Source organism: Perca flavescens, chromosome 19 (assembly GCF_004354835.1).
Source record: "Perca flavescens isolate YP-PL-M2 chromosome 19, PFLA_1.0, whole genome shotgun sequence".
In the NCBI taxonomy this organism is placed as follows: Eukaryota; Metazoa; Chordata; class Actinopteri; order Perciformes; family Percidae; genus Perca; species Perca flavescens.
Window position 1 is genome coordinate 3,068,630 of NC_041349.1, and position 72,089 is coordinate 3,140,718.

Consider the following 72,089-nt stretch of genomic DNA (forward strand, 5'->3'; position numbering starts at 1 on the left):
AAAGACTCTATTTGTCCATTGTTTATTTCTAAAGAAACACGACAATGTATAAAAGGCTCCATTACCTTGTACCTCACGTTATGGCTCCGTAGCAGACGTTTTTGTAAATATAAGCTAACGATTGGGTCATAACCAAGTGACTTACTGTCACACAGTAGAGGAATTACCGTATAGTACAGGAGAAGCTCACAGGCAGTTTGGACTTCCATGAGATGTTTAGGTTTAATTACTAATGTTAACTAGCATGTTAGTGATCAGTAATTAGCCTGTGTCTATGTTATCTCCTTACATATACCTACACTCTCCGTCTCTGTAAGATTGGGAATGATTGAGATTTCTCTCGGCACAGCTACCAGAAGACTTCACACTTTCAGACACGTTGCTCACGTCACATTCTCTCAGTTGGAGGCTGCGCAGTAAAGCTGGCCATCACCGGAAAAGTGCTTCTAATATCCTTCACTGGTCTCCGTCCAGAGCAACGGGCTCTATTGGCCCATTGTATATATGTCAATGGTCCCAATACACAAGTTCGCATTTCACCAAGAACAGTTAAAATTCCCGGATGTATTCTTGACACGCCCATTTACCGAGGACATCGGTTGGTAACTTGTATGAACTTCGCAGCACCTGTATCCCAACATTCATTTCAGCATTCAGCGATGGTTGGATTTCCAGTACATAGACAGCCCAAAACGGGACAATTTTCGCCATCTTATTCATCACTAAATTCACTTCTGAGAACATTTTAGGCGAGAAATGAAAGGTTTATATTTCGAATATAGGCAGTCTTGCGAAAATCTTTGCCGAATTGACAATTTGCTCCAAAGTTTTCGGAGCTCCATAAAGTGACACGGCCGCCAGCTTACGCCTGCCGGGGCCACTAGCTCGGCGCTCGGACAGTCACACTCGGAGACTCTGCTCGGAGGTCCCGTAAATAAGAGGCTTTTATTTCGCCGTTGACGGATCGTGTTAAGAATTCTCTAAAACGTGTTCGTTCTGATTTCTGGAGGAAGGAGGAGAGGCTGGGGTCGAATGAAAGTTAAGCAAAAGGTTTAATGAAACTACATGAAAACGACAAGACAAAACACAATCAACATAAAACATAAAACACTGCAGCTGACAGCGGACTGATCTCATGCTTCTCCTTGCGGAGTTACAGAAGAACAGTCATGTGACATGACAAACAATACGCTGTAAACAGCAGACTTCAACGTGCTTCCCCTGTCGGGGTCACAGATCGAAGTGCCGAAATCACCTCCGTTTCCGAATTATATTCCTGTGGAATTGTGGGTCTCTGAATAAAGACACACCTCTGATTTTAGGTTTACCCCAGGTCACAGACTAAGGTTGATTATCATGGAAGTGTTGATCCCACAGTAATATGCATTTCCTTTGTTCTAATCACGGCTAGCTCAACAGTTACCTTTCCTGTGGGGACAATGAGTCTCCTACAGTATGCTAAATAACAGCCATGACCTGATTCATTCTTTAGAAGCTAGGTTTTAGGTGAGACACTCAAATGCTGTATTAGTGTACTTGATTAAAGGAGGAGGAGACATATAACATAGACTGCATATTATTAGTCTATGAGATATACCCGTTTCTTTTCGGGAGACTTGTTTAAATTAATAATAATAATAACTAATAACTAAATAACTAATAATAGAAGGGATCGCGTTCCACTCTTTTGAATAAGGGGTGTTTGAACTAAACCTTAAACAATACAATTAAAGCTCAATTAGTTTTATTTTCGGAGTGTCTATTTGCACCCCCGATACGAATAGCCTCGGCCACACAGCTGAGCTATTTACACCCTGTGACGTAACAACAAAAACACGTTGTTCGCGTGCACCGAAATCATGGCCGACGTTCATCTTCCATGACGGCAGAAACTGGCATATTAGGGAAGTTATGTCTCTAAAGTTTATAACAATTGAATTTCTTGCGGAAAATGGATACTACAGTTGCTGCTTTCTGTCATCAGTGAAAGCATACAACAGTTTGTTAGTTAGTACCTATTTTTTTGTATACAGTATGGTTACCTAGCAACCAAGGCTTGAAGAAACCAAGTGGTAAACAGTTGTATAATTTCCTGAAAGAAGGGTGGTAGGGGAAGACTCATGAATATGCCTGCTCTGGTTGTGTTGGTTAGGTTTAGGCAAGAGGAGTGGGATTGGTTATGGTTAGGGTAAGAATGTCAGGGCGATAATATTCCAAAAAGGTGTAATACATGAGTAGTATGGATAACTGTGTGTAAATATATGCCAAGGTACTGTAAATGCACAGGGGTGCAATACATTGATATTTGTACCAGACGGGGTATTAATAGAACACATTGCTGTGTGCACCGGCGGGGTACTAATAGCATTCATTTCTAATTGCACCAGGGTACGAATAGCATACACTGCTAATTGTACCAGGGTTGCAAATAGCCTCACCCTTTTATTTTTCAATATTATTGCAATAGTTGTAGCATTATGAGGTTTTCTTGTCCGGAGATTGTTTTAACACAAAGTGGTTGTATTGTTGTGGTTGTTATTTTGGAGCCCTGCAGGTAGCCTCTGTTCTGGGGGGGTTGAGCAATAACAGGAAGAACGCATCGTCTCAAACTGTTAACAGAGTTTTCTGTGCTTGTGAACTTGCAAGTTTATTAGAAACACCTAGTGAAGCACTGAACGCTGGCAGTTGGAAAAACAACGTAATCATGGGGGCAGTTCCTGATATTCCCAGGTGGCATGAATGGACCAAAAATCTTTTTTTTTATTTTTATAAATGGACCAAAAGTCCGACTTGATCCCGACTTGCTCTGATGTCATGCACACGTGGGCAACGACAACCTCACGAGATCAAGACGGCCGCAGGTATGAGACGCAGGCAGCGCAGTTGCTGTTCACCGACTGCAAGACTCAGGCGAGACAACATTTGTATATACGCATGTAAATTATCTTTCCCCTACAAGAGTTTTGTATGTAGCTGGGGTTTTTTTGTTAAAAAAAAAAAAAAAAAAGACAAGGCAGACCCAGGACATGGTGGAAACGCCCGCCTCTTAGCTGATCTAACAGCTGATTGGTTCAGAATCGACTCAACATGATAAGGTCTTATAAACTTTTTATTGATTTTGAATTGGAGGAATTTTAACTGTTATTTGTCTGATTTAAAGCCTTATTGTGTACAGAACACCTGTTGTGAGTCTGATAGTGATGTTTAGAAGTCAGAGAGACTAAATCTGATCAGATTACAGATCATCTACAGTCTGTTATTTATTAAAATCAGCAACAGATCTCATGTAGAGCATTCTGACAGCTACTCTGTCTGAATAACAAAAACTGGAGACTGTATACATGCTGAGATATATATTGGTCTGATAACACTTTATTAAATCGGAATCGGACCACAGTGTTTGTGTCACTTCCTGTTCAGCCTGAAGGCTGCTGGAATCAGCTGGAAACTGTCTGACTTGAGAGCGGACTTTTGTCCCCGCCCCCCCCGGCGGCTGCCGCCTGCTCTCGTCTACTTTACAGGCGAGGCGCAGTTCATCTCGAACAAGCCTAATATGGATATATTTGAGCACAGCCTGTCACCGCGATATTAGACCAGTAAACTACGGTGTGCTGGATGGGGATTACCGGGGCAGGGTGAGGTCGTCGCTTCCTCTCGGACGGGGCTTCATGAATGGTATGTGTGAATCCTGTTACATGCATAACGTTAGTCAAACTGGCGTGTTATGTGAACTGTGAACACGGTTTTGAGTATGAAGTGTGTGACCGTTTGTTTATGTGAAGGTGCGCGGTAGCGGTGAGGCTCGTCTGAATATCTCTTTGTATGGCGAGTGGATTGTGTCATTCAAAGCCAGGAGAAGAGAAGGAGCAGGTTACCCTCCCCGTCATCGCCAAACCGTGTGGAATTTTGAATTGATTTAATAGGGATTGCAGACAAGAGACCAGCGGCGACTAGGCGGCGAGTGCATGTTAGAAACGTTTTCCGGCGGCGACGTGGCGACGGCGTATGTTTAGAATTCCCATCACATTTACGCCTATTAAAGACGTCTAAACTAAGTACGTCGCCTTACAAACGTGTGAAACAGACGCCTTCACTATCTAAAGACGTCTGAACTATGTACGTCGTCAGGGGGACTTTTCCCCTAATATTGAACTAGAGTAAAGTATATTATCATTGTTTAGATTCACATTTTGTTAGTGTTCTTTTGCTTACTTTCTGGTTCTTATGTGTTACTCATAAAGTGTGGCTAATAATATCATCATGCTTATAAAAAAAAAAGTATTAAACTGCTGAATGAACACTCGTAATGTCTCCATGGCAACAAGAGACAGATACCATTTGAACAACAATCATAAATAAAATAGCAATTTGGCATATTTAACCAAAATCAACAACAAGCATCAACTGTCTTATGCCTTAGGACCGTAACGAAGGTATAGTCACAAGATATATGATCAAAATCATAAAAATAACAGCTGATATAGCTGGGGAGCTTGCAGCCTTGGGGATAGTTGCGTCCACTTGTTACCCAAAATGAACGTCAGTTCACTCAAAAAATACAAACAAATTAACCATTAAGGGTATTCAACGTTAAAACAAATATGAAGGTGCTTGATTGACATTTACCCATTACATAATAAATAAGTCAGTGATTTGGCTGGTCTTAGCTAGGCCAACTAGCTAGATAAAGAACAGAGAGCCAGCCCACACAGCGAGACCGTGGTGCCTTTGGCTCAAATCAAATCTTTTTTAATTGGGGGTCTCTGCAAAGATACTAAATAAAGAACTTACAGTATATTTCGGATTTTTATCAGAAACTGCTTTATTGGCCATGTAAGTGTAAACACAAGGGAATTTGAGTCTGGCTAGGTGTAGCTTTCAACACAGAAACAGACATAAGTTATGGCTAAAAACAAAGATAAACAAGGTAAGTTAAACATGAAGGTTTCACTACTATGTAGGCTACATATATAAGTTGTATATAATAAAGTGTATACATGCATACATATACACATGCGTACATAAAGTTACATGTAAATAGATCTATTAAGCTTATAAACAGTAAGGCAATTAGTGCCAGTAATCCAGTAGATGGCGCCGATGTTCAATCAATGTTAGAGTTACGCATTCTTCCAACAGTGCGCAGGTCACATAAGCTGATGAGATACTACAATTTAATTCATCGTATTATTTTTATACTGTCAGTAGGCTACTTTTAGAGCAACTTGTATAATGGCTAAAGGGCCTGGAACATATATTGAATGAATTGAAATACATTTAAACCTATAGGCTATAGGCTTACTGTATATTGAACTTGGATTCACTTGAATTAATTTTTTTTTTGGGGGGGGGGCACGTCTGGCGACGACGCTAGGTGTGGCGGCGTACTTATCAACTACGATGTACACTGCGACGGTGTAGTCAATCCACACGTTAGAGTCACACGACAGTCTCCTTCGGTAGGTTATCCGTGGCACTATCCACTCGCCATAGTATTTGACAGTTCTGCGGAGGCTCCACGCAGAGCTTTCGCCGTAGCCTAGTTTATAGGGGAGAGTGGGGGCAGGCGCAACACTTTATACATTTCCTTCAGTTTAACAGCAACTGTTTGTATTAGAAAGACAAAAAATATATGTTTTATACCCATATATGTCACCTATCTGCCCATTCTGCTGCAACATGTGTAGCCTAAATAATATGATAATATGGAAGTAATATGTACTTAAATGGACCCTGAAAAATGTACCGAGGGGCAGTTGCAACAGTCATTTAGATGTTGTAAATAAGAAAGTACAGGCTGCAGTGGCTCAGGTGGAGAGATGGACCAATAGATGGAGATTCAAACGGTCTGTGGCAAAAACTCAGGTGATATGTTTTTCAAGACAGCATAAAATTGCACCCATCATGATGTTAAAACTGTATGATCAAACTCTTGAACAAGTAAAAGCAATTAGATTTCTGGGTTTAAGGTTTGATTAAAAGCTCACATGGAATATGCATATAGGACAGATTCAGAATACATGTAAAAAGGTTATTAAGGCCGGTTATACACTGGCTGCGTGGCGTGAGCGTGGCATTTCTGTTGCGTGTCAGCTGCGTGGATTTTTCTACGTCTTTACACACCAGAAAGGTGTCTGACGTGGCGCTGCTGCTGCTAGCCTTGTCTGGACACATGTATGTTTCCCATTGATAAAATGAAATGCCATGTGTTAAGAAATCTAAAAAAGACGTGTTTGTTCCGATTTCTGGAGGAGGAAGGAGAGGCTGGGGGAATTGAAAGTTTGCATTCCTTTGTTCTAATCACGTCTGGCCCTGCAGGAAGTGGCTCCCCAAAACCAGAAACAACAGTTACCTTTCCTGTGGGGACAATGAGTCTTCTTCATATGCTAAATGTCAGACATGACCTGATTCATTCTTTAGAAGCTAGGTTTTGGGTGAGGCAGTCAAATGCTGATTAGTGTAGTTACTTGATTAATTTTAGCTGCAGGCCCCATTAAACATTGTTTTCAAAACATAAGCCGGGTTTTAACTTTTTAACTTCAACAATCCCTCATTTTTCACACCTTTGGTGTGAAAACACTATGAATGTTAATGAAAACAATGTCATTACATAAACATACAACAAAAATGTAGACATTAGCAAAATGTGTTTGATTTATACAAGAAATTATTTTTCATCTCTGACCTCATCTTATCTGACTTATCTTGTATCTTGTATCAAGAAGGTTATTTCTTGAAAGAAAATATCTTTTATTTGGCTCAAGGAAAAAATGCATTAGGTTTGATCTTAATCTCAAAGGAGCTAAAAACTGATACACACACACTTCAACATATGCTGTCAGTTCAGATGGAGTGAGCACAAGGAAACAGCACATCAATGACCTTTCTGTAGGGAAAGATTCAGACTGGGGAAAAAAGTCTGAAATACAGATTTTGAAAAGTTCTTTGTTCAGTCTTGTCCAATCTGAAAATTTGGGACAAAATCTCAGATCGCTGCTGGTTCATTCTCATGCACCCAGCACAGGCGGCAACGTCACCAAAAACCTTAGCAGGCTATGGCGCACTCTTGACGTCACATTTGCGCGCCTAGCTTGGCTGCAGCTGCTGTAAAAAATGCTCTTATCCTCCTGAGCGTTCTGGCCCTTTAACCGTTGAAACATGAAGGTGACAGATCAGAGGGGAGCCCAGGGTCTCCTTGTGGATTTACCGCTGACCCAATTCTCCTCACTCCCCTTGTTGGTGTCCATCTTACTGTGCTGGCATTCAAGCGTTACACCCTGTAGGAAAAAGCCATCCTTAGCTTTTTTGGTGTGTCAGCAGGCCCAGGGTCAGGGGGTGGGATCCAGTCTCCTTGCTCTGTCAGGAAACCACCGCAGGAAGTCAGCAGCAGTGATGCTCCATGCTCTCCGTCAGCGTCTGGTCAGATGAACTGGGTTCCTGTAGGCACTCTGCTGGGCTTGAAGTTGAAGTGTGAACCTGGGGCCTGTTTCACAAAACCAAGATAAGGGATTAAGCCGGGATTTCCTGGTTATCCTGGATGAATTTAGACTTGACTCGGTTTCACGAAAGCAGAGGCACATGAATCACCATGGAGATTTATTCTGTGCAGCTAGCCTGGTCCTGACCAGGCTAACAGCCAGGCTAACAGCTAGCCTGGTCCTGACCAGGCTAACAGCCAGGATTTATTTAATCCTGGAACCTTTTCTGATCACCCAGCAGTGGTTTTACCCTTTTGTTATCAGCCTGGATTAAAATACAACAGGTGCATATTGCTGTTCATTTGAGTACTGTTATTATTTAAAGTTGTGACCATTATTTTTTTTTATAATTATAAATTTGTCATTGTTACTGTTATATTGCTGTATGAAGACTGCTGTTCATATTGTTGTAAGAAGTTTGATGAATATATTATGGTAGTTGTTGAGATAATTAGAAAAGGCTGATAACATTTAAAATGAGTTTTAAATGAAGTCTGTTACTAAGGGCAATACATACAATGCTGTACATTTCTATAGTTCCCCAATGCACCTTAAATTATTTTAGTTTATAATTTCTTTTTTTATTCTTTAACAATAAGGATCATGTTTGTTCTGCTTCCATGTGCATTGTATTTGGCATTCTTAGCACACAATTTGTGTTGTCCAGTAAACTGGGACTATAATTTGGGAGGACTGTACAATTTTAAGAACATATCCTAACTGTACAATCCTCCCAAATTATAGACTTAGTTCACTGGACCAGTAACTATCTAGTGATGTAGGCTACTGTACATTCATGTAACAACAGGGAGAGGACACCTTCATGGTTTTTGACCTTATATTTTGCCTGGGGGGAAATAACTGATGAATATACTCTGCTCCATTCATGTTTATAGTGTGCATGGAATTTATCACTTTATTATCTTTATAGTTTCTAGATTTTACAGTGTAATTTCTTCAGTGTCTTTATTTTCTATATCCATATATACCAGGGAGCAAGGCATATAATATGTAGAGAAGGAAACTCGTCCTCTATAAAAAATAAAAAAAACGCGACAGATAATAGCGGACAGACTAAATGATAGTCTAAAAATATACATTTATGAACTACTGCTCTTAAATGAAACCATTCAACGTGTCACTTGACATTTGCAAAAACGAACACCTGTACACTTTGCATTAAAAGCGAGTAGTGGAAGTTAATATGACTTAGGAAATTAATATTTTAGCCAATGAGAGAGAGGGAGGAACAGAGTGAAAGAGATATTTACGCTTCATATTCTAGCGTTATAGAAAATGGATCTTCATGGTAAATTTCCTGAGTTATCTTCTGCTTACTTTTAAGGCAAAGAGTACAACTGTTAATGTGTGTAAATGATTAGTAGCCTTATCATTGAATGGTATGATTATGATGGTTTAAATTCAGAGCAGAGGTCAGTTAATGTAGATATTTACGCTGCTTACACATTCAGTCGGTCCGTGATTGTCTGCTATACCTTCTCTCTGTTTCATTACAGCGGCCATGTTTCTTTTCTTTTTATATAAATAATGTGTTTCACGTCATCATACATAGTGCTGCTCTCTCTGTATAAAGTATGAACGATGAGTATTCTCCATTTTAGCATCAGGAAATCTGTGATCGACCTCGAGGTCTTTTGAGGAGCCGTGGACGCGCATCTATCTGAATGACTTCATCCTGACTCGACCTAGTCTCTCCTCCTCAGCTCCTAGTCTCTCCTCCTCAGCTCCTAGTCTCTCCTCCTCAGCTCCTAGTCTCTCCTCCTCAGCTCCTAGTCTCTCCTCCTCAGCTCCTAGTCTCTCCTCCTCAGCTCCTAGTCTCTCCTCCTCAGCTCCTAGTCTCCCCTCCTCAGCTCCTAGTCTCTCCTCCTCAGATCCTAGTCTCTCTTCCTCAGCTCCTAGTCTCTCTTCCTCAGCTCCTAGTCTCTCCTCCTCAGCTCCCAGTCTCTCCTCCTCAGCTCCTAGTCTCTCCTCCTCAGCTCCTAGTCTCTCCTCCTCAGCTCCTAGTCTCTATTCCTCAGCTCCTAGTCTCTCCTCCTCAGCTCCTAGTCTCTATTCCTCAGCTCCTAGTCTCTCCTCCTCAGCTCCTAGTCTCTCCTCCTCAGATCCTAGTCTCTCTTCCTCAGCTCCTAGTCTCTCTTCCTCAGCTCCTAGTCTCTCCTCCTCAGCTCCTAGTCTCTCTTCCTCAGCTCCTAGTCTCTATTCCTCAGCTCCTAGTCTCTCCTCCTCAGATCCTAGTCTCTCCTCCTCAGCTCCTAGTCTCTCCTCCTCAGATCCTAGTCTCTCTTCCTCAGCTCCTAGTCTCTCTTCCTCAGCTCCTAGTCTCTCCTCCTCAGCTCCTAGTCTCTCCTCCTCAGCTCCTAGTCTCTGATAGTCTGGGACTACAGGTGGAAATTAGCAATTGTTGCTATAACCTGGCCCAAGACATATTCTCTTGTTTAACAAGTTTAATGTTTATTTGTGCATTGTCCCTGTTTCAAATAAATCAATTTCCATTCTTCCTCAGCTCCTAGTCTCTCCTCTTCAGCTCCTAGTCTCTCCTCCTCAGCTCCTAGTCTCTGATAGTCTGATAGTTTGTCCTTGATTTGTCCATTAATTTCTCATAGAGGAGAAATGTTTCCTTTGTCATCTGTGTTTTCCAAAGTCCTTAAGACAATAGGCAAAAAGCTTTAGTCCATAACACAATAAATGATCCCAAAAAGTCATGAGTCCATTGTAAACATACAGTACAGATCATCAATTACAAAAACACAAAAAATAAAAACTCCACAATTTTCTTTCTCAATGGGGGAATGTGGGCTGCGTAATTCATCTTTTACTATCACTTCAAAAAATTTTAACAAACTTGATCAGCAAATTGCTATTTTTTGAGCAAATCAATTTCTATATAAGTCCCGTGTCATTCTTTTGTGCCACATTTAATACCCTGAGAAGAAGATTTGCATAGCACTCTGTGTGGCCAGCACAGGGAAACTTTACAAATCCTCTGATCTCCCCCCATTTTTTATTTATTTATTTATTTATTTTTTGGCAAAATATTTACAACTAGGGAATAAAAATAATAAAAAATCAACAAACCATAAAGAAATATCAATGGAAAAGCTACTACCTTGACTCTCTCAACCCAATGATTTCTCAGAGACATCATCAGAAACGTGAAAAACAATAAAAACCAACAAAACAAAAAATAGTGGAAGAAGATTAGCTACAGTAAGATCAGAATGCTTAAAAATACAATTAATTTATCTCCATGTGCCTGTTATTTATCATTCTTAGTGAAAAACAAACCAATTTTGAGTCAAGATGCACAAAAATGCCAAATATGCATCTACCAATTTATCCATTGAAAAACCCCTAAGAATCTTAAATTATGTTTGTTACAATTGTAGCTAATGTTAAATTGCTTAAAGTAGCCAAATTTATTTCTCCTTACTGCTGAATTTATCTCCACCCCCCACTGGACTGTCTTCCCAGGTAGGATGGGGGAGTTGCATCGATGAGAGTGTAAATTCAAACAAAAAAAAACAATTGGAACAGGCAGATCATCGTCTAGAACTGATATCATCAATAAAATATTTATTAAATTGTACAGAATGCAATTAGGGGAATATTTACAACTTTGATTTGGGTTCCTGCCCATGCTGGTGTGGAGGGAAATGAGAAGGTGGATAATCAGGCCAAACAAGCACTTAAGATTACATATGTAGACCTACTGGTCCCAATGAGCAAAGCGGGAGTTAAATCATTCATCAGGACACATGCACAAACAACATGGCAGGGGTATTGGAACATTAGTGAAACAGGAAGATGCCTTCCTGTTTCTCTTTATAATATACAAAGACTTGTTGGTGATGGGTGGAAGGTGGGCTTTAAACGTAGGGAAGAAAATATCATTACTCGTCTCAGAATTGGCCATACGGGTCTTAATTATTCATTATATAAAATAGGCAAACATTCTCCTGGAAAAATGTGCATACTGTCACCAGCCAGAAACTGTTGAGCATGTTCTCATTCATTGCAAGGACTACAAAACCCAGAGAGAGCACCTTTTTCAGACACTTTGTAAGGCCACCACAACTTTCCCCTGTCAGGGCTTTTGGGGTCACCAGCTGGCAAGGTATACCACTATATTATAAAGTTTCTTAGAGAAATTGATTTAGTAAAGAGGATTTTTTTTTAGTTTTAATTTTAATTTTTAGTTTTATTATTATTATTTCTTTATGCATTTATCTCTCGTTCACACTCCAGTCCAGTTGGTGGCGGTAATGCACCTTTAAGTTGGTTTGCCAACCGCCGGTAAACCAGAAAGAAGAAGATTCTACACACAACTATAAAACGGCCTTCTCAGGTTAGACCATAGACAGTATACAATGGACCAATAGACCCCGTGTCTCTGGACGGAGACCAGTGAAGGATATTAGAAGCACTTTTCCGGTGATCTCTTGCTTTACTGAGCAGCCTCCAACTGACAGAGACAACGTAGATGTGACGTGAGCAACGTGTCTGAAAGTGTGAAGTCTTCTGGTAGCTGTGCAGAGAGAAATCTCAATCATTCCCAATCTTACAGAGACGGAGAGTGTAGGTATATGTAAGGAGATAACATAGACACAGGCTAATTACTGATCACTAACATGCTAGTTAACATTAGTCATTATTGATCACTAACATGCTAGTTAACATTAGTAATTACTGATCACTAACATGCTAGTTAACATTAGTAATTACTGATCACTAACATGCTAGTTAACATTAGTAATTATTGATCACTAACATGCTAGTTAACATTAGTAATTAAACCTAAACAGCTAATGGAAGTCCAAACTGCCTGTGAGCTTCTCCTGTACTATACGGTAATTCCTCTACTGTGTGACAGTAAGTCTCGTGGTTATGACACAATCGTTAGCCTATTGTTATAAAAGCGTCTGCTACGGAGCCATAACGTGAGCTACAAGGTAATGGAGCCTTTTATACATTGTCGTGTTTCTTTAGAAATAAACAACGGACAAATAGAGTCTTTAAACGCTTCAGATGTAAAGTTATTCGCTGTCAAAGTGGCACCAAAATGTTTGCTAGTCTGTGGAATGCTAACGGGAGGTGATCTCTTTGTAGCGTCAAAATGGTGCCATGGGAGGTTCGAGTTCTGAATTGAAGCTTATCCCCTTGGGTTGGACGACTGCAGGTCACCAGTCTGCCAGACCTCATGGCTCCATTTCTGCTCCTGATGTTCCTTCTGACTGAAGCAGCATCGGGTAAATATCGGCTTTGATTGTGACAAGATTCATGGACAATGTTAGTAATGTTTATTGATGTAATTCTGATAAAATAGCTGCTTTCTGTTACTGCCGTTAGCATCGTTATCACCCGGTGGAGTTAGTCTCAGGGAGACCAGGGACAGTCAGGTGGAGAGTCTCAGGTAAGTGTGTTGAGCTTAGTTTATATTTTTGGAGGTGTGTGGCTGTCAGGGATAGCAGATGAGCTTTACAGTGGCTCACTAATTTACGTTATGATCAGCTAATCATTGTATTTCTTTTATATGGGGACACTTTTTCAAAATAAGTCTTTACGTTTTAAGGTATTTTTGTGGCTTGATTGTAAACAACTTAAAAATAAATACATGGTTTTAAAGAAGAATATTTAGGTCAATTGAGTCAGCTTTTTCATTGAATCAAGAGAAACAGTGAAACGAAGGATAATGCTACAGTCTCCATGCTACACTAATGATAGTATTAAGGCTTTCCTCTGTGGACATATGTGTGGCTCTATTATTTGTGTCCCCTTTAAAAATTGCTCTTCAAAAATGTTATGGTTATTGTCCCCCCCCCCCTACTGTTATATGAGATTTACACCCATGATTGAACAATGTTGTAACCCTATAATGTTGATGTTCCCCACCGAGCATTAGCATGAGCTAACGCTAACGTTACTTGTAACGTAAACGTTAAGCTGGATTGATCAATATTGAAATGTATCAATAAATAAGATCTCTGCTGTATTACTGTGTTGTAAGTGGCTTGTAATCAATGACCAAATGATGCCGTGTGGCAGAAAGCAAGCTGTCTTACGGTTACTGAATATTATTCTTTCTGGGACATTGTACACTTGAACGCAACAAACTACGGCAACTTGGGAGGTACAATAGAGGCGCAGTGCAGCAACAACATCTCCACAGGAAACCATAGCAATATGATAAATAAATGAAATTCAATATGATAAAATTTACAAATACCCAACAAATCTTTAAATTATTATTTTAAAATTAAATAAAATATAAATTGGAACTCTCTTACATAAGTACACAACTCACCAACATACTGTATATAACATAGTTATGGTCGTTTTTAGACATTTTAATGCAGAAATGTAACATATTCTACCTTTTAAGGGGTGGCAGTAGCTCAATCTGATCAGATATCCAAAACATCATTCTTTCTTTCCAGAAACTTTTTAGAAATCTGAAAACAAAATTCTTACGAAAAAGGAATTCAATTGCAGATACAGTTTAGTTGCTGCTAGTCATCATTTTAATTTCAGATATCCAGAATGTTATTTTAAATATCTGATATACATGTTGACAAATGAAAATGAACTTCAATTAGAATTATGACTAGAAGATAAGAAAGACTTTATTAATCCCACACACAAATGTACATACATCAGAATAAGACAAATATTAAATAACATTTTTGGGATATCTAAAATTGAAAGCCATGAATAACAAAGTGATGTCATATGTCCTTGAAATACAGATATCTGAGATATATATATATATATATATATATATATATATATATATATATATATATATATATATATATATATATATATTAGAGAGAGAGCTCTCACAGCTGTTGCCTCGTTCTGACTCATGAAAAAAACACGAGTAAAATAAAAGACATAAACTCGGCTACTGTGTGTTTATTTAAATATAGGTACACCATGTAGGCCAGGAGTGTCAAACTCAACTTCCCAGAGGGCCACACTGGAAAAAGAGAATCGCACCAAGGGCCAGACATGTAGAGTTTATTGACATGCTTTTATTTTATAGAAAAAAGTCAAATATCTTTGACTCAATGATTGCATGTCTCATATAGTCTTCTCTCTTACGGTTTGGTCAACATAAAGCCCTGAAAAAGTCAGCAAAAATGTTCCAAAGCCGTCCAAGAATTTAGCAAATCGAGCTTAACCCTTTATAGGGCACTCATTGAAATCTTTGGAAATTCTAAATTGTAACCTCAAAAAGGTAATGGGGGATGGTACAGGACATTTAAAAAAAAAAAGTTATCAATATTTTTCATGTTTGCATTGCAAATCAAGGTCAATAAAGTTACCATATATGAGCACTTGCCTGTCTAAGGTGAACAAAAATTACCCATAGTGAATTTTAAAAATGATGTGAAAAACACACACAACCTGCAAGGAACATTTATTTTCACAAATTATTTGGTTGAAAAGTTGTGTTAAAAATGTGAGATTGTTATTTGCATAGCATTTCTAAAAATCTGAATTGGCCTAATATTGACTAAAAGCATATACCTTTTGCAGCTGTCTGCTCGGCTCTTTTATGGGGAGAGGGATACCGTTGTTGTTCCTGTAAACCCTGCCAGAGATGATAACTCAGAGGAAGAAGACAACGATGTCCAGATCCCAACTTCCTTCCACGCACCCACAACCTGGACATTGATGGCCGTTTTGCCAAAAGGAAGTGCATGGGGCCTGCAGTGGAGGTGCTTGTAGATGAGGACCTGGGCGAAAATGATGACAATCAAGAGCCGGCAACAACCGCAAAAAGGCCCACCAACAAAAGGGAGACAGAACCCCGGGAACCCTCTAGAAGAAGGTTGACCTGGACAACCCACCCCTGACTTCATCCTAAGTCGTGAAGTAATCTCGCACCTAACATATCAAACCAACTTATATGCAACCCAGATGAACATCAACACCACCTTTGCCACCAATGATGATGAAATTATGAACTTTGTGGCTCATAATTTCTAACTCAGTGGTGGCAAAGGTGGTGTTCATCTGGGTTGCATATAAGTTGGTTTGATATGTTATGTGCGAGATTACTTATTACGACTGAAGTACCTGCTGAAATAATCAAATGGACTTTGCATGAAGTCAGGGGGAATGTGCTGGTATTCAGGCAGGGGTGGGTTTTCCAGATCAACCTTCAAGGGTTTGCTGGGATTCTGGCTTCCTTTTGTTGGTGGGCCTTTTTGCTGTTGTTGCCGGCTCTTGATTGTCATCATTTTCGCCCAGGTCCTCATCTACAAGCACCTCCACTGCAGGCCCCATGCACTTCCTTTTGGCAGAAGGGCCATCAATGTCCAGGTTGTGGGTGCGTGGAAGGAAGTCAGGATCTGCCACATCGTTGTCTTCTTCCTCTGAGCTATCATCATCACTGGCAGGGTTTACGGGAACAACAGAAAAATCAATTATAATTACTGGTAGCACCACTTATATTTACTCATAGTTGTGTTTTATCACAAACCAATATTGAGTAATTAAAATGAATTCACACAGTACTAGGCCTCAAACGAACAATAAGCACCTATGTATGCCATTTAACTATAATAAAAAATATACATTCATAGACATATGTCTAAAAATGGACACTTGTGCCACTCATGCTAGTCTTAGGTGAACGGGGCATATGATCAAATATGGTGCATTTAGATTTCAGCCCAGCATTAAACCAATTTTTAGAAATGCTGTGCAAATAACAACAATCTCAATCTTTAACACAACTATTCAACCAAATAATTTGTGAGTTACATCAACTTACAATGTTTAGTTATGATGTTATTGCCATAGCTGTGGGAGAAGCCAGGTTCAAAAAAGCAATATTTATGATTTCTGCAAGATGGCTGAGTTTGAGGTGCTCCAGGCCACTGCTGATTGTTCAGATGCCATGATGTCAATATCTGTCAGATACCTTGATCGCCCCTGATTGGCTGAGAGAAAACCACATGACTCAACAACTCCAAATGGAGGCAGGGGGAGGGCATTTTGAGTGTGTGTGGAAGTAACTAAATATGGTTACTTGCCCCATAAAGTATGATTACATTTTAATCTAAGTAGGCTACCACACAGCCGACTCACAACAAAGCTCTTTCACAGCCTAAATATGCAAACTCTCTGCTTCTGGGGAAATTTCTGAGTCTCAAAGTCGGCAAATTTGCCAAATTCTGCTTTGAGTGTCACGTAATTGCAAGCTGAAAAACAGTTTCCCATGTTTTTTGTTTGGCGCACAGCTAGGTGGGCCATAATATATTGTGAACCTAGATTGATATGTGGGCCGGATCAGAATTTGCGAGGGGCCGGATTTGGCCCGCAGGCCTTGAGTTTGACACATGTGATGTAGGCCTAGAGAGATTGCAATATAAGCCTGTATTACTGATAGGACTACAGCATACATATGTCAAGGGTGTATAAATTAAATAAACTTCAGCTGGAGTCAGATTTACTACGGCAACACTGTTGACCACATCAGTGATCTCCTTCCATTCCCCATTCTTTCTACAGCCTTTAATACCAGTCTGCAGGCTGCCAAAAAGTACACACGTTAGTGCAAATGAACCGGAGATATCAGGGCTGCTTCTCAGCCCGATTACCTCTCACCATGTCGTAAATTGCAGAAGCGAGGCCTCAAAACCGACAATATATTCGGGCGCGATATTTAAATGACGATCGTTTCCAGCCGCTGCATTTATCAATGTACGACCATTCTTACGCTCGGATTGGTGGGATACCAACGTTTGATGAATCCCATGTGAAGCCTGTCGTAAGATGATTTCTGCGTTCATATCTGCGCTGGTTTCTACATCTGGTTGATAACTGAGGGGCCTGGTGTCTGTCGTTCTGTAGTGTTTTAGAGACGCTGACTGAGAAAGAGATCAGATCAAATCAGCTGTTCAAATCTAAGGACATGAAGACATGTAGATAGTTAGACTTGAACTATTGATTAGAACACCTGTTGACCTCGTGGTAATAAAGTCTCCTGTGATATCTCTGCAGTTGGAACAGATCAGTGAAGGTCTCCATCAGGTGAGACTCTACAGAGACCTTCTGCAGGGACACACCTGGAGACAACTGTTGAAACAACATTACTCCTTATTATTAATAGTAGTTTATTATTGTTTTTCAGACCTGATGGTGGTAACAGTGCACCCTGGAGATGATGTCATTCTACCATGTCAGGCTGCTGATTCCTCCATCATAGCTGCAGAGTGGAGCAGACCTGACCTGGAGCCAGAGTACGTCCTTTTCTATAGAGATGGACACCTGGATCCAACCCACCAGCATCCATCCTTTAAGGACAGGGTGGACCTGGTGGACAGAGATCTGAAGGACGGAGACGTGTCTTTAATTCTGAAGAATGTGGACAGCATCGACAACGGGACATACGAGTGTCGAGTTAAACCAGCTGGTTCCAGACATAGAAAGAGAGCCATCATCGACTCTGAGCCAATCAGAATCATCAGTCTGCAGGTGACAGACCCAGGTGAGTGAGTTTCTGTGTTGTTTTTTTTGTATTTAATTTTTAAGATACATTTTTTATTGTTTTTATGTTTTTGAACGGACAAACACAATTGAACTGAACAATCTGAGCTATCATTTTCTTGATACTTGCATCAGTTTAGACACTAATCCTCTCACAGAAGAATCAACAAGCCATTTAATGACTGGGTGCATCTCAAGACTGTTCCCCTATGGTACTCTATAACATTTTAGGGGCTGACCTTAAGCGAAGAAAAAGGAAGAAGGATGTCCTATGGACCTCAAAGCTAGTTCTCAGGTCTTCAAAATGTAACATACCTTCATCACTGAATAGCTGGTCTAGAGTATAAATACCTGTCACTCCACTGGTTACAAACCAAGGGTTTGTTACCAGACATTAGGTGTATGTTGTGCCAAACTGGGGTGTTCGAATGCCACTTATTGGTGTATCGTAGGTGCTCCTCCACCTGTTTAAAATTGGTCAGTGTGGTGGTGATAATAGGGCCATGGGCCAGCATACACTTTTTTTTTGGACACACACCTGTAAAGGCCAGGTCCTGGTCTTAGAGTTCCAGTGAGGTTTTGCTCTATTTCTCTCCATGGGACTGTAGATGAGGGGTCCATCCACACTCTGAGGGCCCATAGCTGAAAGGCTCTGTGATACACTTTAAGGTCAGGGAGGGCCAGGCCTCCCGTGTTTGAGGTACGTTGAAAGGTAGAGTATTTTAGCCTAGGTTGTTTATTATTCCAAATATATTTCCGAATTACGGTATCAATTTTCTTCCAGAAATTTATTGGTGGGGGTAAGGGGCTCATTGTACTCCAGAAATTCATACGAGGAACTATGTTCATTTTAACCACGGCAATCCTGGAGCGTAATGATGCCGGCAGCGCAGACCAATTGGCCAGTACTCAGTATTGATTGATTTAAACTCCGCCAGCTTGGCTCTAAACTCCTTATCAAACACTGTGTTTTGGAGAATGGAATTATTAAATTGCCACCTTCTAGCCTTCTAGATCTTTCTCCTAACATATCCCAACGGAATGTGGTTATCAGTGCATTGTGGTCAGACAGAATTGCTGGTTCTGTTGCTATTGTGTGGAACATTGCCTTAAGCTCACTGGAGCACAAAAAATAATCAATGCGGGGGTGGGTGAGGTGATGTGTGGAAAAGAAGGTGTAATCCTTGGTAGTAGGATTGTGCATCCTCCATATGTCTGTAAGATGGTGGGATTCCACAACTGCATTAAACATGTCCGATATGCGTTTTTGGGCTTTTGTGTGATTGACCCCTGAGCTATCCTGATTTAAATCTAGTATTGCATTCATGTCTTCCCCTATAATAAGCGAGTTTTCATTGAGAGAAAGCAACTCATTGGTTAGGCGTGGGAAAAAGCTTTCATCATATGTAGCCGGTGCATACACCGAGACAAATGCTGTTTTCCTACCCCTTATCGTGGTACATATATAAGATATATGTATGTATGTGTATGTGTATATATATATATAAGTCTTTACTACTTTTGTCTAGTGCAGATTTCTGCGATAGCAACACGATGGAGCCCTTGGTTTTGATTGTTGCTACCTCACCAGATGAGGTAGCAACCTTAAAGTATTTATTTGTAGACGATTTACATCTCTTTTACCTAAGTGTGACTCTTATAATATAAGCGCCATGTCTATGTTTTTCCTTCTTAAATATTCCAGGAATTTAGCTGGTTTGATTGGCCCGTTTAGCCCCCTGATGTTAACTGAGAGGATTGAAAGCTCAGCCATCTTCAAAATTTAAACGCATACGCTTCTCGAGTACCCTACCGGATTTTGCTGACAAATCTGTAGCAAAGGCTGAACTGTCAGCTCTGAGCAAGGTGTGACAAAAACATAACAAGTAGAGATGCACCGATACAACTTTCTAGACCGATTCCGATTTTCTTTGAGTTAGGCCAGCCAATACAGATTTTAGCCATCTCCGATTTCTTTTTTTTCTAACCACTTCACAGCACACGCACATATGTATTTTCTATCTTTTCTTTAATAGAACATGTGTTGACCAGATAATGGATCACTATAAAACAGAACTATATAAATGACTCCTGGTGTGGGACATTCACACACATCTAAAGAGCAACGTCAGAACTATTTCCTTCTTTTCACATCCAATATCACACTAAAGAGAAATGTGCTGTGGTGTCTGTGCTGTGGTGTCTGTGCTGTGGTGTCCGTGCTGTGGTGTCTGTGCTGTGGCGTCCGTGCTGTGGCGTCCGTGCTGTGGCGTCCGTGCTGTGGCGTCCGTGCTGTGGCGTCCGTGCTGTGGCGTCCGTGCTGTGGCGTCCGTGCTGTGGTGTCCGTGCTGTGGTGTCTGTGCTGTGGCGTCCGTGCTGTGGCGTCTGTGCTGTGGTGTCCGTGCTGTGGTGTCTGTGCTGTGGCGTCCGTGCTGTGGTGTCCGTGCTGTGGCGTCTGTGCTGTGGCGTCCGTGCTGTGGCGTCCGTGCTGTGGCGTCCGTGCTGTGGCGTCTGTGCTGTGGCGTCCGTGCTGTGGTGTCTGTGCTGTGGTGTCTGTGCTGTGGTGTCTGTGCTGTGGTGTCTGTGCTGTGGTGTCTGTGCTGTGGTGTCTGTGCTGTGGCGTCCGTGCTGTGGCGTCTGTGCTGTGGCGTCCGTGCTGTGGTGTCCGTGCTGTGGCGTCTGTGCTGTGGTGTCCGTGCTGTGGCGTCTGTGCTGTGGTGTCCGTGCTGTGGTGTCTGTGCTGTGGCGTCCGTGCTGTGGCGTCCGTGCTGTGGCGTCCGTGCTGTGGCGTCCGTGCTGTGGCGTCCGTGCTGTGGCGTCCGTGCTGTGGCGTCCGTGCTGTGGGCGTCCGTGCTGTGGCGTCCGTGCTGTGGCGTCCGTGCTGTGGCGTCCGTGCTGTGGCGTCCGTGCTGTGGCGTCCGTGCTGTGGCGTCCGTGCTGTGGCGTCCGTGTGTGTGTGCGTCCTTGAGAACTGTAACTCTATAACTTCTGTTGTCAGTTCATTGTAGCGTTGACCGCCATGAAATCGCCATGTGTCAGACTGACCTGCCGGTCGTCTTCATGGCCAAGCACGGGAAAACCGGCCAATTCTATCTATCGGTGCATCTCTAACAAAAAGTAACTAACCCTCTGAGACCGCAGCCCCCCCACCAGTGAGTTTTTCTGAGTATCAGGTTGTAGCTGCAGTTTCTAACATCAGAGAGGATGAAGACTGCTCCTCTATCACACATCTACTGACTCATATGTTTTATTTTCTTCTTCAGGTTCCGATGATAGAAACTCCTCTCCTGGAGGCCGAGACCTTGGACTGGCAGCAGGTGTTCTGCTTCTTGTAGCTGCTGCTGTGGTTGGTGTCCTGATGTTTAAAAGATGTAAGGACAAGAGATCAGGACAACCTGCTGATGATGAAGCATCAGGTGATCTGACAACTCATAGAGCTCTTTACATATAGACAATATATAAACACAGATATACAGATGAGTATTAAAAAATCCTCGATGCAAAATGAGTTGCCTCGAAGCTTTGTTAAATCAATGTTACCAACGTTGTATCGCTGACGGACGGTGTTTCCGCACGGGGCATATATACTGCATTATTACTTTATTTGAACAAAGCTTGATGCTGGAGAAATTATTGTTTTAAACTTTTTGCATATGGCCTGTGGAGGCATCTGCTTCATCTCTTTTGCACTTTGTTTACAAAGGTCCTAACTGGCACTCTTTATGTCTGAGCCTAATGTTTAATATTTTTTGAAGTGCCATTTTGTTTACATCCATTTTATTTTGGTTGTGTTTGGTTTTTAATTTCCATTCAGTTTATTGTTTTTTGTTGTTTTGTTCACTTATTGTGGATATTTAAAATGTCTTCCAGTTCCAGTGTTAAATATTCTTTAGACATAAAAGTGTATTGATCTTTGAAAAGGTGTACCTACATTATTATTGTGCCATTATCATTATATCAGATGAAAATGGTCTCAGAACGACAATATTATTGTATATCGCAATCATTCCTGGGACAATTCATCGTCCAGCAAAATAAGTTATTGTGACAGGCCTATAACGTATTTACATTTATCTGATACAAATGCTGCTAATGTTTGCTCGGTACACAGCTGCTTGTCAGCGAGGATGTGTCATATCTCTGGATGTGTTCTTTATGTTTCACTTTCTGCACTTTAAAGCTATTTTTTATGTTGCACAGCACTTTATTTGAGTTTTATTCTGTAAATAAATATGTTACGATTTAAAAACGTTTCCTTTTTATTTTATTTCTTTATGTTTTTAATGAAGTGGTTGTTATGGATCAATGCCCCCAATTTGGGGCCCGCAGGCCAAGTTTGGCCCGTCATTACATTTGACATGTGCGTTCTTATCAGAAACTGGGGGAAGGATGTGATCCTGGGTGATGAGGTCAGTGATATTACCCAACCTCCGCCTGGGGGGCTGTGAGAGGAGAGAGTCTGCGAGGTTTTATAACAACGCTCAAAGTCCTTTTACTTTAAATACATAAAACACAATGACTCCATATTTGATAGTTCAGATAAAAGTCAAATGTAGGTCAGTTCAGATTGTTTTAATGTCGACAAAAGTTTTTATGTTTGACATGGATGGTAATCTGTGATTCATATTTATTAGAACAAAACACACACACACACACACACACACACACACACACACACACACACACACAGAGAGAGAGACACACACACACAACCAACTTTTACTGTATTGCAACATTACTTTAATGTTCTGCTAATCAAATACTGTTAAAAAAAAAAAACTGAATGAACTAAAATAAACTAGTGTACAGTAAATACTGTAAAGTATTACTGCAGTACACACATCACTAATCTGCATCAAGTCTCTCTTCTGGATTTGGCCACAAGTTCTGGTCCACATCACAACGTATGTTTTCATACTTCATGCACCTTGGAATCGCAGCCTGCCATTGGTCAGCAGTGATGTCATCACACTGTTGTCCTATTGGACAACAAACTTCAATGGGACTCATGGACTGATCTTTGGCAGCACTAAGACTTTACTTTTTAAAGAAACTGCTTGTTTTTAATGTCAATAAGAAAATGCTCCAAATGTTTTATACTGCTTTTATTTAACGTGTTTTAATTTGCTGTATTATTATTATTATTATTGTTATTATTATTAGTATTAATATTATTATAAATATATGCAACACGCGTCTTCTCCATTTCTGCATCAGTGAATCTGTGATCGATGCCGTGGTCTATTTAAGAAAGCCGTGAACGTGCACTTACCCCAGCTGTAAACCTGGCTTGACATAGCTTCACCTTCTCATCCTGGCTCGGCAAACGTGCAACCGATTAAGCCGCAATGAGCGGATTACACTAAGTCAAGCTGCGCTTTTTCACTTATCCTGGATATCTTCATTCTACTGGTGTGCAACAGGCCCCTGGTCTTATGTGGTCTACATATGCAAAAGAAACTGTGAAATCTCCCTTTATTGCAATAAAGCTTTCACAAATGTAAAAGTGTGTTTTAGACATAATTATTAATTTACCTTAATGACTAACACTCATTCAATACAGTAAGAGGTTCCAAAAACGGAGGATCAGTCACTTAGCAATGCAAATTATGTATCCCTGCTGAATTGGACAGTTTTAAGTTCCCCTTAAATTTCCCCTTAACTGCCGAATTGGAAGCTGCGAAGAAAGAGGGGACATTGCCTATCTACGACAAGGCAAAGTGATCATCCATCCCCGGTCCAGTACACCAAAACGGACAAGAAATATTTAATCTACGACCAGGGGCCTATTCCAGGTAGGAGGTTTAACAAACTCTGAGTCTAACCCTGATGTCTGAGTTGATTTACCCTGAGATGGAAACTCTGAGTTTTCAGTTTCAGAACAGCTGATATGAGTTGGTTCAATCAACTCAGAGTAGGTTCACGCACCACCACAATAAAAAGGCAGCATGAATGGAGCCATGATTCTACGATTCACCATGGTAACAACCACAAACAAACTGGTCAGCGGAAATACTCATGGGCACATACAGAGAGTTAAAACAACAACACAGTGGCTGCTGCAAAAGAGAATTTGCGTGGGAGAAAATCGCTGCTAGAGTAAATGTGTATATTCCAATATAGTGTATATCATATTTAATCATGAGTATAGCCTAATATTACTGGTGAAATGGTATTGAACCTATAATCTATTTCATTTAGGTGCAATCCTGCGGGCGAATAAATCCTAGTCCTACTAATCCCATTCTGAGGCTGCAGCACCATCATTATCAGAATTATAATTCATAATCTTTTATTTCAAAGGGTTTACCTCATTCACCTGCAGTACTGTTTAAAACACGTTTCAGAGCGAGTCTCACTCTTCTGACGGCGCTTTGCTACAGTGGCTTCATGCTCCGCATCACCAATGTTGTAAAGACAAATGCCGTTTGCAAAAAAACGTAAACGCGACACAAATAATCTGCTGGGATGTAAGAGCATAGATGGGTGACGTTAGTGATATGAGGACGGATAAGGTTATGTAGCCTAGGTTACATAACTGATCGACCGGGAAGAAAAACGATACCGCTCAAATAGGAAGTTATCTAAAAATGTAAATGTCGGGGTTCAATCTCCTGACATATAACACCCTGCAAAGTAAAGCAGCTTCTTCATCAATGGGATCATCGACAAAAGTAAATGCCATGTTTTGAGAAATAAAACGTTTTATAGTCTGCCTAACATGGTTAATAAAGCAACATAATTTTTGTTTATTCATGCCGATAACAAACTGCGCTAAAATGCGCCTGATCCAGACTGAATGAATGAATGAGGAGATGAGAGAGCGCTGTGTCAGAGGGAGGAGACTGAGAGAAGAAAACCTGCTCCCGACCAGGTTAGGTTCACAGGCTCAGTTTCCATAGTAACTGACTCTGAGGTGAAGTTACCATAGTAACTGACTCTGAGGTGAAGTTACCTCTCTTTCTGAACTGGAAAACCCAGAGTTACCCTCATCTCAGGGTTAACAAACTCAGAGTTTTCACTAAACCTGCTTTCTGAAATAGGGCCTTGAATAATCTCAAAGGTACTCTATGCTCAAAAAGATGCTGAAAGCATAATATGGCAAATTTAAGCCCATCAAACTGTTCTTGTTTTACCTTTGCCAATGTTCTCATTCCCCTGACAATTGAGCTAACAATTTCATTATAAGATCTATTTTCTGTCTTTTCTTATCCATAAATGGATATGTCAGAGCAGCAAGAACTTGTAAAGTTCTAAAAAAACAAACAATAAATAGTATGAAAGTCCCAAAAACATGGTCAAGTCTCAGAGAAAGCAAAACGTATGGTGCATTCAGGCGAGTCAATCATTTCCAAGTTTATCAAGTGGCTCCCAAAATACCAACTGGGGCTACGTCTTCAATGTGATGTGGAACTGGCAAATAGTGCACCAAGTTAATAGTAAATATATCAATATGACTTCTACTTATCTGTAACACCTTGTAGATAACACGTCCAGGCTAATATCAAGAACAAACAGTGGTGGGGTTTATATTGTTTATATATCTGTGTTGATGCCATGCGTCTTAATAATATTAATAATAATGTTATTATGTCAGCGTGTTGTCGTTGTCATTGTAGTAGAACTGTGTGAGTTTGGTCTCTGCTGTGTTTTCTGGTTCTGAAATGAATGAACTGTTGGTTTGGACACTCTGGTGTGTGATGTCATGTGTCTGTTGTCATGGTGATGATCTTTATTTTGTAGCCTAAATGTTCCTCTAATACAGTGACGGTAGAATTAAAACTCCATAAGTTAAAGAGCTGTGAGCTGTTCCCTGCTGAACTGAACATGTGTAAAGAAAGAGAAGGTGCTGTGATATGATGCTCTCATCCAGAGAGAGGTTTACTATCAGCAGCTTATTGAAAATGATAAGAAGATGGATATAAAGGGTCTGATATGATGCTCTCATCCAGAGAGAGGTTTACTATCAGCAGCTTATTGAAAATGATAAGAAGATGGATATAAAGGGTCTGATATGAATGTGTACATTAGAGCAGGAATATGTAGTTATTGTTCAGGGGTATAAAAACTGTGTAAACAGTTTAAATCCAAACATATGTGTAGTAGTGAAGATAGTAAGGATGGGGGGGGGTCTTCAGATGGAGGTAGAACTAACAGACTTGTTGCTGCCCTTCAGCTCTCACAGTTGGCTTTGACTTCATGTATTAACTTCTAGCTGTGTTCTCATCAACGTCACCATCTGCTAGAAGAATTGGGATGGATCCATGGAAGTTACCATAGTAACTGACTCTTTGACTTCATGTATTAACTTCTAGCTGTGTTCTCATCAACGTCACCATCTCGGGACTCTGTGCGACTCCCAACAAAGATGTTAAAGAAGTGAGATGTCTCACTCTGTAGCTAAAACAGAGAGCTCAACACACAGGGTGAAAAGAGGAGCTGCAGCAATGTGCAGTACAACAGAAATATGGTGTTTTTTGAATATTAAACCATGTAAACCTATTCTGGTACAACCTCTAAATACTGTTGTGAACCTGAAGATGAGCATAATACGGGCGCTTTAAGTTTACATATCCACTGGTTAAGAGGAAGTAGAACTTTTCAGTTTTCTTTTCTTTTTAACACGTGTTGCTGATGTCAGGGCAAAAACGTTCATGTGAAATGGACTTCACACTAACAGAGCTGTTTATAGAGATTATAGTAAGATAAGCATGTTGACCACAGGAGGAACAAGTCATGATGTCTCTCTCTGTCTCTCTCTGTCTCTCTCGGTCTCTCTCTGTCTCTCTCTGTCTCTCTCGGTCTCTCTCTGTCTCTCTCTGTCTCTCTCTGTCTCTCTCTGTCTCTCTCTGTCTCTCTCGGTCTCTCTCTGTCTCTCTCTCTCTCAATTAAATTAAACTACATTTTGCTTTACTGGCATGAACAAAGAAAGCATGTTGCTGCAAAAGCAGTTTACAGAAAATGCATATATAATACATATTACATATTAAATACATACAGTAGGTGTCACATAGATTCTATACTGCACTGATAGTTATACAATAGTTGTTAAATGAAGTCATATTAGTAATAGGTTGTGTGTTGGCTGTTAGTGAAATATTCATATATTAACAATGTAAACAGTTTAGTCGGAATAATATCTTTTTCAGAATAAGGGCTAAATATTGTGCATGTAAAGATGGTCCCTGTTGCACTGCATGACATGTTTCTTCATCACCATGAACACACACTGGAGTTCATTCACTAATACTCACTAGAGCACCAGATGAGGATTACTCCGCTAATCGAAATAGTCTCTTCCTGGTTGATTTCTTGTCTTTGATTCCTATTTGTCCGTGACTGATGTCTTCTGTTCTCACTCCGGAGTAGATTGCAATTGAATAACTCTCTGGAAAAGAAATGACATTGATAATTTCAATTTTACTACAATCAATAAAACATTTTCCATAGTATTAGAAAAGGACTTAATAGTTGATACATTTTAGCAGCAAATATCAGGATATAGCTTTAAGACACAAGTGTTAAAGTCTACATAAGGGGAAGTACGACTTAAAATGTCACAGTTTTATTTTCTTCTTAACACTTGTTGCTGATGGCAGGGCTTAGATGGAAACCCAGTTCATGTGAAATGGACTTCACGCTCACAGAGCTGATCTTTTTTAGAGACATGTTGACCGCAGGAGGAACAACTCACGGTGTCAACATGTCAGTGTTGCACAAACACTTGAAATAATGTAAAAATGTGCCTATTTCCCAGAGAGCGATATACTGAACTAGATTTAGATGAGCATCTTTATTATGGCGTTATCAATATATTTGCCTAACACAAACTTGACAGCTTGAGCGAGAGAATTGTGCCTCTTGCCTCTCCAAACCCAACTGTCCCGTTCTTCTTTACCTAAACCCAACTGTCCCGTTATTTACCTAAACCCAACTGTCCTGTTCTTCTTTACCTAAACCCAACTGTCCCGTTATTTACCTAAACCCAACTGTCCCGTTCTTCTTTATCTAAACCCAACTGTCCTGTTCTTCTTTATCTAAACCCAACTGTCCTGTTCTTCTTTATCTAAACCCAACTGTCCCGTTCTTCTTTATCTAAACCCAACTGTCCTGTTCTTCTTTATCTAAACCCAACTGTCCCGTTCTTCTATACCTAAACCCAACTGTCCCGTTCTTCTTTATCTAAACCCAACTGTCCTGTTCTTCTTTATCTAAACCCAACTGTCCTGTTCTTCTTTATCTAAACCCAACTGTCCCGTTCTTCTATACCTAAACCCAACTGTCCCGTTATTTACCTAAACCCAACTGTCCCACATTAGGGCCGCCTACTCAACTGTGAGCAGAACTACCAAAAGTATTTCTCATGCCAGAAACCACTAAATCGTGTGTTTAGGATGTTAATATCATACTGTTATTGACGTGTGTTTGTGTTACTGTGCTGCTGCTCTTGGGAGCTCTCTGCAGCGCTGTTCTTTGGAAAAAGCTGCCACTGGTATACAGTAACTTTATTTTTAGTAAAATGTCCCAGAATTCACCGATATGAAGGCTATTACTCCAGATATTCCTGCCAGTCATCTCCTTTAGTTATTTATTAGTCTTCTATTGCCAGAGTTACACAGCCTTGTTTATAATATGGAGAAAGCTGGCAAACTCAAATCATCAGCTGTGAAATGGTTTCATCTCCTATACATTCTTCACAATAAAAGCCCCCACGTTATTTTCTCATTTGAATGCTTTTATTATGAAATGGCAAAATCAGGAAATGTTGGGTCTTCATCAGCAGTAACATAACACGGAGCACCTCGCAGCACTTGAGAAGCCCCGTGGTGACGAGCAGAGAGTAACAACGGAGCTTTTCAGGTGTTGCGCTAATCACTCCGCCCAAGTAGCAGCAGTAGCAGTGCTTCGCCTTCTGAGAATATAGTTCCCAGTATGTATACGGTTAGAAGATGGCCGTGGGTCATGTGACCTTGTTAATTGTACACGCTGTGACTCTACAAATCACAACATGTAAATAGGAACATGTTGGCGTTATTTTGTCACTTATTGGGAGCAGTAGGCTAGATGGAGCCGGCTACCTCCAGGATCTGTGCTAAGCTAGGCTAGATGGAACCAGTTACCTCCAGGATCTATGCTAAGCTAGGCTAGTTGTGGGGGGGGCGTCAGACAGAGTTACAACACGCACAGAGATGAGAAGAGTATGTATGGACTTATCTAACTCTGGGGGATACGGGGAATAAGACAAAGTCCCTATAAGTCGGCGTGTTCCTTTAACAACAGCATTTTACTCTTTACATGAACATATTCCATTACTTTAGATCTATTGTAAGTGATCATAGATAGACAGCAATATGTAAATCTGCAAATTTATAGCTTATTGATATGATCTTTGTTTTGTCCTGTGTCCTGAAGTGAAGCGTGTGAAGACCCCCACTCAGCTGAAGGGTTGCTATGAGAAACAGGAAACTGGACGACCACAGAGCTGTTAGAGCTGTTAGAGCTGTTAGAGCTGTTAGAGGTGTTAACCACAGGGTACCAAACACCCGGCCTCTCATGACAAGCACAACACACCCATCACCTATCATCTATTACAATAGACCTCACAGTTTGACTGTTAATATATCCCTATTTTATAAAATGCCCTTTTCCCAAAATGTCCTCTCAGGACATTAAAACAAGAACTCACACGGTTTTTATCTGAAAAATATATCTTTACCTTTGCTCCAGCTCGATATTGTGACATCACTGTATGTGACGTCATCATCTCCAGCTTCTACTGCAGCTGAATTAAACCAAAGTTAACATCAATTTCAATCAGTTTATCCATTAAAGAGACATCCGTAAAGATGAAAACATGAGGAAGATTATGTGATTTGATCAAAAGCTCCGGAGCATGCTAAAGGGCCCTCGTGGTGACGATGGTTTGTCAACAACAGAAAAGTGATTCATGAGAATCCTAAGAGACGTTTGACTTGAAACACTTCACTCCAATTCTGAAATTGAAAATATCAACAGTAAATTTCTATTTTAAACTGCAGCGCAATATGAGTCTTATTGAGACTAACCTTTAGGTTTCCTACGGAGGCATCGTCTCAGCAGGAGAACCGGGAGAACCAGCAGAACCAGGAGAACCAGGACACCGACTGGAACAATGGACCACAACACAAGGGGAGGAGGAGAGGAGACCGGGGGAGAGGAAGAAGTGTTGAAGTCAGAGGTTGTAGGAGGACTTGTAGTCGTGGGTTTCTCTAAAATAAACAAGAAAAATAATTAATTAAAAGTAAAGAAATAAAAGTAAGTAGATAACACGTTCAGCTGTTTCACTGTTCCTCCTTTTTATGTGAAGCTTTAGACTTTTAACTTCCATGTTGTGTATCATGTTTGTAACTGAGTGAAATCCCTCGGTCTAGTTAGAGGAAGAGATATCTACTATCAGACGGTGTGTTAAGCTGCTTCCACACCGTGTTAACCCAACGCTGGAGCGTTTCCTTGGATACGCCCGTTGGTTTGGGGCGGTGTGAAAGCTCATTCAAACTCTAGTCCAGACCAAATAACAGAACTCTGGTCGATGAATACGGAGGTCTCTGTTGCTCAAGATTTCAGTCACTTCATGTGAGAACACAATCAGACACACACAGGAAGTGACCCAAAAATCAAAGCATTAACTAGCCTGCAGTTTCCACCTTGCACACAATTTACTGACATATAAATGGTTAAAGTGATGATAATTTTCAGATCCATAACCTACAATGACCACACATCATCATCATCATCATCATCTCAAAGACCAGGTTTGGTGCATGTGACAAAGTGTAGTGTAAATCAGAAACAAATAAAAAATGATGCCCCCAAATCACAGAGTCTACCGACCTGTAGGTGTGAAAGATGAATAACGACCTTTAACCTCCTCACCTGTGACAGAGACCCAGCTGGGTGGAGACTCTCCAACACTGCTGATGTGACACTTGTAGAGGCCTTCATCAGACCTGGAAACATGGTGGATGGTCATGTGACCTGCAGGCTCAGTCCTGATGAAGGAGCCATCTTTATAGAAACCAGCTGGGAGGTTGGAGGAGGTCTCTGTTTTACAGGTCAGAGTGAGGTCTTCTCCCTCCATCACAGGGAGGACAGGACTCTGCAGGATCACTGGTCCACCTCAACACAGAGACAAACTACAGCATGTCATCCATTCACACACAGCTTCATCAATACTGACTCCACAGTCTGATCTTACCAGTGACAGTGATGGTGATGCTGTTACTGGTTGCTCCCTCTCTGGACTCACACCAGTAAACTCCACTGTCCCCTGGGACCATGTAGCTGATGTTACAGGAAGAACCAGCAGGTCTTCCCCAGCCATCTCCACACTGAGTCCTGGTTTCTCTGGTTGTGTTCCCCCTCAGAGTCCATCCAGCAGAGCTGTCGTCCTCCTCACAGCTCAGAGAGACAGACTCTCCTTCAAACATCTGAGATCTGCTGGGACTCACAGTCAGAGAGACTGGAGGGAGGAAGATGCAGTAATAGAAGATGATTTGCATTTTTAAGGCTTATTTTGACCACATTCCTCATATTCCTGCTTTCTCACTGTCTGTCCATTGCTGAATCCTCTCCTCTGTAATTCAGTCGGTGAACTATCAAACCATTTCTGCATGTTTTCAAATTGAACTCTCAAATTTGCTATTAGACACAGCAGAATATCTACATCTGTCTACATGTGTCTTACTTTTTAAAGTTTCTGTATTTATTAATACTTTGGCTCAATAATCCTCCTGACATTACCAGTTTATTACCCATCCTTCAAAAGAATCAGTGTTTCCTCGTTCTCTAGCAGCCGGTGCATCATTAGAAACAGCCCTGGTTTGAATTATTTTAAAATTTTATCTTCAATCATATCTTCTCTCTCCAGTCTGTCACTGCGGCTTTCTAAACTGAATTTAGTGTTAAAATGTATTCATAAACTCTCCCTCCTCAACCATTGTCTTGTCTACCAGATGTGACAGAAGGAGTTTACTGACCTTGGTTTGTTGGGCTGCTCAGCAGTGAAGTCAGAACTAAAGAGAAATCAACCTCAGGTTAGTCTGAGCTTTAACGTGGAACAAGACATCAACACAGAAAAACAGCCAGTATTGATATTAGAAAAAATACTGAAATACACATTCAATATTTTTCATTTGATCCTCAAACTTGACAGCAGTAAATGATGGAGGACCTCCATGTCTTGGAAATTGAAATAGAGCATTTATTTATTTAATATTTAATTGTACATTAAAAAATGAATTATTCAATTGGTTTTCAAATGTATTAATTAATCCATTATATAAGAGAGGAACTATAAAAATAGTTTCAAAGTTAAACTTCAAAAATTGTGAACGACATAACTTAAGTTTCAATAAGTCTCCATATAACAAATAAATGAATGAATAAATAAATAAATGCTGAAATAAATGTATAACTAAATGAATAAAATAATACATAAAATCATAAATAAATTACTTAATGCTTTAAATATATTTCTACATTTTTATCCACCTACATTTATGTAGTACTGTATTTCTGTGTCCATATGTTAATGAGGTAGGAGGTCCTGACTTCAGTTTAAAGCATGATTGGCTACAGGAGTGAGCTTGATTCATGTCTACTACCTTTGCCTCATGGTGAGACCATAGATAGACTGGAACGAGTGAGACAGAGGAGCTGACAGCAGCTCTCCTCTGCTCCCCTTTTGAAATAAAGAGCATTTATAATGAATTTATAAATGCAAATAAAAACAGGAATTATTAATAATTTAATTAATATTTGAATTAAGAATACAGCTTTTAAAGTTATTGTCCGTAAGATTTTCATCTAGTTAACTGTCTAGAAAGTACCAATATATCAAAAAGTGAGTTAAAACAACGGTGATTGAGCACATGACTGCCCTAAATTCAAATTCAGCCTCAGTTAGTGATGCTTTTTACATCAGCCATCAGCGGTTGGTCTCTCTTCGTCTGCCCAGGTAGAGCTTGACAGTGCCACTAATGCTGCGTTCAATTGTACTCTGGAATTGGAAACTTCAGACGAGGAAAGATGCAAAGAAACGGTACGTTAATCGGCCGCCTACGTTTCATTACTGCTGACTCACAATGGACAGACAGACAGAGAATGAAGACCATTCAACTTCGAGTCCAAATAAATCAAAAAAAGCTGATGCTGGCTGAGACGACATGTCAACCTCTTCCATCGACTGCAGCCGGTCTGTGTGCACCTCAGGTGGGACACCGACACCTGACGCCGGTCTGTACTACATGTGCAGTGTAGCAGGTTGTAGCACAAGGGCTATTTTCCGCCTGTAGTCCCTGCGCCCGGCTCGGCCCATATCGTAGTGTTCTGTCTTAAAGCAATTTCTGTTGTTATACATGTATGCTTTGTTTCTTTACTTGGGTGTTTATGTAATTTGTGGTAATGTTTCATGTATGTCCTTTGGTATAGTGTTATTCATCTTATGTATGTCTATGTCCACTTTTTTATACGAGCTGCCCAGGGAGCCACAAAGAATTCCAGCCCTGGCTGACTATAAAGTTAAATCGTATTGTAAGTTCCCGTTGAAATACATTAGTTTAAAAAACGTGCTGACCATCACGAAAAAACAAGAATAACGTGTCCGTGTACACGAATCAATAGATTAAATTACGTGACCTTATCACAAACTACTGTGAGACTGGGTCGCTGGTTGGTTTTAACAACCAGCACATGAAGTGAATTTTGAAGTGTACAACCCTTTCAAATGCCCTTTTTAATAGCAGTATTCTAAATTACATTATTAATTCCTGTTATTTCAACTGACAAACCCTGAAACATTAAGTTGAACTTACCCAGCAGCAGCTGCAGAGATGGTTCCTCCATTTGAAATGTTGGTCATCTGAGATCAGCACATTAACTTCTATCAGACACACCGAGTACAGCCCTCCTCCTTCCTCGTCACGTGTCACTGCTGACGTTTTCAGGAAATAGTTTTTTTATTGTGTATTCACACGTCAGAAAATATTAGGTAAGAGAAAAAACAGCACACCTCAAAATGATCAAAGTAACAGGTTGTGAACAGCTGTTATCAGAATCTCAGTATCATCTAGCTCAGGGGGGGTCCTCAACATGTTTTAGGCCAAGGACCCCTAACAGGGTACCGAGCAGGGACCCCCCCCCTACATATATTGTATTGAGTTGCATATTAAACTTGAGCTACCATAGTGTAACCTTTTGTGATGCCCTGCAATACTAAGTTACTATTTACATATTCATATAGCATAATGTTTTAACGTCAAACATACATGTGGAAGGCAACGTGAATCCATTAGCTGAACTGTATCTGTGGATGGTAGATAGATAGATAGATAGATAGATAGATAGATAGATAGATAGATACTTTATTGGACACACACACACACACACACACACACACACACACACACACACACACACACACACACACACACACACACACACACATACAGGCTGACCTTTGACCTCTTGTGTCTCTCCCCAACCCGAATGAAGCGTATCCTGCAGTGATGTAATGAACCAATGTGGCCACAGAGAGGCGCTGTTTCACAGATATGACTCTGTATGAATGTTATTAAGATGTTATAGATAGATAGATAGATAGATAGATAGATAGATAGATAGATAGATAGATAGATAGATAGATGGATACTTTATTGATCCCCGTGCAGTGTGTGTAGTCTTGATCTGATCATCTCTTCTGCTCTGTGATAGAGCTGTGGAGTGGATGACAGTCATTGTCCAACATGTTGACCAGTTTGTTCAGGGTCCTTTTATCTGATGTGGAAGTGATGCACCCCTGCAATGACTCTGAGGACCCCCTAGAGGTCACGGACCCCCTGTTGAAGATCCCTGATCTAGCTTATTGGGTGAGGAGTGGAGCCCAGCTGGACAGCTACAAGATATATGCAGATAAACACATCCACACCTCGGAGAGTTACTGAACCTGCAGGTCTTTGGACATAAGTGTCATTTAGTAAATTATGATAATTAGGGCTGCACGATATGAGGAAAATGTCAAATTGCGATGATTTTGACTGATATTGCGTTTGAGATATGATTCATGATATTGAAGGGAATGATTGAAGTGGAAAGAAAACCCTTTCTGTGGTGTGTTCCCTGTCATAAAACTGGCCTCCGTGTCAGTCTCAGTTACCTTTTATTTCAACATGTTTGTGTAATGGCAGCCGTAACATTAATGAGAATACACTAATCAGGTCTAACAGCTCCCTCTACTGTCTGTGTTAGGGTTAGGTAACCTTAGGTAACCTCAATCTCCCTCCATTGACTGTTACTGTCTGTGTCTCGGGGCCGACTCCCGTGGCAGCAAAATGGTGACAAATGTCGATGTAGATTAACGTAAAAGTCGCATCAAATCCGCATCGGTTGCTCACACTGTGGCCGCATTGAACATTTTTGAGTGTTTACGCTACTTCTGAAGAAGTCTGACCTGGTCACTTGACCCCAAAAATCAATCAGATTTGTGCCACTTTTGCCTACAGTCTGAACATAGCCTTAAAGGTCTGTTAACAGTTAACGAGTTGTGTTTTTCTAGGATGGCGAAGGCATATCCCACTCTACATACATATACTCTCTGATTAGCTAATTCTTGGTATTTCCACCATTTGGCCCAATATGTCAAATTTGCTTCAAAGCCCGGCACCAGTAGCGGAGGTAGCATGGGTGGGGCCGCCCCAGGGCCCCGTGCCAATTAGGGGCCCCTCAAACACCGCCGATCTTGCGTCACTTGACGAAAACGGGGCCCTCGCCAAGTGACACGTTATTAGCTGAAATAAATAATTACTGCATATGATCTCACGGTGTGATAATCCAGCTCTTCTTATCAAACGTATATATAATTTGTGCCACTGATTGAGCTCACTCGGCCTGTTCAGCAACATCGCTGTCCATCAGCTGACGCTGTCCGTGGTGCTGAATCATTTCGCAGAGCATAGCTCTGCTCTCTGCGATTCTCGGCATTTCCCGGCCGCTTCCTGCTGCGTCCTGCTGCGTCCTGCTGCACCCGCCGCACCCACCCGTGCTCTGCAGCGCCACGTTACATCCCGCAACGCCCTGCTGTGATGTTCCTATGCACAGAGTAGTCAGGATCCGGTATAGGAGACTGCACTACTCAGTATGACACGATGTGTCCTGCTATGCCATGAACTTCCACGATAACCTTCGAAGTCACTGTGACTTCTAATGTGACTGTTATCACCACTGTTCATCACGCCCCCAACCGGCCCGTCAGACACCGCCTACCAAGAGTCTGGGTCTGCCGAGGTTTCTTCCTAAAAGGGAGTTTTTTCTTGCCACTGTCGCAATAGCCACTGCTAATGCTTGAGGGAATTACTGTAATTGTTGGGGTTTTGGAATTTATAGAGTGTGGTCTAGACCTACTCTGTCTGTAAAGTGTCTCGAGATAACTTTTGTTATGATTTGATACTATAAATAAAATTGAAATTGAATTGAATTGAAATACCATCAAATACAGAAGAATGTGACCAGAAAAAGGGTTACTGTGCTGAGTTTAAACAGAAGGGAAGAAGTGGTCTATATACCAGACTCAGATTAGGTCACACAGGACTGGATGCTACCTTACACATAGTAGGACATGGTTATGGATTATACATAGAATGACAAGACAAAGATGATGTGGAACATGTACTTTCTACATGTGAGAAATATAATGATAATAGAATAAACTAATAACTAGGAAATGGAAGGAGAGAACTCCATACATGATATACTTGAAGAAAAGGGAATGACAAGGGAGAGACTTTATGTATTTATGTATCTTAATAATACTGGTATAATGAAAAGAATATATTGAACTAATACAAGCCTAGACTCTATGAAATTCATGGTAGTACACACTCCTGTACAGGTGGTGGCGGTATACTACAAAGGTAGTAATCTACCAAGAAGAAGAAGAAGAAGAATAGGTAAACCAATCAGAAGCAGATTAGGGCGGGACATCTCTTCGCCTTGCAAAAAAACCAAAACACACATCCCGTTTTCTTCAGGAGATAAGGGTTCATCTTTCCTCTGTGAAGGAGATAAGGGTTCTTCTTTCCTCCGTGAAGGAGATAAGGGTTCATCTTTCCTCCGTGAAGGAGATAAGGGTTCTTCTTTCCTCCGTGAAGGAGATAACGGTTCATCTTTCCTCCGTGAAGGAGATAAGGGTTCTTCTTTCCTCCGTGAAGGAGATAAGGGTTCATCTTTCCTCCGTGAAGGAGATAAGGGTTCTTCTCTCCTCCGTGAAGGAGATAAGGGTTCTTCTTTCCTCCGTGAAGGAGATAAGGGTTCTTCTTTCCTCCGTGAAGGAGATAAGGGTTCTTCTTTCCTCCGTGAAGGAGATAACGGTTCATCTTTCCTCTGTGAAGGAGATAAGGGTTCTTAGTTCCTCCGTGAAGGAGATAAGGGTTCTTCTTTCCTCCGTGAAGGAGATAAGGGTTCTTCTTTCCTCCGTGAAGGAGATAACGGTTCATCTTTCCTCCGTGAAGGAGATAAGGGTTCATCTTTCCTCCGTGAAGGAGATAACGGTTCATCTTTCCTCCGTGAAGGAGATAAGGGTTCTTCTTTCCTCTGTGAAGGAGATAAGGGTTCATCTTTCCTCTGTAAAGGAGATAAGGGTTCTTCTTTCCTCTGTGAAGGAGATAAGGGTTCATCTTTCCTCCATGAAGGAGATAAGGGTTCATCTTTCCTCTGTGAAGGAGATAACGGAGGATCTACCCTCTCTCGGCTCTTATGGCTCCATTTCTCTTCCTCTTGTTATTTCTCTTTGGAGCAGCTTCAGGTAAATATCAGCTTTTAGGTATATGTGCAGTTTACGTCTCATATCATACCAACAAACCGATATGGCCGACCGTGCAGCATTTATATTTTTATGCGAAACTTTCTATCGCCAAAGGTGCCGGATCCTTGTTCAACTGAGCGAAGAGGAGGAGGAGGAACTGCGCATAAGGTAATAAATGAAGCCTCCTTTAAAAAAAAAGTTAGTGTAGCTAGTCTTGAATGACGTTAGCAAATGGAAGCTAGCTATCTTAACAGTCATCTTACTGGATCCATCATTAAGATAAGTGTACTTCTGCCTTGTTAGGATGACAATAACATCAATTATCGCTTACATGATTTTAAGCGTACATCCACAGTTGTTGTTCAATGATATTCAAAACATGAACTGGTTGTTATAGTTAGCTAGACTAGCTAGGCCTGGCAGCACAAGCAGCGTATGGTGCTACCAACGTCTAAACGTTAGTGAGACGTAGGTACCTTGACCAGACCAGACAGTCAATCTGAATGTATCTGACCAGCTTGTGAGTGAAAATGTGAACAGTTCAAGTTTACACTTGCAACCTAGTTTTGATGCTCTGCTTCAACTGTTGAACACACGCAATATACACACAGTTCAATAGCTACCGTGAAGACCAATAATGTCATTCTACAGTAAGGTGAATGGCCTAGCTCCTAAAAGATTAATCACATTATGATCATTTTACTATTCTGCCATTAAGCCTGTTTCAACTTTACTTTTCAGAAATGCAATTGTTCAATCTGCTATGTCTAAAACAATATTGAAGACTGGTGTGGAATGGGAGCGTCTCTTCATTATGGATGAAGGGACTTTTTACCGACATCTCCGGGTAACCCATGCCCAATTTGATTATTTATTGGAGGTCCTGAGACGGCAAGGTCTGGACAGAGAACGGAAAGAATTTGAGATTCCCCTCAGGCAAAAGGTAGGCCTGCCCGATAAAGAATGGCTGTTCGAAGCATCCTGGCATTTTACTCTAATAGCTATACCACAATTAAATACATAAACTATGTTTCTCCCTTTGTGGTTATTTGTTGAGGGCTTACATTCTTTATCTACAGGTTTCTCTTTTCCTCTGGTACCTGGCCAACCAGAACAGCTTCCGAGAGCTCTCGGACAAATTTGATGTGTCCCAGTCATCTGCACACAGGTAGTAGGTTTAGATGTTTTTTACATTTACAAAAAAAACTCAGATTCTATTCTATTGTATTCTACAGGTGTGTGGTTGAAGTGATGCAAGCCTTGTGCACGATGGTGCCAATGTTCATCAGCTGGTACACGGAATGTGAGAAGATGTCAGTGTCTGCTGCATTCAGGGCGATGTGTGGCATTAACAACATCATAGGTACATTATTATTGCTTTTACTAATCCCCAGGGGCTCGGGAAATTTTACATTTTCACAACTGTAAGGTCATTAACATTGTGCATTGCAGGGGCCATAGATGGATGCCATATCAAGCTACAGCGGCTATATTGTAGGAGCACCTGGTAAGTGCCTATTGAATCCTGTGACTGCCATGCACCAGTATACTGGAAGCACTTTCCTTCTAGGCATACACAGCAATTAACCACTTCTGACATTGATTCAGGCAGGGTTCATGACTTCAGGATCCTCAGGAAATCCACCTTCTTTGAGAGGTCTGGAGAAAAAATGGAGGGGTTAGTATTTTGTAGCATCTTGGAGAATACTGATGCTGTTTGCTACTTCAAATATACAAGTATGTAACTTGCACTACCCTCCATACATTTCCCACCCTAACCCTGGTATAAATAAAATCTGTCCTCTTATCTTAAGGTACATCAGTCGGGAATACCCTTTTATCGCCACGCCGAAGCGGGACAACGGTGCCCTGACCATCCAGGATCAGCAGAGGAACACTCAAATAAGCAGAGGACGCGTTGTGGTGGAACAAGCGTTTGGCAGGTAATACTATGTCGCGGCTGATAATCAAACTCGCAATCTCAGAAAAACACTCTCAAACAATAAAGTCACTGACCTTGTCCTCCTCTATACTATAATATTTTGACAAGGTCAAATGCAAGTGGAGGAGGATTAGGGACCTACAGAACACCAGGCTGGATGTGGTGGTCATGCTGATCACGTCAGCCTGCATACTACACAACCTCTGCGCTGGACCTGCTGATATTTGCGAGGACCATCCTGCTGGTTGCCCTCGGATGAGAACCTTTAGAACTTTTTACAAAAGTTAATTAAATATTTGTTCCTCTACTTCCAATGTGCCTTGTGCTTTTATCTTACACAAAAAAGACAATAACCACAAATGTATAAAAATATAAAATTAGATTTAATGAAGAATTAACACAGAAACTCAAATGCTAGTTAAACAAACAAGTCAATAAATATAAATAATAATAAATACATGTTATATGTTATGTTATTAATGTTTATTGTTCGTTATTGATGTTCAGGTACTCCCTCATAAATCTTTTGAAGGAGACCCGCTGGGCTCTCATTTCCTCCAACAGCTCATTATGTCTCCTATCTCTTGCTTGGTCTGAATTTTTAATTGCTTCTGCCAGTGTATCTGTGTGCCCCCTTGCCCCCCTCGGCCTTCGTGCCAGTGGTTTGGTGTGTTGGTCTACTGGCCGTCCATATTCTTCTCCCCCTGCACCAAGCACCTCCGGCCTACGGACCACTAATCCGTTATTGTTATCTCCTGTTATCGGAAACACTATATCGTGCTGCCCTCCCAACAATGAGTCCATCTGATCGAAAAACTTGAATCTCATGGCCCCCCTCCCTGTACTATTATTGTTGTCTTTAACAGCCTTATAACCATCGACAAGTGTCTGCCACTTGCGTGCCACTTTTCCAGAACTAAATTGTAAGTGGAATTTTTCTGTCAGCTTTGTGGCAATCTCCTCCCACAATTTATTTTTTGCCCCCTTTCCTCTCTTTATTTGATTATTCAGATCCTGGAGGCTCTTGGGGAGCTCACCCCCATCTCACTCCAGGTGCTCCCTGTGAGAGGAAAAACATTAAAACAATTAGAAAGTCTGATTCAAAATCTTTTGAGTTTGAATTTGAGTTTATCAAGTAGTAGATAAGATCAGCTACCAACAAAAATCAACAATAGGCCTTAAAGATGGAAACTTCTCTGTATACTCTTATCTATCTTATCTATTATCTTATATATTACATGCCTCATCTGCTCAATGAGAAATTTGGTGCTTTCTACTTTGAAAACGACCTCCTGCACTGACTCTCCTGGATTGCCGGGGCCTGTTACTGCATCACTTGTGCCTGGGACTGCATCTTCACTCTTGATTTCTGTGGCTCCCTCTACACACTTCACAGACACACTTTGTGCCTCCACGTTCATTCCTTAATCAACAATAAAATGTAACTTTCTATGTCAAGAACATCATGCATATGTTTCCCAAGTTTCAAAGATATTTGTTGACTGGTTATTGCACTACGATTTCTAATAGACATGTTATGGCATAGATTGTAAGTATTAACAATGATACTATATTTTCGAACTGCAGTGTTTTGTGTAGAAAAAACATATTTATTAGACATCGAAGTGCAATAGGCAGTCGACAATCATTCTTATTCAATACGGTCACTATTAACAGGATTACTTTAACAATAATGACAACTTTAGGCGGGTTCCCCTGTTATTTTCACACAGTGTAGTTTAACAAAACTTACCAGGTGGGAGATGAAGAAGAACCCTACAGGTATTTGCCTCATCCAAGAAATAAAACCCCTGGGGGGACTGATACAATGGAGTCATCAGGGGCTGGGTTTTGCCCACATCAAAATACCCTCGCATGTCATCATCCAGGTAAACTGTTATTGAGTGAAAGTCTGTTTAGTTACGTTTATGTACACCAGATTTGTGCGTCTGATGATAAAATAATGACATTTGGCACAGCGTCAAAGTTGGCAAGCTAAACATTGTGCTGTTGGCAGGCTTCAGGTTAGGCTAATGTTACTGTTAGGTAGCGGCCGTTACCAAAACGGTAACGTTAACGTTAGGTAACGGCCGCTACCTAGGTTGCCGTTACCTAACGTTAACGTTAATGTTACCGTTACCGTTACCGTTACCATTACCGTTACCGTTAACGTTACTGTTAGGTAACATTTTTGGGGTAGGTCTGAGCACAGTGTTTAACTGTGTTCAGGATTTCTGCAACTCAGTCATAAGGGTCTTGCTCCCTTTACACATCACCACTCCAGACGCTGCTAAGCTGGTTGATATTGCCACCTTCTTCCATAACCGCTGGAGAATACCACAGTGTGTTGGTGCAATAGATGGAAGCCACATCCTAATCATTGCACCCGAGGAGTATCCACGTGATTATTTTAACAGGAAAGGGTGGCACTCAATTATATTGCAAGGAGTTGTGGATGGCAGAGGCCTGTTTTGGGATGTGTGTGTGGGCTATGCAGGGAGTGTGCATGACGCAAGAGTGCTAAGGCAATCACATTTATGGGAGCAACTAAGTGATGGGGAATTACTTGGACAAAACAAAAGGATCATCTCTGGCATTAATGTTGGACACTACCTTATCGGTGACCCTGCTTACCCAATGCAGAACTGGCTTATGAAGCCCTTCTCTGACACTGGAAGACTGTCACCTGAACAACACAACTACAACTACAGATTGAGCGGTGCTCATTCGGTTGCATAGCTTGCTTTTGGAAGGTTAATCATTACCCTAAAACCTGACCTAAAACAGCTTTTAACCTGCCCCTGCTACAGATAGATGAGTAGTTTCTCCAAGTCAGCTGTACCTAATTTAGGCTTAACACATGATACACTAAATTACAATGTGAATACAATTTGTCTTGAATAAAACTACATGTTGATACATGATTAATAGTGGATCTTGCTAAACTTACATACAGAAAAGTGTGTGTGTGTGTGTGTGTGTGTGTGTGTGTGTGTGTGTGTGTGACCTGTAAATGGATCTGTACAGTAAGTCAGTTGTAGTTAAGTTACTTTGGATGTGCTCTCTAAGTTATTTCAGGGTACAATGGTACTGGAGAAAGCTACAAGCAGCAGTACTGGAGGCCAAGCAACTGGCCCATTACATATTTATTATTAAACATGGAATTAGTGTTGTAACAGAGTGTTCTCATGTATGAGAAAGTGAGAATGTAACGCTTTCTATGGGGCTTTCATTTTTTTCACATTTATTTCTTATTGCAGGACGAATCATGTTTCTTATTCAAAATAGCATTGCAAGTTAAATATATAAAGGTCATTGCTAAATATTTTGTCCAGTTAGGTCAATTGTAAGTAGGAATATGGTTGGTTATTAAGCACATGATCAGCATCTTTATTTATTAACACTGGAGAGCACCAGGTGGTAGACCAGACCAGTCCCAACACAAGGTGGAGGGGGTCTGAGGTTGGTCAGAGTAGTTCTAACACCCATTTCCTCTGTGTAGGGGGGTGTAGCAGCCGCGTGGTTTCTCCTCCTGCAGTTAGCAGCTCTGATAGTCTCTTGTTAGTTTATAATCACAGACATGAATGCTGTTGATGAAATATTGTTAATGAACATTTCCATACATGTCATCAGGAGTTATCATTTCCCTAAAGTTACAGGCTTGGTCTTTGTAACTAAAATCAGTTTATTGTCATAAACACACATGTATCAGCTGTTGTTGGATCTGCAGACAGAAACAGCTGATCATCACCAGTACAATGACCACACACACGCACACGTGTTGCATTGTATTCATGTTCTTTTACATTCAGGTGTGGGTCGTTGCTTATTTTTCATCTCAACATTTAGTTTGTTTTCTATCGTCACGTTCTCCTAAATGTAAACACAACATGTGTTTTTGAGAAGAAATGATGCAAGTCATTTTGAAAGGTTGTGTAAATACTTTTTCTGCCAGTTTTTAGTGTTCTTTTCATTAATCATTTGAACTTTGAATGTCTCGTATCACAAACTCAAACTAACCTGAGGTTCATTGCTCTTCAGTTCTGACTTCACTGCTGAGCTGCACAAAAAAAACAAGGTCAGTATAATCAATTTAATCTTTTTTTATTTTTTAGATACAACAGTTAGGCCACAATCAGAACAGAGCGAGTTTTAGCAACCTGGGGCAGTTTGCGCTTCATGTTTTTGTAGAAAAGAAAAAAAGAAAATTTCACTTCACCACTTTTCATCTCAACATTTAGTTTGTTTTCTATTGTCACGTTCATGTTGTGGTTTAGCACCTCGTTTTGAAACTTAATTAAAAAATTATTTCATCTGCTTTATTGCAACTAAAACAAAGAAACTTTTTCTCAAACTGTGTGGAGAGGAAACCACAGCACTGGGCCACAGTCACAGAGGGAGGGAGGGGTTCACTTGACTGATTTCAATAAGCTGCATTTAACAAAGTGTCAGGATGGAGGGAACATCTCTACTGTGGCTGCTCTGGAAGTAAACTGTGAGTTTTTAAAATTTCTGAAACAAATACATAATAAAACGAAAACCGAGGAATCTATATTGTGGTTTTTACAGCAATGTTTGTCTTAAAAAGACTCCTGAATGTAAACACAACATGTGTTTTTGAGAAGAAATGATGCAAGTCATTTTGATAGGTTGTGTAAATGCTTTTGCTGCCAGTTTTTAGTGTTCTTTTCATTAATCGTTTGAACTTTGAATGTCTCGTATTACAAACTCAAACTAACCTGAGGTTCATTGCTCTTCAGTTCTGACTTCACTGCTGAGCTGCACAAAAAAAAAACAAGGTCAGTATAATCAATTTAATCTTTTTTCTTTTTTAGATACAACAGTTAGGCCACGATCAGAACAGAGTTTTAGCAACCCGGGGCAGTTTGCGCTTCATGTTTTTGCAGAAAATAAAAAAAAGAAAATTTCACTTCACCACATTAGACTGAGGATGTTTAATTTTGTGGTTGCCTAGCAAGAATAAAAAAAGTCGCAAATTGGTCTGATCGGGTCGTCGTCAAAAAAAAAGGCAGTGCACTGTGCCTCGTGGTTTTCAACCTGTAAAACAGCTCGGTTTGATCAAATATGCACCATGGGACTTTGTAGACAAGTGTGTTTCTGCCTGTTAAGACTATTCAAATTAATAGGAATAAAGTCTTTCAAGCTTCCTTTTGTAGAGTGTCTCTTTGTGGTGAGGAGTACTTTTGTAGTATCAATCAATCAAAATGTATTCATAGAGCACTTTAAAATCCAAAGGAGGACACAAAGTGCTTTACAGTAAAACAATAAATGAATACATAAAAGCCCTAAAATACAAAACTCACACAACCCTTATAATACATGTACAAACAAAAAAATCCATACAATGAAACCAATACGATCACTATCACCAAACATGAATTGTCAATTTCAGTTTTCAAAGACCAAAGAATAAAGATGGGTTTTAAGAAGAGACTTAAAAATAGACAGTGAAGATGCCTGTCTAATGTGCAGAGGTAAATCGTTCCACAATTTAGGAGCTGCTACAGAAAAAGCACGGTCCCCTTTTAGCCTGCGCTTTGTTTTCGGCACAATTAGGAGCAGTTGATCGGCTGACCTGAGAGAACGGGTGGGTCTATAGGGGTGTAGCAGCTCAGAGATGTAAGGAGGGGCAAGGCCATTTTGGCCTTTAAAAGCAAATAAAAGAATCTTAAAATAGATCCTGTGATATATAGGCAGCCAATGAAGTGACGATAAAATGGGGGAAATGTGCTCGTATTTACGTGTTCCAGTTATAAGACGTGCAGCAGCGTTTTGCACCAACTGGAGACGAGCAATAGAGGACCCACTGATCCCCATGTACAGTGCATTACAGTAATCCAGCCGAGTGGTGACAAAGGTGTGGATATCCACAGAAATGAAACAGACGAATCCCCTGGCGCTCGTCAGCAGCCACGGAGAAACTTCCTCCAAAAAGGCAGAAAGGGGGAAGATTAGTCGACTTTGAGAAGAAAAACGTTGTTTCCTTCTCCTGCAGATATGAAAACACTGGTGCGTTTTCAAGGATCCACCGAAATAAAATCCACATTCTCCAGAAAATGGAAGTTCAGCACAAGCGCTTGTGCGCTCCCCTCAGCAACAGAGTTGCAATGGAAGACGAGGAGTTTCCTAGGATCAGGCTTTTTATAGGTTAAGACCCCCTGCTGTGTTTATGGTCCCGCTGAACCAATAGGAAGACTCGAAACTCTTGAAAGGGTGAAGACTACAATCTTGTAGTTCTTTGACTTCCTGCCAGTTGTGAGGCGTTTCCCTTCTGGCTGGCACTTTGGCATAGAGGTGTGAATTACCCCGGCTTTGGGGTTTACATGCAGGCAGAGATTCCTTTGTCTCTGAGCACATGTGTGTCCTGTATCCAGAGGTCAGTTTAATCTGAGGACTTTTGGTTAAAATCAGGTTTAACCAGACTCTTGGTCCCCAACACTGGCATGTGGTCAGAAAACACAGCATCACAGATCTCTAAAATTATGGATAGGCAGGTAGGACAATATCCAGTGTGTGTCCGCGTTCATGCCTGGGGCCAGACACAGACTGCACAAGATTAAAAGAGTCAATGAGGTGTAAAAAGTCTTTTGCCAACGGGTTTTCTGGACAACACACGATCGTATTTAGGCATAATTTCAGCCAGAAAAACAGAAAAATCATTTAGAAAGTCCTTATTGTATTTAGGAGGCCGGTAGACTACTGCACACAACACTGTGTGAGAGCGACCCAGCTCAAATAAACTCAATTCAAAGCTGGTGAAGTTTGATGATGGCAACAAGTGCTTACATTTATGGACATTCTTATAAACAGTAGCTATTCCTCCTCCTCTACCCGACGTTCGCGGGGAGTTCAAACAGCAACAGTCCTGCGGTAAGAGTTCAGAAAAAGCACTGGACTCACCAACACTCAGCCATGTCTCAGTCACACAGAGAAAGTCCAGTCCCCGGGACGTGAAGAAATCCTTAATGATAAAAGTTTTATTTGCTAGTGATCTAGCGTTTACCAATCCAATCCTGACAGAAAACGGCGGGTTTGCAGCGCTGATTTTCCGAGGAGCCCGACACAGTGGCCGCAGGTTCATCCGATTTACCCCGCGCCAGCTGGGGCGAGGAGCCCTCTGGAACACCTCATCCTGGCCGACAACACGTACCAACCAGGTGTCGACAGGGCACTCGCCAAGAAACGAGGAGTCGAGGCACCGCTTGATACTCAGTCCAGGAAGCGGAAGAAAAACGCGCTGAGCAGGCCTTCAGCCTAACCAGCTGACCGCTGCGTTTTCCTCGGCGGCGGTAGCGTTTACGCCGGAGATGTAGAGTCTCAGGGCGGCGAAGGCAAGCAGGTATTCCCGATAGGAACGGGGGCAAAGTTTCCTATCCACCATGATCAAACCTTACCAGATCTTTGGCCGAGAAAAGAAAATCCAGTAGTGTTTGGTGATTGTAAACCAATATGGAGTCAATGTTTTGAACAACAAGTGACACAAACAGCACAAACACACACAGCATTGACAGAGAGAGACGGCGAGCCCAACACACTGGCGCCATTACCTCTCACTATAGTACTATTCACAATTGAGCAGCATCTTCATATTAATGAATATTTTTACCATCGCCAACCAGTCAAGAGTTTTTAAATGAATAGGAGGGAGATGTGTACAGGTGTAAACTTTAATAACCTGATATCAACATATGTTGATCCTATTGGAAGGCTGCCCTGGACCCCAGGTCTAACGATATCCGCAGAGAAGGGTACGGCTCCACTTTGCGCAGCCTGCCCTTTGGATCGTGTAGCAGAATGTGCTGTGCAGTGCTGTGTAGATCCACCCACTCACATAGATATAAATCCTCAGACCGTACGGGATCCACTCTCTCAAACGGGTATCATTCTGCATGGATCCTGAGAGCTTACGCTACTTACCAACTAAAGTGAAGTGCTGTCTAGAATCAGATCAACTGAACGGAGAGAACAGAGAAGGAGATAATTTACATACTCAGCTCTCATGGCTCCATTTATCATCCTGCTGTTCTTTTTGTCTGAAGCAGCTTCTGGTAATTAACAGCTTTTATTGTGAAAATTCATGTAGACGTTGTTTATCCAGCAGGACACTCAGTGTCTTTTAGTTAGTGCTTTTTGATGCTGACTGTGAAAGTAGTAAGATCGAATCAAACAATGACATGCTTAAATTGGATTGGTTAGAAATTGATTAGCTTTACGTGTCTCCACAACAGTTTTTGGATATAGTGGTAATACAGTCATGTGACATGTGAGGCCATCTGTAGTCTCCTGGCTGCGTAATCCTTTTAAAATGACACATTCTATTTATTATTTATTTATAATTCTTTATTTTTGTTTCTAAGAGCTGATTGAGGTACGAGTGAAAACTGGAAGGGATGCCACTCTGCCATGTCGGACTGCTTATCCCTCCATTGATGCTGTAGAGTGGAGAAGAGTTACCCCGAAGCCAGACATCCTCATCATTTATAAAGATAAGCAAAAAGAAGATGTAAGTAATGAATTTATGGGCAGGGTGGATCTGGTGGACAGAGAGCTGACGGGCAGAGATGTGTCTTTAATTCTGAAGAAGGTGAGCAGACACGACGCTGGAACATATGAGTGTCGAGTTCAAATGGCTGGTTCAAGCCGTAAAAAGAGAGCAATAATCACCTCTGAGCCAATCAGAACCATCCGTCTGCTGGTTGTAGACTCAGGTGAGTGAGTCTCTCTCAGTGAGGTTTTCTGAGCATCAGGTTGTAGCTGCAGTTTCTAACATCAGAGAGGATGAAAGCTGCTCCACTATCCAGGGGCGTCGGACTGGGGTAAAACCAATACTGATTACCAGGGCCCAAGGGGAGAGAGGGCCCTTGAAAAGTCTGGAATATATTTTATGTCACCTGGATATTTTCATTTCCTAACTAAATTTCAAAATGCATGTCAGATGAAATGTAAAGTTAGTGTATTGGCTGAATGACTTGGTTGATTGACCAACTACATTTTGTATACAAAAAAAGACTATCTAAGGTCTCACCCACCCCTTGCTAATGCGCCAAATGGTTTAGTCCATCTGCACGCATTTTGTTTACGTTAGCTGAGCATCTGGTGGAGCGCAAACTTCTGCTGTAGAAATGTCTTTCTCAAAGAAAGCCAAATGATGCTACCAAAAAGAAAGGAAAGACAGGAGGAGGAGAGAAAATAAAATGAGGGGAAACAATTGGTAACTGACTTCCTTTCAAAGAAAGGTGAGCACTAACTAGAAAACTAAATCCATGGTGCTAAACTGCTTGAATATCTCCGTGACCGTTAGCGCTAAAAACGGACTGAGACAACCCATTGAAAGAGCAGAACATGTACTTTTGAATGATAATTTGGTTATACATGTAATCTGAGGTAAAGGCTAAATAGATAAACTACAGTAATATATAATGCATATAACACACCATTGTAATAGCCTAATTTAAAACATGTTTAATTTAAATGACCAGGCTATAATGTCTATAATTAGTAATAATAGGCTAATCAGTGTCATAGGTAGCTTGGTAGCTCATCGGTAGATACATATCATGTCAACATTATGTCAGATTCAGTATAAGCAGATGTTAACACTGTGAAACACATGGCCCTCAGTTTCAGAAACTGTCCCACCAGGGAGAGGAGTAGCAACAGACCCCTCATCATCCTCGGGACAAGGTGAGAATATATCAAAATTAAAGCAAACCATGTTTAGCAATTTTGACTGAAAGGTGTTAAGTAACACTAACATCTTAGTGTGTTTTCTTATATTAGGTTACAATTAGGATAAGAGGTTAATATCAGATGTAGCCTTGATAGAGAAAGATGATAGAGGATATCTGAACATATGAGTGTAGAGTTCAAATGGCTGGTTCAAGCCGTAAAAAGAGAGCAATAATCACCTCTGAGCCAATCAGAACCATCCGTCTGCTGGTTGTAGACTCAGGTGAGTGAGTCTCTCTCAGTGAGGTTTTCTGAGCATCAGGTTGTAGCTGCAGTTTCTAACATCAGAGAGGATGAAGACTGCTCCACTATCCAGGGGCGTCGGACTGGGGTAAAACCAATACTGATTACCAGGGCCCAAGGGGAGAGAGGGCCCTTGAAAAGTCTGGAATATATTTTATGTCACCTGGATATTTTCATTTCCTAACTAAATTTCAAAATGCATGTCAGATGAAATGTAAAGTTAGTGTATTGGCTGAATAACTTGGTTGATTGACTAACTACATTTTGTCTACAAAAAAAGACTATCTAAGGTCTCACCCACCCCTTGCTAATGCGCCAAATGGTTTAGTCCATCTGCACGCATTTTGTTTACGTTAGCTGAGCATCTGGTGGAGCGCAAACTTCTGCTGTAGAAATGTCTTTCTCAAAGAAAGCCAAATGATGCTACCAAAAAGAAAGGAAAGACAGGAGGAGGAGAGAAAATAAAATGAGGGGAAACAATTGGTAACTGACTTCTTTTCAAAGAAAGGTGAGCACTAACTAGAAAACTAAATCCATGGTGCTAAACTGCTTGAATATCTCCGTGACCGTTAGCGCTAAAAACGGACTGAGACAACCCATTGAAAGAGCAGAACATGTACTTTTGAATGATAATTTGGTTATACATGTAATCTGAGGTAAAGGCTAAATAGTTAAACTACAGTAATATATAATGCATATAACACAACATTGTAATAGCCTAATTTAAAACATGTTTAATTTTAAATGACCAGGCTATAATGTCTATAATTAGTAATAATAGGCTAATCAGTGTCATAGGTAGCTTGGTAGCTCATCGGTAGATACATATTATGTCAACATTATGTCAGATTCAGTATAAGCAGATGTTAACACTGTGAAACACATGGCCCTCAGTTTCAGAAACTGTCCCACCAGGGAGAGGAGTAGCAACAGACCCCTCATCATCCTCGGGACAAGGTGAGAAAATATCAAAATTAAAGCAAACCATGTTTAGCAATTTTGACTGAAAGGTGTTAAGTAACACTAACATCTTAGTGTGTTTTATTATACGGAGTGTCTATGTGCACCCCCGGTACGAATAGCCTCGGCCACACAGCTGAGCTATTTACACCCTGTGACGTAACAACAAAAACACGTTGCTCGCGTGCACCGAAATCATGGCCGACGTTCATCTTCCATGACCACAGAAACTGGCATATTAGGGAAGTTATGTCTCTAAAGTTTATAACAATTGAATTTCTAGCGGAAAATGGATACTACAGTTGCGCTTTCTGTCTTCAGTGAAAGCATACAACCGTTGGTTTGTTAGTTAGTACCTATTTTATTGTATACAGTATGGTTACCTAGCAACCAAGGCTTGAAGAAACCAAGTGGTAAACAGTTGCTCAACTTCCTGAAAGAACTGCTAGGTGAGTGGTCAGAATGCTTACCTTTGGTATGGGAGTTTGGAGTTCGATTACCCTGTGTGGTGATCTCATTTTTTTAAATTTGGATTGGATAATTAAATTTTTTTTTTTTTGCAGGGTGGTAGGGGAAGACTCATGACTCACTCTGGTTGGGTTGGTTAGGTTTAGGCGAGAGGAGTGGGATTGGTTATGGTTAGGGTAAGAATGTCAGGGCGATAATATTCCAAAAAGGTGTAATACATGAGTAGTATGGATAACTGTGTGTAAATATATGCCAAAGTACTGTAAATGCACAGGGGTGCAAAAAGCATACATTGATATTTGTACCAGACGGGGTATTAATAGAACACATTGCTGTGTGCACCGGCGGGGTACTAATAGCATTCATTTCTAATTGCACCAGGGTACGAATAGCATACACTTCAAATTGTACCAGGGGTGCAAATAGCATACACTGCTAATTGTACCAGGGGTGCAAATAGCATACACTGCTAATTGTACCAGGGGTGCAAATAGCCTCACCCTTTATTATATTAGGTTACAATTAGGATAAGAGGTTAATATCAAATGTAGCCTTGATAGAGAAAGATGATAGAGAAGATCTGATTGAGGATGATGGGAGTGAAGACAGCACGGAGCTCTGAGCAGAGTGTGGAAATGAGAGATGAGGAACCGGAAAGTAGGCAGAGCAGTGTAAACCAGTTTTTGCCAGAGGGTCCAGGACTATAGCCAGATAAATTAACAGATGATCAGAGAGACACCATAGTACGCAGGCTGGCAAGTAAAGGTACAGAGAAAACAAAAAAAATGTAGTAGTAACCACAGTAAAGTAGGACTGCCTATGCATAGGGCCCAGGGTCTTGTGCTACGCCCCTGCCACTATCCACACATTTACTGACTCATTTGTTTTCATCTTCAGGTCGGAAGGATGAAGAATCATCTCGTGTAGGCCTATACGTTGGATTGGGAGCCTTGGCAGCTCTAGTCGGTGTTGTTGTTGTTACAGCGGCTGCCGCATAAAAGACGTTTGTACAACAGCCCAGAACCGCCTGCTGCTGAAGCAAAAGCACAAAAAAAACAAAGTATTGTTACTATAAAGACATTTTACTCAAGTAAACTTAGTTACTTTAAAGACACCAATAATGTTTCCCCTCTATGAATCACCACCTTATCATGGTGGGGGGGGTTTGTGTACCCGTAGAGTCTGGGATCTGTATTATCCGGAGCTCTGAGATCCTGTAGGGTCTCCCATGGTAAGATGGTCCCAGAGGAGGTTCAGACTGAGAGATTTGTGACTGATGGTGATTTAGAGAACTAGAATATTTGAAAACACTTTATAGTAACCATCACTAATAAATGGTAAATTGATAGTTTTTTAAAAACTAATTTTTATCGTTATTTTACTGTTAACAAACAATGAATTGGATCTGTCAATGCTCCGTAGTGTTATGCCAAGTAACTGTTATGATGTGAGCAAAAACAAGCTGTTAAATTAACAGTAAAATATCTGTTAACTTAAGTTTAATTAACTATTAAGTTTAATTAACTATCAATTTACCATTTATTAGAATAAATAAAGTATTGTTGCTTTAAAGAAATGGAAAAGTTACGTTACTTAGGGTACTTTTTCTTTCAATAAATTTTCTTCAAGTAAAAACAAAATGACTTGATAATTGATTCTTGAAATATGTGCTCAGATAAAAGTATAAAAATAAGTTATTGCAGAAACATTACATATACACTTAGACATTAGGCAGCACGGTGGCTCAGTTGTTAACACTTCTGCCTCACAGCAAGAAGGTTCTGGGTTCGAACCGAGGTCGACCCGGGCCTTTCTGTGTGGAGTTTGCATGTTCTCCCCGTGCTTGCGTGGGTTTCTTCCGGGTGCTCTGCTTTCTTCCCACCATAAAGACATGCATGTAACTAGGACTATAGTTTAAAATTATCTGACTGGCTAACACTGGTGCATTTACAGAAATGTTGATTAATGTGCATTGTCCTAATCAAATAAAAATAAATGTTTTACCTTTGTTCAGCCCTGTGTCATTCTCACAAACACACTTTAGCCTCATGCTCCACTCGTCCAGCACGCTAAGTGATGCAAATCAAACACACCTGCTGTGGTTCAGAAACATGAGGAAGTTTATTCAAAACTTCACAAAGATAAAATTTTCTACAAAAAAACTCAAGAAATGGCTATTATCAAGTGTTAGTTTATTATTATGATTATGATTATCCTGGTTTACACTCCTTTTCGGTACATTCCATTCTAAATTTTAATGACTGGACTAAGTAAAGAAGTTGATGGACTATCCACGCAGTATTGGACTTTATAGTAAGATATTAATAAGTAAAGACAATGTTGGTAATGAACTGTGGAGGGCCGCTATTATGCCATTGCAGCGTCAAGTCTGCGGTAAATCCAAAGAAGAAGAAAACACCTGCTGCCATGTTACTTCACCAACAGTTCCATGCTGGTTGTGGCTAATATGCTAAATGCTAACATGCTGTCTCAACAACAACTGTTAACCTTTACAATTTTTTAAATCAATGACCATTTCAGACGTCAAACGTTATTCTTCCTTTCCAGAAACAACGTTTTAGATATCTGAAAATTAAGAACTTCAATTTCAGATGCAATTTAGTTGTTGCTAGTCATAATTATAATTTCAGATATCCCGAATGTTATTTTAAACATCTGATATACATTTTGACTAGTACAAATGTAAAATTAATTAGAATAATGACTAGAAGATACGTTATAATTTATTAATCCCACACTGGGGAAATTCTACAGCAGCTCAAAACACATCAGAATAACAGAAATACACATTAAATAGAGTTTTTGTTTTGGATATCTGAAATTGAAAGCCATGAATAACAAAAGTGACGTCATTTGTCCGAGGAAGAATGACGACATGATCTTTTTGACTAAGAAGAATATAAATACGGATATCTGCAATATATATCCAGTATAGCTACTAAATGTTAAAACAGCTTGCCTGTGACGTGCTGTGTTGTGATTGGAGGATTTAAACAATAGGAAACAGATGTTTTATACCACCGTGGTGCTGCAGACACACACATACATAACAGTTTTATATAGGAGTGAAGTGACAGTTAAAGCAGCAACACATTTCCTACATCAGGACCCCTGGAGTCTCTTGTTCTGTTTTAGAGACTCTGACTGAGGAAGAGATCAGATCAGCTGTTCTAATCTAAGGAGATGATAAGACCTGAACTATTGATTAGAAGTTGATCAGCTTCATGTGTCTCAACAACAGCTGTTGACCTCGTGGTAATAAAGTCTCCTGTGATGTCTCTGCAGTAGGGACAGATCAGTGAAGGTCTCCATCAGGTGAGACTCTACAGAGACCTTCTGCAGGGACACACCTGGAGACAACTGTTGGAACAACATGACTTCTTATTATTAATAGTAGTTTATTATTGTTTTTCAGACCTGATTGAGGTACCAGTGCACCCTGGAGATGAAGTAATTCTGCCATGTCAGGCTGCTGGTTCCTCCATCAGAGCTGTAGAGTGGACCAGACCTGACCTGGAGCCAGATATCGTCCTGTATTACAGTGATGGACACCTGGATCCAACCTACCAGCATCCATCCTTTAAGGACAGGGTGGAGCTGGTGGACAGAGATCTGAAGGACGGAGACGTGTCTTTAACTCTGAAGAATGTGAGAAGCAACGACACTGGAACATACGAGTGTCGAGTTGCATCAGCTGGTTTCAGACGGAAAAAAAGAGAGCCATCATTGACTCTGAGCCAATCAGAATCATCCGTCTGCAGGTAACAGAGCCAGCAGGTGAGTGAGTCTCTCTCAGTGAGTTTTGTTGTAGCTGCAGTTTCAAACATCAGAGATTAACTAGTAAGTAAAGTTTATTTCAATAGCAAATCTAAAAACAGCTCGTGCTGACCAAAGTGCTGTACATTGCGCATAAGCCACTGGGTAATAACAAAATTATAAATAAAATAAAATACACTTAGGCTAAAACAACATCAAAAGACAAACACTTAATTATAAACATAGCAGGATAAGACAATTAAAATGCCGGGAAGGCAAATGTAAAAAGGTGAGTTTTTGAGCCTGGCTTTGAATATCACAATTTTAGAGGCATTTCTGATGTCAGCTGGCAGTCGGTTCCACAGCTGAGGGCCAGCAACAGAAAAGGCTCCGTCACCTTTTTGCTTAAGCCGGGACCGTGGGACATGGAGGAGGCCTTGGCTGGAGGATCTGAGGGACCTGGGAGCTACGTGGGGATGAATGATATCAGCTATGTAGCTGGGGGCCAGGGCGTGAAGAGCTTTAAAAACCATCAACAGTACTTTAAATTGTATTCTAGACTGGACAGGAAGCCAGTGCAAGGAGGCTAGGACAGGTGTAATGTGTTCACGCTTTTTTTGTATTCGTGAGCAGCCTAGCCGCTGCATTTTGGACCATCTGAAGCCGAGCCACCAGAGTCAGAGGGAGACCAAAGTACAGAGAGTTACAGTAGTCTAAACGGGAGGTTATGAAGGCATGGATGACTTTTTCCAGATCACTGTATGACAGAACAGACTTGAGTTTGGAAATTATTCTTAATTGGTAAAAACTGGTCTTTACAACAGATGGATGAAGGCTGCTCCACTATCCACACATTTACTGACTCATATGTTTAATTCATCTTCAGGTTCAAACAGCGGACACTCCAAGGATGGAAACTCCTCTCCTGTAGGCCTCATCGTTGGACTGGCAGCAGGTGTTCCAGATGTTCTGGTTCTTGTAGCTGTTCCAGTGGTTGGTGTCCTGATGTATAAAAGACATAAGAACAAGAGATCAGGACAACCTGCTGATATTTATAAAGCATCGGCCGATCAGGTCATCTGACAACTCCCAGAGCTCTTAACACCTGACTGCTCATGTGCTGTATAGACAACATGGTTTTCATTACTTCTGTGGGTGTAAGGAAGATCTGCTATTTGGTCTGTTTGTAATTATAAAATCATCTGATGCAGCTCAGAATATCTAAGGGGGACATAGAGGACGAGTCTGTCTCTAAATAAGACCTTAAACTGGATTTATTATCTAAAAAGTAGAATTACATGAAGTTTGCTAAAGGAAATGTTAATGAAATGTGAACTATACCAAAGTGATGATCTTTGAAAGCAGCATACACACAGAGACACACAGAACAAACTTTTGCTGTATTGCACCATTACTTTAATGTTCTGCTAATCAAATACTGTAAAAAAAAACACTAACAGAAATGAAAGAAACTAGTGTACAGTAAATACTGTAAAGTTTTACTGCAGTACACACATCACTAATCTGCATCAACTCTCTTCTGGATTTGGCCACAAGTTCTCGTCCACATCACAATGTATGTTTTCATACTTCATGCACCTTGAAATCGCAGCCTGCCATTGGTCAGCAGTGATGTCATCACACTGTTGTCCTATTGGACCACAAGCTTCAATGGGACTCATGGACTGATCTTTTTCACACTGAGAAACAGCAAAGAATGTACTTTTTAAATAAACTGCTTGTTTTTAATGTCAATAACAAAATGCTCCAAATGTTTTATACTGCTTTTATTGAACTTTTTTTAACTTCCTGTATTATTATTATTATTATTATTATTATTATTATTATTATTATTATTATTATTATTATTATTATTATTATTATTATTATTATTATTATTATTATTATTATTATTTTATATTATTATCTGCTGGTTCTGAAATGCCTCTGAGAAAAGAAAACAGTTTACAACTGCCAGTAAGTTACTGTGGATAACACTAGTGAGCACTGAACACATTTACAAAGACAGAGTGGTGAGAGAGGCCAATAACATTGTATGGGACTACACAGGCATCTCATATTAAACTACTGCCATCTAGGCGTCATTTCTGACCAAGAACAGATCCAAATTCTCTTTTGTACCACAAGCCATAAAAGCCTTAAATCAGTCAGAATAAGCTAGATGTTCAGCTGGCCTGGTCATACCCAACGGTGTGTAGTGTATTGTAGTGTGTGATGTATGTTATCCTGTTGTCTGTCGGTGACTGATGTATGGACTATCTGTCTGTATCATGTGTCTGATGTCCTGTCATGAAGTGCAGCAAAACCAACTGCCCCACGGGGACAATAAAGTTATACTAAACTACTACTAATCTATATTGTACTGCAGGTCTTTGGACTTGAGAGTCATTTAGTAAATTATGATGCTCATAACGCAACATTAGCATTCAGTTGTGTCCAGATTCTCCATGTGACAGTTGGGGTGAACTTTCTTGAAAATTAAACCTATATGATTATGTAAATGCTGCTAGCTGTAGTCAGCTGCTGTTAGCTAGTTAGCTTGGTTAGCTGTACAGCTGACTCAGCCCCCAGGGTGCAAGGAGCCAAACCCAGAAAGAAAACCCTCTCTGTGGTGTATTCCCTGTCATAAAACTGGCCTCCCTGTCAGTCTCAGAGGCCCGGTTTACTTAGAGGTCCATTAACTGTTAACCAGCGATATTTAATTTAAGTACTTATTGTCACTGATCCAAAACCACATATCGCCTTGGCAACATTGTAATATTTGTGACTTGTGTAGCGTGGGGATGTCGTGATGTTTTTAAATGTAGCTTATGCTATGCATTACGAGGTGTTTACGTGGTTGCCAATCCAAAATAATAAAGGAATTGTTACATGTTACATGAAGATACGCCATGTTGGTTCCATGTGGAATGAAGTCTGAGTCTTTCTGTCACTGCAAGCCTTCACTTTCCTCCACACTCCCCTTTGCCATTCATTGCTATATGGTTGTAAATCGTCATAAAACAGGATTATCATCTTAACATCTTGCGCATGTCGGATCGTGCAGGCAGCACAGATCACGTACCCACATACTGTGTAAAACCAAAGGTTGACATTAACTTATTGTAAGTTTAGTTATGTACGTAACCTACTTCACTAAGGTCACGTTCGAAAGAATCGCAAATGTAGAATAGAACAGAATGCCTTTTATTGTCACTATACACATGTACAATGAGATTAAAAGCAACTCCTTTAAAAAGTATCTGATGAATGCATGTTATAACGTGTCACTTGTTGAGCCAAGTAAGCCTATATGTCAAATAAAACACAAGGAAAGGCCACATTTTTTGACGAACAAAGAAAGCAGTTTGCCAGTCAAGTAGAAATGTTTCAGCACCACGGACAGCGACAGCTGATGGACAGCGACGGTGCTGAACCGGCCAATTGCGCTCAATCAGTGCCACACTATAGAATTGACATAGCACTATGGTATATATGTTTGATCATGATTATCATAACGTGAGATCATATACAGTAATTAGCTTCTGTCAGCTAATTATCTGCAATGTGTCACTTGGCGAGGGCCTCGTTCTCGTCAAGTGATGCAAGATCAGCAGTGTTTGAGGGGCCCCTAATTGGCACGGGGCCCTGGGGCGGCTGCACCTAAGCACTCCGCTACTGGTGGTGATCATATTCAATGAGTGATAGATATTGAGAGTAGTGATATTGCACAGACATCTCATTAAACAGATTGGTCCTGGACAGCTGGTTGAAAGAGGTGGAGGTGAACAGCTCAGAGTCCAGGCTCATATAGGCATTAAAGGAAACGGAGAGGCTGATAACATTACAAAAAAAAAGATGCTGGATAACAAATATATAGGAATTACTGTTCCAATGGGGAAGGGTGAAGCCAAATCTGAAGTTATTCAAATATGGCCAAATGAATGGGAGGCAGAGTTTAATGCTGACTAATGACATACCATAAAATACAGAAGAATATGACCAGAAAAGGGTTACTGTGCTGAGTTTAAACAGAAGGGAAGAAGTGGTCCATATGAGACCCAGCCCATTGACTTATGTCCACTGTAGTGGACATTTGAGTTTCATTCCTCTCCTTGGAATCGTTTGTGCAAGTCTCTTAATTCCTGCAGAGGACATCCTGGGCTTTTCAGTGATGTGTTATTTGATTGGCTGGGAGGCCGGGAACCGCCTCTTTCTTTTAATCCAAAATGGACAGCATAGGAACAAGCACATTTTATGGAAAGATAAGAGATGAGTCAAATATTATTTGTCTATGGTTTTGTTACTATGATAATCATATATTTTCTTGTTCATTAAGGTGTTAGGAATCATATATTAAGTTCTGATAGAAACTACATTATGTATCTTTTGAAAAATTGGCATTTAATGAATGTCAATTATAGTGGACATCAGGACTATCTTCATGTAAATAATGACTCCATATCTACCAAATTTGTCTTTTTTCGTACTCAAATGATCCTGTTGTCCACTACAGTGGACATTCTTTAAATAAATAAAAATAAAAAAATTTAAATTGTAAAATGTTTTTTTAACCTTAAACAGGTATGGAATCACAAAAAATCTGATTAGGAAAAACAAAATTTTCCTCGGTTCTCAGGAGGATATACCAGACTCAGATTAGGTCACAGAGGACTGAATGCTACCTTACACATAGTAGGACATGGTTATGGATTATACATAGAATGACAAGACAAAGAAGATGTAGGACATGTACTTTCTACATGTGAGAAATATAATGATAATAGAATAAACTGTCAGGAAATGGAAGGAAAGAACTCAATACATGATATACTTGAAGAAACGGGAATGACAAGGGAGAGACTTAAAGCTGTATTTATTTTTCTTAATAATACTTCTATAATGAAAAGAATATATTGAACTAATAGAAGCCTAGACTCTATGAAGTTTATGGTAGTACACACTCCTGTACAGGTGGTGGCGGTATACTACAGAAGTAGTAATCTGCCAAGAATAAGAAGAAGAAGAATAGGTAAACCAATCAGAAGCAGATTAGGGCGGGACATCTCTTCGCCTTGCAAAAAAACCAAAACACACATCCCCATTTCTTTCTCCCTAAACGGTTCTTCTTTCCTCCGTGAAGAAGATAAGGGTTCATCTTTCCTCCATGAAGGAGATAAGGGTTCATCTTTCCTTAGTGAAGGAGATAAGGGTTCTTCTTTCCTCCGTGAAGGAGATAAGGGTTCATCTTTCCTCCGTGAAGGAGATAACGGAGGATCTACCCTCTCTCAGCTCTTATGGCTCCATTTCTCTTCCTCTTGTTATTTCTCTCTGGAGCAGCTTCTGGTAATTATGATTTACCAGAAGTCTTTATTGTCATTGCATTTACGTACAATGAGGTTGTAGAGCCACCCTAGTAAGGTGCACAATTATAAAACATACAGTATATATGTAAAACTCATCAATGTGCATCATTTTAAAATATAAAGTATATATGTAAAACTGATCTCGCGACATATTCATTGCACGCGCATGCACACACACAAACACACACACACACACACACACACACACACACACACACACACACCGAATACATCTCACCCATCATTCATACCATCACGTCTTTCCTGCCAGCACATCCTAACAATAACACAAAAGCATAAGAACACAACTTGCCCACTCTCACACTAAGTGGTTAATAAATATTCTAATATCAGCTTTTAGGTATATGTGCAGTTTATGTCTCATATCCCCCCATACAATCTCCTTCATTATGAACCTGATAAATCACCTGTGCTGCTAACAGCTGTTTTATAGTAATTAATGTGCGCGTGACAAGTCTGCCGTTCAAAAAGTCATTTATTAAGTTTTTTTTTTTGCAAATTTGCATTATTTACAGTCGAAAAATATGGCAGGGTGACCCCGTTCTTCGGAAATGATTGTGGCAAATGAGGCACTAATAATTTAAGATTTTAGACTTTAAGATTATTTTTGGGGGCATTTTAGGGCATTATTTTGATAAGACAGCTGGAGACATGAAAGGGGGGAGAGAGAGAGAGAGAGAGCGAGAGGGGGGGGAATGACATGCTACAAGGGGCCGCAGGTCGGAGTCGAGTCAAGAGAGAGAACCAGACCTCTATATATGGGCGCCCTCTCTACCAGCTGAGCTTTCCGGGCGCCCTCGGTATTAATAACTAATACACAATATACAGTGTAGCCTGAATAAATCATGATAGGCCTACTTGCCTATAACCTGATTCCGCCAGATGGATCGCTTCGCATTTGCTCGGCATATCCATCTGGGAACTTTCCATTGGAGAACTTTTGGGAAGGGGCGGAATACTGGTTATTTGATTGGATGAACCATCTGTCTATCACCTATGTTGGTGATAGACGGGCCAAATCAACCAATCAGATCCACGAAGCGTATGAAAATACAACCACAAGCCCGCCCCTGCTGCTGCAGGCAAAGCATAGCTCGTTAGCTCAGCATGCAAGCAACATGTCGGTAAAGGATGTTTGCCGTTTGTGTAACGAGAATTTAGGAATAAAAGGCACCATTTCAGGTTCCTGGTCCATATTCCAAAAGAAGGATCCAAGAGTAAAAAAGCATTAGCGAGCGGCTAACAGAATTAGGGTTACCGCTGTCTGAAAATACTGGTTAGCTGATTGGATAAACCATCTGTCTATCACCACCTAACTTTTCATTCATTGATTCGTTTACAGGTCACGATTTTGACACTTATTTCGTATACCCGTCACAAATTTTGAATGTGTACAGGTCACGATTTTTGAACCTGCTTTGGGGACGCAACAACGGGGAAATGAAATGCCACAATAATGGGACGGTTGTGGTTAGGAAGAGAATAACGAGGAAAGGAACTGCAACACGCGGGACGCGATCCCCGGTCTCCGGGGTGAAAGTCCTAACCAACCACCCTGCACGGACTTTCGCCTTATCAGTACTACTCGCTACCGTCATCGTTCTGTGATCACGAAATATGCTTCCCATTGAAATACATTGCTTTAAAATTCGTAATCACCACACAAATATAGATTCAGTAACGTGACCATATCACACCGTGCCATGAGACCGGGCTAAGTATTTTTAGTATTGTAAACTACTGTTTTGCAATGAACACAGTGTATTCCTGACATTTTGTAGAAGATGGTAATATTATTAGCAAGAAACACCTTTTTAATGAGGGATAACTAGTGAAACAAACAAACAACAACTAACAGTTTACCACAGTTACCCTGGCAATAAACATGAAACGGAAAAGTACCAATCAAATTATTCGGATATTGACAATTGTATTGATCTCAAAGTCAAATGTGATGTCCCCTAATGCTGTATCTGAAGTCTCTTTCCCAAAATTCAGCCTTGGTGCTGCTAATTCCAAAGGCCAAGGGAACTTTGTCAGGTTACATAGTATCTTGGATCCATGAAATAACTGGCCTTTAAAAAATAAAATCTGCCTGCCTCTATGGGAATTTAACATAGGGGTGTGATTACGTGTGCTTAGCACTGTACATATATAGAGAACATTATTCAATATCTTTAGTACGTATGCCCCCTGTATTTTAAGGAAGAACATTTATTTATATACAACACATTATTCATTCACAAAGAAAATTGGTGTCCTTAAAGGTTGGATTTTTCCTCATTTTTTTAATTAAGGCATTAATTCAAATTAATTAATTGTAAGCACATTTGCAGACATGGCAAAATGTCACATTTGAAACATGTATACATCGGAAAAGTACCTACATTTACATATTGTGAATCATTTTTTTTTTAATCGACTCATTTTTTTAATAGAAAATCGATATTGAATCGAATCGTGATATTTTCTGAATCGTACACCCCTAAGAGTTAGATTGTGACACATCAGTCCGACTCCTATCTATAAAATAATCTGCCAACATGTTTCCACAGCTCTGATTGGCTGTGTGAATGGCGCCATTTTCACATCAGAGTCTTCTAAAGAGTTGACCTCGTGGTAATAAAGTCCCTGTGATATCTCTGCAGTTGGGCCAGATCAGTGAAGGTCTCCATCAGGTGAGACTCTACAGAGACCTTCTGCAGGGGCACACCTGTAGAGAACTGTTGAAACAACATGACTTTTTATTATTAACAGTATTTTTTTGTTTTGTTTTTCAGACGTGATTGAGGTAACGGTGCACCCTGGAGATGATGCCATTCTGCCATGTCGGGCTCCTGATTCCTTCAATGTTTTAGGTTGGACCAGAGATGACTGGAAGCCAGGGACGTCCTCTTATACAGAGATGGAGTCGTGTATACACTCAACCAGCATCCATCCTTTTTGTGCAGGGTGGAGCTGGTGGACAGAGATCTGAAGGGCAGGGAAACGTCTTTAGAGATCTGGGAGTTGAACCCTGACCAAATCAGAACCATCAGAACCGTCAGAACCATCCACCTGCAGGTAACAGAGCCAGGTGAGTGTGTGTCTCTCAGTGGCAGGGACACGCAATAGAAAAATGCAATGAAAATTTAATTCTGAAGAATGTGGAACTTTCCGTTGGAGAACTTTTGGGAAGGGGCGGTTAGCATTGCAAACTCGACATAGGAACATATAAGTGTCGAGTTGAATCAGAGTTGAACCCTGACCAAATCAGAACCATATATATATATATATATATATATATATATATATATATATATACAGTACAGGCCAAAAGTTTGGACACACCTTCTCATTCAATGCGTTTTTTTAATTTATTTTCATGACTATTTACATTGTAGATTCTCACTGAAGGCATCAAAACTATGAATGAACACACGTGGAATTATGTACTTAACAAAAAAGTGTGAAATAACTGAAAACATGTCTTATATTTTAGATTCTTCAAAGTAGCCACCCTTTGCTTTTTTATTAATAAGGGAAATAATTCCACTAATTAACCCTGACAAAGCACACCTGTGAAGGTAAAACCATTTCAGGTGACTACCTCATGAAGCTCATTGAGAGAACACCAAGGGTTTGCAGAGTTATCAAAAAAAGAAAAGGGTGGCTACTTTGAGGAATCTAAAATATAAGACATGTTTGAAAGTTAGTTTGAATACAAAAATATGTGCAAGAGGGAAAATAGTAAGGATGGGTGACCTGACTGTGTCACGTCGTCTGATGTCTTCCATGTTTTAAAGAATTAAAAGCATTCAGAGTGTAACTGTGAATGTGTCTGGTGTGAATCTTCACCGACTAGAGAATCACACCTCAGACCCTCTGCTCTGTAGCTGTTTGTGATTGGTGGAAAGTTTCCAACCGCTGGCTGATGCTGCAGCTGTTTATAGTCTGCGGTGTGTCTGTTTGCTGTTCTTTGTTATATGCGCTGAAGAGAAGTGTTAGCCACAACCAGAACAAATGTTCCATCTGTCAGAGATGTGAAACCCACAGAACCACGCGAGGAAAACAACCAGTGACACCAGAGTTTATTGGTCCTCATTCACCAACCGTTCTTACGAAGAAATGTGTTCTTAAACCCTTCTTACGCACTTTTTTTACGAAGATTCTGGCATTCACTAATGTTTTCTTAACTTGGATTTGTTCTTAGCTAAGAACAAAATCTACGAACACTGAAAAGCACTCTTACACACATTTGAGTGATGACAATTTGCTCCAAATGATTGCTTACTGCATTTTATTTAATTCTACAGTTGTTTACAATGATATTATTGTACTGTAATGTATTTCTGATCATTTGTTGAAAAAAAAATCATATTATGCAAAAAAAACACAAACACTGCAATTTACATCAGCAAATAAACTGATTAAATCCTGCGTTATTTGGTGATTGATCGCTATTTATAGGGCCGAAATGCAGTCGTAGAATGTAACAAAGTACAAATTCGTCCTAACTGTACTTAAGTACATTTTTCACGTATCTGTACTTTACTTAAGTAGACTCAATAGTGCATAGCCTACTTTAGACTTTTACTTTGTTACATTTTGCAGCAATTATCTATACTTTCTACTCCACTACATTTCTACAATGTTCCGTTACATTTTCTGATCAGTTCCCCCCAAAATGTCTTCCTAACCGTCACACGTTTGTCTCACCAGTGAGGTTTGGTTGCCGTAGATACTGTATATATGGGTTGCCGTAGATACTGTATATATGGGTTGCCGTAGATACTGTATATATGGGTTGCCGTAGATACTGTATATATGGGTTGCCGTAGATACTGTATATATGGGGCACCGCTGATCCAAGCTGGCTCCGGTGCTCCAGAGCCCGGGCGCAGCGCCGCTGACCCTCGGTAATACAGCCTCCGGTAAAAGTGAAAATGAAAACGTTTGTTTTTTATTATTCCCTTTTTTAAATCAAGGTTGCTTTATTTATTTCTCTCCACAGCGTCGTTTACTCTTCCGCCAGGCTGCGTAAGACGCGTTCATATCTTATTTATTTGGCTGGACCTCTTCACATCTCCACATGTCCGCTGCTTCACACACTTTATTTGCTTACTTGCATGGTTAAAGAAAATAAAATACATCCATGAATAAAACCAACCGCATTCCTATTCTAACAACATATTTCCGTTATATGCTGGTTAGGATAGGAACTTCTTTTAAGAGCCAGGCCTTGTTTGTGGTTGTGGACACCTTCTACTTTTACTAAAGTAAATATGTCTCTGGTTATTTGTACTTTTATTTAAGTACTGAGATTCAGTACTTCCTCCACCGCTGCTCCGACAATCTCCGACAACCTGTCTCCCAGGAGGTGTACAGGAAGTGTCATGTCCTTATATGGGAATTTGCGGGGCGTTTTCTTATGCTAATTAGGAACAACTGGCACGCGCTTTCAGTTACGAAGACGTGGGATTCATCAATCCTAAGAACACAGGTGCGAACAAATCTGCTGTTTAAGAACACGTCATGAATCCGACGTAAACTTTTCTTAGGAACCTTCTTAAGAACATATTTAAGAGAAGACTTAGGAAGATATTGGTGAATGAGGCCCATTGATCCTGCACAGAAACAAGCTCATAAATACAATATATAAATATCAGTAAATAGTTATCATTTCACTCTGTTCAGTAGATATTTTTATTTTATTTTATTTTTATTCACAATTTAAAACATCACATACATCCAGAAATAATAATAATAATAATAATAATAATAATAATAATAATAATAATAATCCTAATAATCACACTTTCACAGTCTGTGGGTTATCCATTATTCAATGTGAATTTGTCATTTTATAGTCTTTATATAATTCAGTAGTAAGGACCATGTGGATAGCAAATCTTGCAGTCTTGAATGCCATCAACCACAGCACTGAGACGACTCATTAAAGTCTTTAATGAAATCCACTTAAATACAGATAGTGGCAAAACTACAGTCTTAGTATTACTGGATCTCAGTGCTGCATTTGACCCAGTTTAATATCTACATGCTTTCACTGGCTCAGATTATGGAAAACAACAAGATAAGTTACCATAGTTATGCAGACAACACACAAATTTCCATAACTTTATCGCCAGGGGACTATTAACCTGACTCTGCCAGATGGATTGATTCGCATTTGCTCGGCATATCCATCTGGGAACTTTCCGTTGGAGAACTTTTGGGAAGGGGTGAAAATCCTGGTTAGCTGATTGGATAAACAATCCGTCTATCACCACCTATAATGGTGATAGACATGCCAAATCAACCAATCATATCAAACTCTAGTCGAAACCAGTCGGGAGAAGATCAAAAACATCTTTTCCTCCGAGAAAAGCCTCCAGTGCTGTTTTTTGGTCTTCTTTCAATGAACGAATACTTTCTAATAAAACATGCGCGATAGCTACGCTCATCTCAACCGTGGAAGCTGCCACGTTGTTTAAACTAACAGTCGCTTCTCGTTGCGTCACACCTAAACCCACCTCAAAACCAACGCTGATTGGTCGGTCGTTTGGCAAACAGCTCCAAATTTTATCTTTCTCAAGATGCCAGACTGATCTGCGAGTGGAAAACTGGAGCTGGAGATGGTCTCACAAGGCTAGGGAACTAGTCCAATGCAATAACTGGCTAGGTGCATTGAACAAATTAACAACTGGATGTGCCAGAACTTTTTTGAAGTGCCCAAATTATGAAAAAATCTCAGTTATTGTGTCTCTGGTGCTTCCACATGTATACAAACTTTGAAAAAAAAACATCCATGCTGTTTTGAGTGAGATACAGTCTCTGAATGTGTCCTGCCTTCAGTCTCCGGGTGAGCTGGTCAAAATCTGCACGGCTTTCTACGTCACTAGCCAAGACCATAAACTGGACCACCAGACCCCGTGTCTCTGGTCTGAGACCAGTGGAGGATATCAGAAGTCTATTTCCCGGTGCTGGCTGAGTGTTACTGAGCAGCCTCCAACTGAGCTTGAAGACGTAGATGTGACGTGAGCAACGTGTCTGAAAGTGTGAAGTGTGCTGTGAAGAAAATCTTCTTCCCAATCTTACAGGTAGCTGTGAGATAACATAGACACAGGCTAATTAATGATCACTCATTCCCAAACATTAGTCATTACAGAGACGGATAGTGTATTACTGATCATATGCTAGTTAACATTAGAGATCACTAACATGGACACAGGCTAAACATTAGTAATTACTGATCACTAACATGCTAGTTAACATTAGTCATTACTGATCACTAACATGCTAGTTAACATTAGTCATTATTGATCACTAACATGCTAGTTAACATTAGTAATTAAACCTAAACAGCTAATGTGAGTCCAAACTGCTTGTGAGCTTCTCCTGTACTATACGGTAATTCCTCTACTGTGCGACGGTAAGGCGTGTGGTTATGACACACAACCTTAAAATATAATTACGAACCTGAAAATGAGCATAATATGGGCGCTTTAAATTAACTGAAGAAAAAAAGGAGGTGGTTGTTTTTTGGAGCAAAAGAGAAACAATTGAAAGTCAGCGCTCAGCTTCAAACGACAATGTTAAAAACAACAGACAAAGCCAGAAATCTTGGTGTAGTCATGGACTCAGACCTGAATTTTAAAAGCCACATTAAGACAGTTACAAAGACAGCCTTTTATCACCTTAAAATATATCAAGGGTTAAAGGACAAGGATTTGGAAAAACTGGTCCATGCTTTTATCTCCCGTAGACTTGACTACTGTAACGGTGTCTTTACAGGTCTCTCTAAAAAATCAATCAGACAGCTGCAGCTGATTCAGAACGCTGCTGCTCGAGTCCTCACTGAAGCCTGGCTCACATTACAGGAGTTTTAAAATCCTAACTGATTTTGAAATCTGGTTGCAGCACACACTTGAGGAGAATCTTTGCAGATTTTCTTCCCTCAAATCTTAAACATGCTCACACTACAAGATTTGAAAATAGTGGGGCATCACACACTACAAGATATTTTTAAGATTATCTTGCCAGATTTAGCACCTCATGTGATGCAATCTCACGGGGAAGCGCATGTAAACAAATGGATACTGTGTCACGGCAACTTGCTGTAGTAATGATTATCCTTTGTACCAATAAAAAACTAAAGAAAATAAAACGAGCGTGGACGAGAAAATGGTTGGGGAGACGGGGTCACCATGGATTGTCTGTTCTTCAGCGAGAACTAGAGGTAAGTTACGTTTTTTAACTCTTTTAAAATGTTAACGTAGTGCGCTAGCAACTTTGTACACTCACCCGGTAGGTCCAAATCTGAAGCGATCTCCCCCCAGCTCTTCTCTTTATTATTCTGATTATGATATTCTTCTGATGACACATTAAAAAGGCACTCGTGCTGTTGCCACATCTCCACCATCCTTTCTTCCAACTCCGTTGTCCACCAGGACTCGTACTACAGCTGCTTTTGCGGACATTTTCAAAAGTTTCCGTCACTTCCGTCTCCTTGCAGACCTGTCTCTCATTGGCTATTGTGGAAGTACTGACGTAACCATAGTGGTTTCACGCCTGATTATAATCCTAGATATCAAACATGTTTGATATTATCGGGGCAACCCCGATGTGTCCGCGAGCAGATCGGGAGGTGCAAGATTCGACCCATCGAGGTCCTTGACAAGATTTTTTCTCAGATTCTTGGGAGGGGTAAATCGGGCATAAATCGGCCTAAAACTCCTGCAGTGTGAGCCAGGCATAAGACTAAATTAAAAAAAAATGACAAAATTAACACTAACTACAACCAGTAGATCTGACCTGGGATCAGTCCTCTCTTATTGGTATTTGTTTACTGTCAATATAATAGCATAATAGTCCAACCGTGAGGACAAATAAAGTCCGATATTTACTAAAAGTCGTAGCGCCCCCTAGTGGCAACAGGAAGTAGGCCTAAAAGTCAAGGTGCTACACTTTAACCAACTCCTCCTAGAGATTTCATCCGATGGACTTCAAACTTATTATTAGTTTCCTTAATCTTTATAGTCAGAGGTTAGGTCAATTCCGTGCACAGAGTTAGCCATTCTTTTTCACTGAAATTCTTTTTAAGCTCTAGTTCCCAATTTGTTCTCAAAGTGAGATAGCTTCCCCTTAAGCGAAGTAGCAGAGATAATAAATAAAGCTCAGTGGGATAGAGTCTAAATTGTCCCTTTTGTAAAATGTAAAAATACAATGATGTGACAAACCTGCAAGTATTTAAAAAAGTCTTTTCTAGGAATTTGGTATTCTGCACAAATAGGATTTGGAGTAAAGGATTTAATGGACTCAGAGTCTTCATCAAACATATCCAAAAAAGTTTTCAGACCATGAAGTGACCAGTTTCGAAAAGCAGCTTGAGAGAGAGCTATAAAGTCGGGGTTAAATGCAATAGGACAGTTTTTGCTTATATGATCTTCTGTACTCAGATAAATATTACAGTCCTGCCAAGCTTTCAGTGGGGCTTGTAGAGGGGAGGACCCCTCTACATTCATCAGGGACTGCAATTTATGAACATAAAGTGTTGTTGTGATCTCCAATGGATAGCATGTTAGTGATTCCAGTGCTACCAGCAGAGGGTTATAGTTTTCCTTAAATAGTTTGTCCAAAGCGGTGTCCCTTGTATTCCCAGATATTTAAAGCCATATACTGACCAAGAGACGGGGCATTCCCTCTTAACATTTTCCTCATTTGGAATGTTAAGAGGGCAAGCAATTGATTTTTGTAAGTTAACCTTATTCCCTGAAGTCTTAGAAAATGTTTGAATATCTGCCAAAACATGGCACAAATTTAACATAGGTTCAGTACATATAATAAAGTATCGTTGGCATCGAGTGAAATTTTGTGGTGCATTCTCAGCATTGAGATATATTAGTAGTGAAGGTGTTTTTTTCTGGTTCAGATAATGTATGATGTTTAACAGTCATCTAGTATTATCAGACCTTTATGACGACCTTTAATGAATCCAGTTTGGTCTATCTTTATTAACTTTAGGGAGAACTAATTCTAATCTCTTCGATAACAGTTTTCTGATAATTTTATAGTCACAATTAAGCAAACTTATAGGCCTATATGAGGCACAACTCTGAGGGTCTTTAACTTCTTTCGGTATAACAGAGATTCTAGCCATTTTCATCGAAACAGGAAGAGTGTTATGGCCTGAGAAGTCATTAACCATTAACATAAAAACGTTGTGGCCAGGAAGTTTCATAAAATTCTCCAGAAAAGCCATCCAGGCCTGGAGATTTATTTGCTGGGAGTGATTTAATTGCAGAAAACACCTCTTCCTCAGAGAAATATTTATTGAAGTAGTAGATGTTTGTTGGTTGTTGTGTGACTTACAGAGGAACAAACCTATGACTTAAATAAGAATTTGTTTGAACAAAACATATCTAAAGAATGCAAAAATGCAAAAATGAGTTGTTTGTCTCTTTGTAGCTGCACTACGCTCAGTTAACCTTAACATCTATCAGCATTTATTCATAGTGCTTCACAGCAACCAACAGGTATCCAAAGTGCTTTAAGGACCAAGAATAAAACAACATAGCATACAAATAAAAAGAGTAAAACAAAGAATACAGTAAAATCTTAAAAAAAGAGAAATAAAGAGAAAATGCTGCAATGCTAATGTGCATTAATGGCCATTCTAAATAAAGAAGTTTTAAGTTTGGATTTCAAAAGAGCGACATCTGTAATGGTGTAAATGTCAGGTGGTAACTTGTTCTAAAGTCTCGGGGCAGCAACTGCAAAAGACTGACCCCCCCACCCCCACAGTTTGTAGCTCGTCCTTGGGACTTCTAAAGCCATTTGATTGGATGACCGGACTGACCTTTTTGTACTGGCAAAGGTTTAAAATCTCCGACAAATACACCGGGGCTATACAGATGTAGATGTGTCTCTGGGGACCAGTGATTGGCCGGCTGGACTCCACTGGTTGGACTGGTGTGATGGTGTTCAGGTCTTCCTCAGTGAGGAGTAGAGGACCTCTGGCTCTGCTGGAGACTCTGAACACAAACAGTTCAAACATTATGAGAAACTGTTGGAGACAAACTCCATCAGCAGACAGACAGATGTTGAACAATTGGTGTGTGAATATGGATGTCATGAGAACAAATGTAACTAAGCATGCTGGCTGATTGGGAGTTCCAGGTGAACTCAGGGAAGATGTTACCGTACGCTGAACACTTTGTTAAAATATCCTGTTTTTTATCGGCTGCATGTAAACAGGAATATTAGTGGAATATTCATTTTCATTCCTATGTCTAGCTTATTCAGAATATTGATTCTTTTCTGTAAAACTGAATACTCTGTGCATGTAAATGTAGTCGCTGTTGCTTTGGGGGACATGTTCCTTCATCAGCATAAACATATACACACATGTGTTATGTTTCAAGTGATGGAGACATAGAAGAGCAGCTGTACCTCTCTTCCTGTTTGTCTTCTTGTCTTTGATCACTATTTGTCCATAACAGACGTCTGTTGTTCTCACTCTGGAGTAGATTGCAGTAGGATCACTCTCTGGAAAAGAAATATCATTATTAATATCAGGACTGTACAGTATATGCAAAAAGTATAGTGATTATATACTGAGAGCTCATATTATGCTTTTTAGCTTTTTCCCTTTCCTTTATTGTGTTATATATCTTTGTTGTGCATGTTATAGGTTAACAAAGTGAAAAAGCCCAAAGTCCCCCCCAAAGGGACTTACCATCTCCAACAGA

The 72,089-nt window shown here is 40.3% G+C and overlaps 2 protein-coding genes and 1 long non-coding RNA gene across 4 annotated transcripts in view; 1 reads left to right on the plus strand and 2 right to left on the minus strand.

The window, feature by feature from the left end:
• Nucleotides 1–3,542: 3,542 nt before the first annotated feature.
• On the plus strand, nucleotides 3,543–21,772 carry LOC114545252 (coxsackievirus and adenovirus receptor homolog). Of its 2 annotated transcripts, XM_028563544.1 has the most exons (4): nucleotides 3,543–3,675; nucleotides 12,606–12,745; nucleotides 17,644–18,000; nucleotides 21,263–21,772. In XM_028563544.1, the coding sequence occupies exons 2-4, from the start codon at nucleotides 12,697–12,699 to the stop codon at nucleotides 21,448–21,450; spliced, it is 594 nt and encodes a 197-aa protein (XP_028419345.1). In that variant the 5' UTR covers nucleotides 3,543–3,675; nucleotides 12,606–12,696; the 3' UTR covers nucleotides 21,451–21,772. The 2 variants fall into 2 exon arrangements, with proteins under 2 accessions (XP_028419345.1, XP_028419346.1); XM_028563545.1 differs by lacking the exon at nucleotides 12,606–12,745.
• An 8,287-nt stretch (nucleotides 21,773–30,059) lies between these two features.
• On the minus strand, nucleotides 30,060–32,038 carry LOC114546113 (Fc receptor-like A). The gene is made up of 4 exons (XM_028564778.1): nucleotides 32,015–32,038; nucleotides 31,234–31,497; nucleotides 30,897–31,154; nucleotides 30,060–30,247 (listed from the first exon to the last, which is right to left on the minus strand). The coding sequence occupies exons 2-4, from the start codon at nucleotides 31,463–31,465 to the stop codon at nucleotides 30,060–30,062; spliced, it is 678 nt and encodes a 225-aa protein (XP_028420579.1). The 5' UTR covers nucleotides 31,466–31,497; nucleotides 32,015–32,038.
• Nucleotides 32,039–71,058: 39,020 nt separating this feature from the next.
• The window catches only part of LOC114545308 (uncharacterized), a 7,181-nt gene continuing 6,150 nt past the window's right edge, over nucleotides 71,059–72,089 (minus strand). Inside the window, exon 3 of the long non-coding RNA XR_003690876.1 lies at nucleotides 71,059–71,372. This is a non-coding gene — a long non-coding RNA (uncharacterized LOC114545308). The remainder of the gene's footprint in view (nucleotides 71,373–72,089) is intronic.

Bases quoted from the DNA above. Each gene is read 5' to 3' on its own strand.
- LOC114545252 (XM_028563544.1), top strand. From the start codon at position 12,697: ATGGCTCCATTTCTGCTCCTGATGTTCCTTCTGACTGAAGCAGCATCG. The intron at 12,746-17,643 runs GTAAATATCGGC...ATTGTTTTTCAG, and splicing joins TCTGACTGAAGCAGCATCGG to ACCTGATGGTGGTAACAGTG. The intron at 18,001-21,262 runs GTGAGTGAGTTT...TTTCTTCTTCAG, and splicing joins TCTGCAGGTGACAGACCCAG to GTTCCGATGATAGAAACTCC.
- LOC114546113 (XM_028564778.1), bottom strand. From the start codon at position 31,465: ATGTTTGAAGGAGAGTCTGTCTCTCTGAGCTGTGAGGAGGACGACAGC. The intron at 31,155-31,233 runs GTAAGATCAGAC...CTCTGTGTTGAG, and splicing joins CATCACCATCACTGTCACTG to GTGGACCAGTGATCCTGCAG. The intron at 30,248-30,896 runs GTCGTTATTCAT...TGTTTATTTTAG, and splicing joins CACAGGTGAGGAGGTTAAAG to AGAAACCCACGACTACAAGT.